Here is a 71,560-nt window from a genome sequence, read left to right as displayed (position 1 = left end):
AAGACCGTTTACATTCCACGAGGTAAGTTTCAAAGCCATGTTTTCCTTTTCTCTTGTTTTTAGGCCTTTTAAGGTTTATTATCCTTATTATCAATATCTTCCTCTTCTTCTCCTCTTCTTCATCCTCTCCCTCCAATTCTTGTTCTTCTTTCTTCTTCTTCTTGTCCTCCGTGTGCTCCTAGCTTCTCCAACTTCTCTTCCTCCTCTTTCTTCTTGTCCTTTTCTTCTTATCCTGTTCTCTCTTGCCCTCGTCTGGTGCTGGTCCGGGTGGTCCTATCTTCCCTAAATCATCTTCGTATCTTCTTGTAAATTTCTTCACTTCCAGTGCGTCTGTCAGTTTAAATCTTTTATCTTTGTAGTAGAAGGAGATCCCCTCCGGATATTCCCATCTATGTTGAATCCCTTTTTTCCTAAGCAATGTCACCAGTGGTTTGTACGGGTCCCTCTTTCGCAAGAATCTTGTCGGGATCTCCTTAAACACAATGATTTGCTTCCCATCGATCACCAGCTTCTTTGTGTAACTCAATCTTAGAATAGCATTCCTCATGTCCATCGAATTAAACATGACCAGACAATCACCTGGAAATTTCTTTGCCTTTGCTTTTGCCGATCTTACTTTAATTCTGAAAGCATTAGTAATTGAGTAGGCCACCTCCTCTTCCTTCAAATCCATCCATTTGGCCAGTTCTTCAATTATTTTCTTCCTTATATCCTCATTTGCCTCTTCTTTCAATCCTCTAAATTTTAAATTCATCTGTTTCTGTCTCATCTCCGTTAAAGCCAAATTGTCCCACATCTCCTCCTGCGCTTTATTTATTTGTGTCATCTCCTCTTTCACTTGTTCTGTTTCTTTTTTTGTCGCTCTCACCTCTTTTTGTGTCCTCTTCAATGCTTCTTCCATTGTTTTGGATTTTACTGACAACTCTTGAATTTCTGTTTTTAATTCTCCAACGGCTCCCTCTATTTTTTGTCCAGTGTTTCTTGTACATCTTCCAATTTTTCTCCATTCGCTGTTCATTTTGCCTAAATTCTTCCTTTATTTTTTGCCACAATACTTCTAAATCCTTTACTTCCTCTTGTTTGGAAGGCCTTCTTTCTAGCGGAGTCGCTGGGACTTTTTTTAATTCTCTTCCCGTCATTTTTCCGAAAAAAATTAAAATCTGTAGTTACAAAGATTCACCACTAGGGGGAGCACCTGTTATTTGTTACTTTGGCCACTGGAGGGAGCTTCTATTTATTTTTAGTTTTAACCAGTCTGCAATACCACCAGTTGCCACTAGATGTCCTCTACGCTCTAATCACTCTCCAAAAGCACAGGATAAAATGTAGCTATTGTTTTTCCCCACACAGGCAAGGCAAGAAAAAAACAGGAAGAGAATATATCACTGAGAACTATCACGAAGAAACATTGTCTCCTGCCCACGAAGTTACAAAAGTTGCAAAAAGTCAAGGGTTGCACCACACACAAAGCAAAAAGTTCAGTTCGATGTTAAACCTAGATTTATACTCCCACCCCGATGGGTTTTGTAATCCTCGCCCCCCGGCTGGAGGCAGCGATTTAAAGTCAATAATCCCGCCCCGATGGGCTTTGTAATCCACCCCCCCGATTGGGGAATCGTTATATTTCTCTATCACTGCAAATAATCCGCCCCGATGGGCTTTATAATCCACCCCCCGACTGGGGAAGCGATCTCCCTCCCCCGATTGGGGGATCTTTTCGCCACCGATCTCTGTCTGATGGGATAGCACGCCTTCAATGAACCCCCCTCAGTCGTCCCTTTAAAGCAGCGCTCGAAACCAAGACTCCAAACCAGGACGGAGTTTAACTAGTTTTCCGTGCCCACTGGATGGGTTTTACCCCTCCACAGCACTATTGTCTCTGGCTATTGTCCGGTATGGTTTTAAGTTCTGGGCTGAGGTGCAGACGTATTTCACCCCCCAACCTCTCAGTAGGGACTTCACCAGGGGTTTCCCGAGGTCTCTCCACCACTATTAAGTTCAATATATTTCCAACTCAAAGTCTAAATGCCTTTCCCTTAATGGTAAAGGTCTTCACTTAGTACTCACTCAGTAGGTTTTCAATACGTAGATCACTCCTGCGACTTTCTGTTCTGCGCCATTTTCCTCGCCGCTGTCGGGCGGACTCCCTTGTTGCGCCCTTCAGCTTTCCGAATTCTTTCCAAAGTCCAAATTAAGTCAATTTACGGGGATCCTTTCCCCTCTTTGAAAAACGGAATCCGATTGTAATTTTAAAGGAAATCCGACGCTTTCATCAGAAGCCAGAGGCTGCGCAGAGTCGGGATAGCGGTGTCTCCCCTTGCGCCAGCAGCTCGATCCCGTCTTGCGGATTTACCACAAAATCCGCCGATCGGGAGAGCACGCTTGCAGCGCTGCTGGGTGCCACAGCCCACAAGGTACCCCCTCGTGGATTTAGGGGTCGCAGAGCCTTTGCGAAACCCCTTAAAACTCCCGACTTTGCTCGGAATTCCCCGAAGGGCTATTCCGCGCTTCTTTCCGATGGCCGCGCCGAACCGGAAGTCGGGTTGTTGTGGGATTAAATGAGGAGACAGGGAGAACCATGCATGCTGCCCTGAGCTCCTCGGAGACAAAGGTGATATATAATGCAATTAATATAATAATAATAATAATAATAATAATAATAATAGGTGGTGTTGGTGGAGCAGTGGCGGAGGAATCCTCCGCGCACCCGGGGCGGCGCGTGGAGGCACACCCCTGGGGGCAGGGCGTCGCGGCGCCATGACGCATGTTGGGACGGGCTGCGCATGCGCGGAAATGCCATGCATGCACAGTCCATCGGCCCGGCGCTGCTGCTCCCGCGACAACTGGGCAGGCGGTGGCTTGTGAGCTGCCCCGTCCGTGCTGCTTTACGAACGGGGCAGCCCCATGAGCCGGTGCCTCGTTCGGCGGTTCGCTCAGTCGCCGTCGAAGCAGCTGCGCTGACTCGGATGCACTGTGCATGCCCGGAATTTCTGGCCCATGAGCAGTGCATCCCGCCTGTTGCTGCTGCTTCCGCAGCGACTGGGGGAGCCGCTGGGCGAAGTGGCGGCTCGTGGGGCTGCCCCGTCCGTCCGTGCAGCAGCACGCACAGGGTGCCGGGCGGCGGGGAGTGGCCACAAGTGTCACCCCCCTCCCCTGGAACCCGGGCGAAGCGCCCCCCTACGCCCCACCCTTTCTATGCCACTGTGGTGGAGGCAACTTCTTCATGTCTCCAAAAGGCAGGATCAGCTGAGGCTTGTGGTCCAAAGTTTTTCCACGTGAGATGAAATGTCAAAGTGCTCTGATCAGAAAGTAGTGGCGCTGTGGTCTAAACCACAGAGCCTAGGGCTTGCCGATCAGAAGGTCGGCAGTTCGAATCCCCGCGACGGGGTGAGCTCCCGTTGCTCGGTCCATATCCTGCCAACCTAGCAGTTCGAAAGCACGTCAAAGTGCAAGTAGATAATAGGTACCACTCCAGTGGGAAGATAAATGGTGTTTCCGTGTGCTGCTCTGGTTTCGTCAGAAGCAGCTTAGTCATGCTGGCCACATGACCAGAAGCTGTACACCAGCTCCCTCAGCCAGTAAAGCGAGATGAGCGCCGCAACCCCAGAGTCGTCCGCGACTGGACTAACAGTCAGGGGTCCCTTTACCTTACCTGTAATTGCTGATGTTGGGGACCACAACTCCCATCAACCCTGGCCATTTGCCATGCTGGCTGGGTCTGATGGGAGTTGGGAGCCCAACAACTTATGGAGGGACCAGTTTGCAGGAGGCTGCTTTGGCCCATGAGCCTCACATTCATTAACCCGTAAACACCCAGGCATCCAGGTCGACGCAATGAGCTTCCTTATCAACTCGCCTTTGCTCTGAAATCATGTTCCAATGTCCACCTCTGTTTGTGCCTTCCCTTTTCAAGAGAAGTGGGTGGTGCTTAGTGAGAGAAGCTTTCTTCCTTTATTATGGATGCCGTCCCCTGGGAGGCTCACCTGGCAGCATCCGGCTTTCTTTTAGGCACAAGTAAAAAAACAACAACAACACCTTTTCGTTTGCTCAGCCTTTTAAAAAGTTCTTCTGTACTTTGAAAGTGTACCTGCCTGCTCCTTCCCCCTCAGTTTCGTCTTGTGTGCTAAAAACAACAAACAAAGCTGAAACATGCCCTGGAGTTAATCCGGATGAAGGGAGGTTTTTTAAAAACATGCTTATTAATTTTGTCCCAACAATCTGTACAACAACCCTGCGAGATAGGGGTAGTATTAGTGCTGGCTGAAGCCCGCAGGGTGGGTTTGCCAAATTCCCCCGAGGAATTCATGACAGAGGTGAGATCTGAACAAGTTTTTTTCACCAAAGAGCAAAAGTGATAGTACAGTCATGTCATGGCTAGTCACTGCCGATAGCCTCTACCTCCGTGGATTCTGCAATCTTTTTAAAAGCATCCAAGTTAGTGCCATTATACATTTGCAGTAGGGAACCTCACAATTTACCTATGAGCTATGTGGATAAATTATTTTTGCCTGTCCTGAACCTTCCAATGTTCATCTTCTCTGGATATCCTCTAGTATTCTGAGAGAGGGAGCAATTTTTTATCTATCCACTTTCTTCATGCCATGCATAATTTTTATATACTTGCATCTCTAGCTTGCCTTTTCCCTAAACAAAAAACTCCCAAATGCTGGTGCCTTTCCTTGTTGATCCATCCTCTCGATCATCTGCATTGCCCTTTTCCTGAAACTTTTCTCCAACTCTTCCGTATCCTTTTTGGGTTGAGGTGACCAAAACCCTACATGGTATTCCAAATGCAGTTGCACCTGAGATTTACATCATGGTGTCACGATACCAGAATTTTTCTTTTCAGCTCTTTCCCTGATGATCCCTGGTGTGGAATATTGATAATTTTGGTTGCCCTTTTCTGAACCTTTACAATGCTCTGGATGGCTCATTCGGTTAGAGCGTGAGGCCCTTAATCTCTGGGTCATGGGTTCAAGCCACACGTTGGGCAAAATATTCTTGCATTCCAGGGGGTTGGACTAGATGACCCTCATGGTCCCTTCTAGCTGATGGTCCAATCAGCTGATCAGCGGTCACAGCAAGCCCTGGTGAGATCAGCTGAATAGGGCGTGCCTGACTGGGAGCTGCACAGCACAGCTTGCCCCTCCCATTGCAGCAATTTCAACACCCCCCCGCCCCGTTTTGCCCTAGATTCACACTAGGGCTTCATGCATTTCCCCCAAAGCTACGAAGTTCACCGTTCCTCCCCCCGGAAACTTCAAAATTAATTCAAATTGGCAGTTGCCGCCCACAAAAGCAGGATGGAATTCCAAATGTTGTTGTTGTTCAGTCGTTCAGTCGTGTCCGACTCTTTGTGACCCCATGGACCAGAGCACGCCAGGCACGCCTATCCTCCACTGCCTCCCGCAGTTTGGCCAAACTCATGTTAGTAGCTTCGAGAATACTGTCCAACCATCTCATCCTTTGTCGTCCCCTTCTCCTTGTGCCCTCCATCTTTCCCAACATCAGGGTCTTTTCCAGGGAGTCTTCTCTTCTCATGAGGTGGCCAAAGTACTGGAGCCTCAGCTTCAGGATCTGTCCTTCTAGTGAGCACTCAGGGCTGATTTCTTTAAGGATGGATAGGTTTGATCTTCTTAGGAATTCCAAATAATTATTATTTGGAATTCCAAATAATAAATGACAAAATGCAGCCCCACCTCCCCCAAGTAAATCCATTGCAGGAACAAAAGGATTTAGGAAACAGAGGAAAAGGTACTGTCTTCTCTTAGGAGTTAAAAAAACTAAGAGGTTTCCCACAGGTCCACTGTTTCACCCTCCACTCCCGCAGACCAGGGCCAGACAAAGGACCCGCTCACAACCAAACTTCACCCACCGGATGACGCCATCCCTGTCGAAACCCCGAACGCACATGATGAATGAACTCAGGGGTTATGCATGACCGTCTGAGCCACTGTGGCATAATGTGTGCCTTGTCCCACTTCCTTCCATGTGACTGACTCTGACGAAGGAACTAGTGGGAACGAGAAAGGAGGCAGCTGAGCGGTTGAGCTGCAGCAGCGCTGCTACTACCCAGCCCTCCCCTCTGTCTTCAGCACCAACGGGTCAAAGAATTGTATGAAATGTAGAGTTGGAAGGGACCCCCAAATGCCATCTAGTCCAACCCCCCTGCAATGCAGGGATCTCAGCTGAAGCATAGGCGGCCACCCAATCTCTGCTTAAAAACCTCCAAGGAAGGAGAGTCCATCACTTCCCTTCCACCGTTGAACAGCTCCTACTGCCAGAAAGGTCTTTCTGATGTTGAGTCGGAATCTCCATTTCTTGTAACTTGAAGCCACTGAGAATCATCTAGTCCAACCCTCTGCAGTGCAGGAATCTTTTGCCCGAGATCCTTCCGCTCTCACTGTTAGATCCGCAGATGGATTCAATGAGTTTTGCTCTGTTCTTAAGAGCCCATCTGTTTCTGGACCTTTGCAGTGGAGCCTCCCCAGGGCAGGATTCTTGTCCCATACCCTTTTCTCTTGATTGCATCTGTGTTTAAACAGCGTTTATTTCTCAGCAAACAGACGCTAAACTTACTGCTTGGAATGTGGAGGCTAAAGCAAATAGTTTGGATGGAAAAGGCTGCCCGCCTGTTGTTGTTTTGACTTGCTTTGCTAACAGGTCTGACACATGTTTGGCTGTTTATACATCATCCACATCCTTCTCAGGAAAAGCGGGTGAGAGAGTGGGGGGGGGGTGAGGAGAGAAGCGAAACAGAATCTGATTGCTCAAGGGCCTGCCCCTGCCTTGGTATTTTTATAATTTGCTAATCACCTTCTAAACCACTGTCCCAAGGTGATTTGCAAATAACATAATTAGAAGCTGTTAAACAAAAAACAAAACAAAAACAAAAACAAGATTAAAATCCCAGTGAAGCAGACACTCAGTGGAAAGACCCTTTATCTAGCTGGGGAACCTGTCGGATCAAAAATGTCTTCAGCTATTTCTGGAAAGTGCCTGTTGTATCTTAGCAGGGATACCTCCTCCTTTGACGACCACTCATAGCCGAATAAGATTGTCTTCCACGAACACGATCTTAACAATGAGTCCGTAAGCGACTATGGAGGCCAATTCTGGATCTATACTTCCTTCCACAGTGGGGACAGAGGTTTCTGGGCGGCAGTTGATCACGGTGAGGGAGGGTTTGCCGAGCGTGCCTTCCTCTTAGCACATTTCTCCCTTGCGTCCTGAGTTCGAGTGTCTTCAAAGCCCATGACACCTTTGGTAAAGGCTGTTCTCCAACTGGAGCGCTCGCAGGCCGGTGTTTCCCAGTTGTCAGTGTTTATACTACATTTTTAAAGATTTGCCTTGAGAGAGTCTTTAAACCTCTTTTGTTGACCAACAGCATTACGCTTTCCATTTTTAAGTTTGGAATAGAGTACTGTAGTTGTTTTTGAAGAGGACAGTCAGGCATCCACACATCATGACCAGTCCAACAAAGTTGATGTTGAAGAATCAGTGCTTCGACTCTGGTGATCTTTGCTTCTTCCAGTACACTGGCAATAGTTCGGCCGTCTTCTTCCTCAGTGATATGTAAAATTTTCAGAGACACAGTTGATGGAATCTGTTGAGGAGTTGGAGATGGCGTTTATAAGTGGTCCACGTTTCACAAGCATACAGTAAGGTTGATAGTACTATAGCTTTATAAATAAGCATTTTGGTTTCCCTGTGAATGTCTTGGTCCTCAAACACTCTGCGCTTCAATCGGGAGAAAGCTGCACTCACAGAGCTCAGGCGATGCTGAATTTCAGCATCAATGTCGGCCCTTGTGGAAAGATAACTGCCCTGGTAGGAGAAGTGATTGACACTTTCCAACGTTACACCATTGAGTTGGACTTGTGACACTGCAGAGGGGTTGTTTTGTGCTTGTTGGTGCAGCACTTTGGTTTTTTTGGATGTTGAGCGATAGGCCAAACTTTTCACAAGCTTCTGCGAAGATATTTAAGATGCTTTGGGTGTCATCCTCTGAGTGTGCACACTACGTTGTCATCACCATGCTGAAGCTCTATGATGGAAGTTTTGGTAACCTTATTCTTTGCTTTCAGCCTACAGTAGAACCTTGTTTTGTGACAGGGATCCGTTCCAGAGCCCCGGTCGCTGGCCGAAAAGGACGCTGGACAAAGCGCCGCGTCTGCACATGTGCACGGAGCGGTTTGCGCTTTTGCGCATGCATGAAGCATGATTTAGTGCTTCTGTGCATGCGCAAGTGGCAAACCCGGAAGTAACCCGTTCTGGTACTTCTGGGTTTGCCACGGATGTTTGACGGAGCGGGCCCTCGACGAGGTGGATGCTAGATGACGTACCACTGTATTCAGATTAAAGAGCTTTCCATCTGTTCAATATATGATTCCTACTCCGGTGGGGATTTTCCATTCGGCAAAGTGCAGGATCATGGTGATAATAAATAGAGTTGGGGTGATAACACAACCCTGTTTAACACCTGATGCCACTGCGAATGGTTCACGGAGAGCCATTGTTATCTGCGATTGCTGCTGTCATATTATCTTGGACGAGCCGAAGTCATTGCCTCCGATGTTTGACATGCACGCACCGCAAATCTACCTTAAGAGCCGAGTGCTGGGAGCAATTCACATCCTTTTTCCTGACAATCTTTACAGCGACCCTGCGAGGTAGACCAGTATGATTATTCCCGTTGTAGCGAGGGAGCTACAATTCCCAGATTTCCTTGGGAAGAGGGATTGGTTGTTGAACCGCTCTGGGAACTGCTTCTTCTTTCTTCCTTCTTCTTTGGCGGTCTCTCGTAGCCAAGTAAGATTGTCTGCAGCTGCGCGAGGGCAATAGAGGGGTCTCCCAGCAACTCTCAGCACCCTATAAAACCACAGCTCCTAGGATTCTTTGAGGAGCTGAACTGGAAGCTGACCTGAAGCCGATTTGTGAGCGGAGGAAGGAAAAATCTGTTGTGCTGAGGATCCAGAAGTAAAAGCGAGTCTTCACCGAAACTGTAGAGAAGGGAAAGAACTAAGTGCTTTCCTGCCTCTGTCCTGAGTCAGCGGCACCCGAGCCAGGAGAGGCAGCTGAGCTCCTCTGTATCTCCATATCTTAATAACCTTCATTGGTGATACCAGAACATCGGTATCACCTTAACTTACTGCGTTCCATCATACCTCTCCTCCCTTTCGACTGTTGTCCATAGACTGGCCTTCACCAAAGCGAGGTTCAATGTTTTTCCCTCCAACGTCCTGAGACATAGATTCTCAAAGGGCCAAGCCTCCGCCATGTGCGAATGTGATAAGGAGACACTGGAGTCTCTCCAGCACATTATGTTCGCTTGCCCCTTGTTCAACGTGCCATGGGCAAATTTGTTGGGATCAATCATACAGAAACTAGAGGGCACCCCACCAGAATTCCACCTTGCCCAAATCTTGCAGGATAAGGATACTCATACGACCCTGAAAGTGGCAAGGTTCCTGGTCGCTGTCCTTACCCAAAAGCGACGCCAAGGAGCACTACAAGCTAGCTAAGGCTTAGTATGCCATTCTATTTTATTGTATTTTATTGTTACTGTGGTGTTTTAGTGGCTGTTGTTCCCACTTGCACAAGTTGTTATCTACTGGTTTGTGTTTTTTACTTGTATGGGCCTATGGCTGTAAATAAAATTCTATTCTATTCTATTCCTTCATTGGGGTTTTTAAATAAGATGTTGGACGGCCATCTGTCATATAAGATAGAGTTGAGATCCCTGCATTGCAGGGGGTTGGACTAGATGACCCTTGGGGTGCCCTCCCCAATTCTACAATTCTATGAAACCACAGCTGTTTAAAGTGGAACCACAGCCCTTTATTTATGGTGCCAAGTGTCCTTTGTCTCTTCATTTCCCCCCCTCCTTTTCTCCTTCTCGTGTATCTCTTCTTCCTGTTTCCTGCCAGCTCCTCCCACCTCCCCCAGGCATTTCCTTGAACTTCTCTCCCTGCCTGTTCTCTTCCTGGCCAGGGAATCAACTTTCCTTGCAAACTGTGGCAGCGGGAATCCTTTTTCACTGCCCCGGTGTTACAGGATCCCCCTCCTTCTCCCCGCTTTCTTCCCTTCATTTCCACTCCAGTTTCTTTACTGCATCAGGCAAGTCTGTTTGACTTCCTGTGCCTTTAATAGTTGTGTAGGGAGTTGGAGGGTGGAATTTCACGCAGTGCCGCTTCTCCCCTTTCCTACGGCGAGACAAGTTGCGCTTGCAAAAATTTCGTTTTTAAAAGCAGCTGTGAAATGATAGAGGAGACCGCATGCCCTTGAGGAAATCACTTGGCTTCTACTGAGTTGGGTTTTTTTTTTGCACGACAGGCAGAAATCAACAGGTCAAGCTTTTCCCAGGATGTTGATATGGTGATGCTGGAAACTTGCCACAGGCATGTGGGGGTCAGTGACTCAGGGTCAGCCTCAGACCCCTTGCCCTTCCTTGCCCTGAGCTGAGATGCGAGTACGGGCAGGATCTTTCGGGGGAGCGGAGGACAACCGAGCAACTGTTTCCAGCTTCTCTTCTTCTGCATTGTTTGCATGTACAGGAAAGGATAACCTCACATTCCAGCAAAGGGCAGTTCAGAAAACTGGAGAGCAACAGTAGCAATGTGCAAACGTCAAGTAAGATGGACTAGTGAATCCAGTTTGCATTCCCGGAACATACTGGGACTGCTACTTGCTTGCCATTATGGTTCTCATTTACAGTCATAGCTCATGTTACGGACGCTTCAGGTTACGTGTTTTCAGGTTGTGGACTGCAGGAAACCCGGAAGTACCGGAATGGGTTACTTCCGGGTTTCGTCTCTTGTGCATGCGCAGAAGCGCCAAATCGCGCCAGTGCATGTGTAGACGCGGCACTTCAGGATGCGAACACTGCAGGTTGCGGACGTGCCTCTGTCACGGATTACATTCGCAACCCAAGGTTCCACTGTATTTGTTTCCTGCCACGGGCGTAGCAAGGGGGGCAGGGGGGCGGGCCACCCCGAGTTCCAGGGGAGGGGGGTGTCACTTTGGCCACCCACGCCCCCCCTTGCATGTCGCCTTTTCCCCCTTCAAGTGGCGAGACGTCACGGCGCACGTGGATGCCGCTGAAAGGGGGAATTTTTCCCTTTCCGCGGCTTTTTTTCGGCAGGGGGGCGGGTCAGCGAGGAGGGGGTGTCACGCTTGTCACTGGCATGACACCCCCTCCTCGCTGGCCTGCCCCCCCGCTGAAAAAAACTGCTGGGAGGGGGGGAAAGCGAAGCAGAGCAGGCACATTCAAGCTTCTCTTTCCCCCCTTTCCATGGCTTTTTTTTGGCGGGGGGCGGGCCAGCAAGGAGGGGGTGTCATGCCAGCGACAAGCGTGACGCCCCCTCCTCGCTGGCCCGCCCCCCGCCGAAAAAAAGCCGCGGAAAGGGGGAAATTCCCCCTTTCAGCGGCATCCACGTGCGGCGTGACGTCACGCCGGCGTCACGACGCACGTGCCGTGCCCCTCCCCCAGGGGGGTGCCTCTGCGCCAACACCGCCGCTCCCAGCAGCGCAGAGGCTTGCTACGTCCCTGCTTCCCGCCTTTCCTCTGGACCCACCTCTGTTTTGTCCTCAACAACAGCCCTGCAAGGTAGGATAGGCTGTGATGGAGCAAATGGCCTGAGGCCAGCCAGTGAACTTTGTGGCTGAGTAGCAGTGGCGAACGGAGCCGCTTGGCTGCCTGGGGTGGCAAATGCAGAGGCACCCCCCGGGGGCGGGGCACCGCTCTGCAGCGTGCATGCGTCCTGATGCAAGTGTCGTGACGTCATGACGCATGGGTGTGACACCTCTCTGGCCCGCCCCTTGCCTCCGCCATGGCTCTGCCCAGGGACAGCATGAAGGGAGAACTTAGCAAAGCGCGCACCGGCCGAGCGAGCAAGCCAGCTGCCGCTGCGCCGAGCGTGGTTTTTGCTGGGCGGCAACACTTGGCTTGGGAGTCACCAGTCGCGGGGGCAGGGCCCCAAGTGTTACCCCCTCCAGGGTGGAACCTGGGGTGGACCGACCCCAATGCCCCGTCCCCAACGCCCTGTCCTTTCTCCGTCCCTGCTGAGTAGGGTTTTCAAGCAGGATTCAATCCTCTAACCCAGGCTTCCTCAACCTTGGCCCTCCAGATGTTATTGGCCTACAACTCCCATGATCCCTAGCTAGCAGGACCAGTGGTCAGGGATGATGGGAATTGTAGTCTCAAAACACCTGGAGGGCCAAGGTTGGGGAAGCCTGCTCTAACCATTACACAGCCGGTCAAACTATTGAAAAGTTTTAGCTGTCTAGCTAATGTGGAAACTCTGCTTCCATCTGGCATGCTCTTTGGGTCCTGTTTTTGAAGAGGAATGCTCAGATGACCTGCTTTTAAGTTCTTCCCTCGCTCTCCCCTGGAAATGGGGTAGCCACCTGCCGACTAAATTTCAGGCTTCTAGCTCAAAGCGTTGCCAACTAACCGGCGGAAACTTTCCTGCTTTGCTCCTGTGCCTTGCAGAGGGAAGTGTGGCCTGCAGCCACCACTGCGGACTCTGCATTATCACTTGCTAAATGTGTGCAGATCGAGCTGCGGTCGAAAGCACAGGTGCAAAGGCCGGTAAAAAAGTTAGCAACCCTATTTGGTTGTTTCTAGAAGGCAGGGGAACTAGTTTTTCCAGAACTTTGAGACTTCCTCCTGCTTTTACCAGCTGCAATTGTTCCTGGAAGACGATAGCTTGGCCACAGTAGTTCATGTGTCAGTTACTTCAAGGCTGGATTATGGCAATGCGCTCTAGGTTTGCAATGCGCAAATTTCAAGACGTTAACTACAATGGTGCCTTGGTTCTCCAACTTAATCCGTTCCGGAAGTCCGTTCCAAAACCAAGGCGCGCTTTCCCATAGAAAGTAATGCAAAATGGATTAATCCGTTCCAGACTTTTGAAAACAACCCCCAAAACATCAATTTAACATGAATTTTACTATCTAACGAGACCATGGATCCGTAAAATGAAAGCAATAAACAATGTACTGGAGTCACACAATCAATCAATCAATCAATCAGTAGCTGAACTGGGTTCCGCACAGTCACAAAAAAACAAAACAAAAAGAGCCGCAAAAAAAGAAAAATGCGAAATAAATAGCAAAAACAGACAGACCTCAGCGTAACACTCAAAACGGAATTGCGGCACACAAAAATGGAGCATGTTTTGCTTCCGGAAAAGAGTTTGCAAACCGGAACACTTACTTCTGGGTTTGCAGTGTTTGGGTTCCAAGCTGTTTGAGTACCAAGGCGTTTGAGAACCAAGGTGCCACTGCACAAAGTATTAGCATATAAAGCACTTTTCCGCTTGAGAACACTTTACCTGCAAGATTGCTTTATTCCTTACCTGCTCACTCGGCCGCTTCCATCTGCGGAGCTGGTACGGTTACTGGTGCCATATAATAGCAATTCCACATTCACAAGAGCTCAATTTTTTTACACTTTGGAACTCCCCGCTAATTGACACCAGGCAGGGACCTTCACTGTTCTCTTTCCAGCACCCGCTAAGAACGTTTTCTCTTGGACAAGCCTACCCAGACATGTAGAAAGTCGAAATGTGCTTTAATCTGTTTTTACCTTGTCGCCGATTTAAATTTCTTTGACTGTTTTAAATTTTTGTTTTTACTGATGATTTTACATTTTTATTATTTTTTGTAAACCGCTTTGAGTTTTTACCATCTGGTGGTATATAAATCTTAGGAAATAAAGAAATAGACGGACAAGGAGTCTGGCACAGAATAATGCAGCTTGAGGTGTAATCTAGACACATATAAAAAAAAAAACACTGTGAAAATGCTTTTTTTTAAAAAATTATATACTGAATTTGCCATAAACTCACCATCGCCATCTAGTGCCACATTTGTATAAAGCACTTAAAATGCACTTAAAACGTTATATTTGCAGCTGTATAGCTGAGTCCTGAGATGCACCTGGGCTGTCGCTCCATCATTCAGCCAGCTTGGCTCCATGTAAACCTGGTTACACATCATAGAATTGCAGAGTTGGAAGAGACCCCAAGGGTCATCTAGTCCAACCCCCTGCAATGCAGGAATCACAGCTAAAGATTCCCTGACAGATCCTAAATTGCTTCTGGTGACTCAACAAAAGAGGTGTATAGAGACCCCCTGAACTTGGAAGGTGGCTGGGAACAGGGTTGCCACCTCTCCTTTTATTTTGAATTTATTTATTTGGTTTTTCAAATTAAACACTTACGGAGATATATCAAACATAAATAATAAAAACAGGATTCCATAGAATCTCCTAGACTTCCATCCTCCCCATTGTCTGTCCTACCCCAGAGGACAGGATCACACTTCAAAATGACCTTACCAGATTAGAGAACTGGGCCAAAGCAAACAAGATGAATTTTAACAGGGAGAAATGTAAAGTACTACACTTGGGCAAAAAAAATGAAAGGCCCAAATACAGGATGGGTGACACCTGGCTTGAGAGCAGTACATGTGAAAAGGATCTAGGAGTCTTGGTAGACCATAAACTTGACATGAGTCAACAGTGTGATGCAGCAGCTAAAAAAGCCAATGCAATTCTGGGCTGCATCAATAGGAGTATAGCATCTAGATCAAGGGAAGTAATAGTACCACTGTATTCCGCTCTGGTCAGACCTCACCTGGAATACTGTGTCCAGTTCTGGGCACCACAGTTCAAGAAAGATACTGACAAGCTGGAACGTGTCCAGAGGAGGGCAACCAAAATAGTCAAAGGCCTGGAAACGATGCCTTATGAGGAACGTCTTAGGGAGCTGGGTATGTTTAGGCTGGAGAAGAGAAGGTTAAGGGGTGATATGATAGCCATGTTCAAATATATCAAAGGATGTCATATAGAGGAGGGAGAAAGGTTGTTTTCTGCTGCTCCAGAGAAGCGGACACGGGGCAATGGATTCAAACTACAAGAAAGAAGATTCCACCTAAACATTAGGAAGAACTTCCTGACAGTGAGAGCTGGCAGTGGAATTTGCTACCAAGGAGTGTGGTGGAGTCTTCTTCTTTGGAGGTCTTTAAGCGGAGGCTTGACAGCCATCTGTCAGGAATGCTTTGATGGTGTTTCCTGCTTGGCAGGGGGTTGGACTGGATGGCCCTTGTGGTCTCTTCCAACTCTAGGATTCTATGATTCTATTATTAATCATTTCCTCTTGCATCTTTTATGACGATCCAAATCTTTTAAATCTCCATTGTGTCCAAAATTCAGCCTTAAACTACAAATGATATTCCAATACTACTAATGATTTTACAATGGCCTTTAAGATAAGTTATAAATTTTCCCTATTCCTTATTAGAATTTTGGTCTTCCTGATTTCTGATTCTTCCGGTCGTTTTTGCCATTTCGTCACAGTCCTTCAACTTCATCTGCCATTCTTCTCTGGTAGGGACTTTATCTTCTTTCCATCTCTGCCACCTCTCCTTTTATCCCCCTACTGGCGTTGCTTTCAGTGTCCTTATCTGTGGCTGGACACGCAAGCCAGCAGGGGAATTTCCTCCCACGCCCAACCTCTGTGTTTGCGTGCCAAACTTTGCATCCGCCAGGTGGGTGTTAAAGTTAAGGCCCAGGTGGAAATGAAAGAGAAAGTGAGGGCGCTGCCTCCAAATTGCGGCAGGATTATAAACTTAAAGCTCCGGTGGTGATAATTTCCTTTCAAGTCTTGAGCCGGAGTAGTAAAGAGCAAAGATCAGCACGGGTTTTTGGCTCCTTTGCGGCATCTCTGTTGCCCAACCAGCTATGCCTTCGGAGGAAATGTGTTCTCGAGCTGATTTTTGATGACTCATCGGTGCTGAGTCATGCTTCCCTAAAACCGCTGTGGAAAATGCCTGCTAGCTCTCCGTGCCCAGTTTTCTTCCCAGTACAGTGGTACCTTGGCTCTCAAACCTAATCCGTTCCGGAAGTACGTTCCAAAACCAAAGCGTTCCAAAACCAAGGCGGGCTTTCCCATAGAAAGTAATGCAAAACGGATTAATCCGTTCCAGACTCCCCCCCCCAAAGAAAAATCAATTTCCTATATTAGAATTGGAATTAGGTTTACAGGTAAAGCGTCCCAAATACTGTACCCATTCCAGACTTATAAAAAATAACCCCTGAAACAGCAATTTAACATGAATTTTACTATCTAACGAGACCCTTGATTCGTAAAATGAAAGCAATAAACCATGTGCATAGCTGTCAACCTTTCCCCTTTTTTGCGGGAAATTCCCTTATTATAGCATTGGGAAACAGCAAGGAGGGTTGACAGCTATAACCATGTACAGTGGTACCTCTAGTTACGAACTTAATTCGTTCCGGAGGTCCGTTCTTAACCTGAAACTGTTCTTAACTAGAGGCGTGCTTTCGCTAACGGGGCCTCTTGCTGTCGCTGCGCTGCTGGCACACGATTTCCGTTCCCATCCTGGGACAAAGTTCTCAGCTCGAGGTAACTCTTCCAGGTTAGCGGAGTTTGTAACCTGAAGCGTTTGTAACCTGAGGCGTTTGTAACTCGAGGTACCAGTGTACTGCGGTCACACAATCAATCAGTCAATCAATCAATCAATCAATCAATCAGTAGCTGAACTGGGTTCCACACAGTCACAAAACCAAAATCAAAAAGAGACACAAAATCAGTAGCAAAAATAGGAGTAGGAATAGGAACAATTTATTATTGGCCAAGTACCGCATTTTTCGCTCCATAGGGCGCACCGGACCATAGGGCGCACCTCGTTTTTAGAGGAGGAAACAAGAAAAACAAATATTTTTCTGGTTTTCCTCCTCTAAAAGCCCTGTTTTTTTGAGGATCAGCTAAAAGTTTTGCAGCTTTTTTTTGCAAAGGGAAAAGCCCTGTTTTTTTTTGAGGATCAACTATAAGTTTTGCAGCTATTTTTGCAAATGGGGAAAAGCAAAGAGGAAAAGCCCCGTTTTTATGGGGTTCAACTCACATTTCTGCAGCTTCTAAAGGAAAGGGAGCCTTTTCTACAGTTTCCAGACAGATAATCTAATCAGCCGGTCACATGTCGCTGGGGAAACAAACAACCTCCCCCTGCAGCACATTCAACAATGGAGGCCTGGGCAAGGGGGCGGGGCTGAAAGGGAGCCGGGACTCTTATCTCTCTCCCGATCTCTTGCTGATCAGTTGCTGAGCAGGGTCCTTTCAACACCCCCTTTTCTCTTTGTAAAGTAAAAAGCATGATCCTCTTTTGGCCCCTGGGTAATTCAGCTCCAGGGCCCACCATTCGCTCCATAAGACGCACAGATACTTCCCCTTACTTTTCAGGAGAAAAAAAGTGCGTCTTATGGAGCGAAAAATTCGGTACATTTTCCAACATACTTGGAATTTGTTTCGGCTACATTGCAATGTAAACAGACAGATACGGTTCCTCTCACAATACAAAGAAGCAAAGAAACCCCATCCATAATTTACCTCCCCTTCAACTATACAAGTACGAATTTAACAATTTACTGGCACAAGGGAAAAAACTATACTTGTGCCTGGCCGATTTTGTATATTAAGTCCTGTAGCGACGTCCAGATGGAAGTAAATCAAGCAGATGATGACCGGGTTGTAAAGGATCTGCTACAATTCTCTCTGCTCTCTTCCTAACTCAGGTAGCATAAATTGTCTCTATTGAAGGCAAGCTAACACCAATTACCCTTTCTGCAAAAACAGGCAGACCTCAGCTTAAAACAGAAGTGTGACACTCAAAACGGAAGTGTGGCACTCAAAACGGAGCATGTTCGGCTTCTGAAAAAAGTTCGCAAACCAGAACACTTACTTCCAGGTTTGCAGTGTTTGGGTTCCAAGTTGTATGAGCACCAAGGTGTTTGAGAACCAAGGTATCTCTGTACAGAGTCTCCCACCCATTCGGTGGACAATTGGTTGCTTGTTGCTTGGTCTGAGATCCGAGGTGAATCCAAGCCAGCATTTCCCAGGCTTAAGGTAGTTGTAGTTCAAGATCTCTGGAGATGCATGGAGTTGGGGATGGCTGCTATAGGATTTGGGGATGGCTGCACTGGTTCATGTTGCTCAGCAAGACTTCTCAAGCTTGGAAGGTGCTTTTAATAAACATATCTACCTGCTTCTCTGGCCACATTAACAGCATACGTTTAAAACAACATCATGCCACTTTAAACAGGCATGGCTTCCCCCCTGCAAAGAATTCTGGGAGCTGTAGTTTGTTAAGGGTGCTGGGAATTGTTAGGAGGCCCCCATTCCGTACCCTCCAGCACGTCAAAAGGGAAAAAAAACAGGACGTCATATTCTGGGATGTCGTAGTCCCATTTTTTTTCTTGCAAGAGCATGTAGGCCATTTTGGGTGCTGTGATCTCCCGTGATTTCACACTGCAGTTTCTCCCCGAAAAAGCGCTTTTCAGGCATGGCACCTCAAAATGCAGAAGATCGCAGCCCCGGGGGAAAAGCTATCTTCGTGGGGAAATCGTGCGAGATCACGGCGCCCCGAATGGTGAGCGGAGCTGGCGGGCTGAGGGTTCGATCCTGCTGGGTGCTGCTTTGCCTGCGACAATCCCTGCAGGGAACACACTTGAAACTGAGATCCCTGCACCCGGCACCATTGCATGCTCCACTCTACCAGCTGAATAAAGTTGTCAGTGCCCGGTCTCGCTCGTTTGGCTAAAACCTCCCTTCTCTTTGACCTTCTTTTCCAGAAACTTCAGTGCTCTGAGCAAAGAAAATATCTACGAAAACAACCAGTTGGTAAGATTTTCCAGTTCTGCTTCCTGCTGTGACGTCATGTTTTCTGTGCCCTCAGGGTTCCTCTCTGCCCCTGCACTCTGCCCCATGCTTTGGCCCTGGGTAGATTAGATCAAAACAAATGGACCATAAATTTAGACAGCGTGCCAAGAAACTTAACCCGTCTTACATTCTTCCTGCATCTGGCAGCCTTTGGGTCAATTCAAACACTCCTCCAACTGTACCTGTTTAATCCACGTTTGCCACTCTGTATATAAAATGCTTGGCAATGTGCCCTGAATCAAACCAAAGCCTGCTGCTCATTTGCCCTGTTGCCAGAGAAGAAAATCAGGAATTTGTTTGAGCCGTGGGCTAGTGTAAAAAGTATCCTTTACTGTTCAGGACAAAGAGTGCCGCCCTTTTCTGTCCGAACTCTGAAAAACCAGTTGTGCAAGATTTCCAATGTGGTCAAGTGCAATGAGGGAAAAGCTGGACGTGAGGAGTGCCTATTGGCCAATGCCCGTGCCGTCACCAACACTCATACACACCCAGATCCTCAAGGCGGTTTTGCAAGTTTATAATTTGTTTGAGGGGAGGGGTGAAGGACTGAAGAAGAAGTGTATCCACATGGATTTTGGGGAATGTGTCTCTGTGAGGCAAGTGGAGAGGCCGGACTAGGACCTGGGAGACTAGGGTTCAAATCCCCACATGGCCACGAAGCTTTTTGAGTGACCTTGGGGTTCAGTCACTGCCTTTCAACCTGACCTACCTCACAGGGTTGTTTTCAGATTAAATGAGGAGGTGGAGAACCACGCATGCTACCTTCAGCTCTTTGGAGAGAAAGGTGGGGTAGAAATGCAAAAATAAATGCTACACACACACACACCTTTTTCTGAGGACTGTGGAACAGCATAGATGGCCCTCCTTTCTGTTTTATCTTCACAACACCCCTGTGAGGTAGGTGAGCCATAGACTTGCCCAGTAGGCTTCATGACTGAACGGGGAGGGTAGGATTTGAACCTGGGTCACCCCGGTCTCAAACCTTTATTGACATGCAGACAAAATTCTGAAAGGTTCAGTACAACAGAATCACTCGGCTAAATCTGCACCTAACGATTAAAATACTGTTGTACAACATTCACGAATCCTCACCGCGGGTTGCAGAAACCTGACTAATATCTGCAAGATCACCCCAGTCTCCATCTGACCCTGCTATCGCTGCACCTTGCTGGCTTATTTTTTTGCAACCTCTCCCTAGACTCTGCCTTCCCATTTGGAAACTGGATCGTGCCCTGCTCATTCGCTTGTGTTTACCGAAAATTGCATTTCTGGATCTCTGCACGTTTGTTTGTGTGTGTGTGTGAGGGGGGAAGGGCGCTGTTTTCTTGCGCAGATGTTTCCCAACAGATGCACGGCATTCGGACCACCCATCCGGCTCTGTGCTGGCTCCAGAAATCTGAATGTGGGCTGGCTGAATGAATGAATGAATGAATGAATGCATTCAGAGTGGAATGTGCCTTGTGAAGAAGATGGGCTGCAGATTTTGCGGCTTCTCCAAGGAGAGCTTCCTTGGCCCTGACCCAGAATCGGTTCCACGAGCCTCAGAAGCCTCATCCTCAGCCTGCCCCTGCCAGAGAACATTTCCATGAGGACTAGTGACTTGACCCTCCACTGAGCGCTGGGGAGATGCCACAAAGAGGCAGCTCTGACATCCCTTTGCCACTGGGCTTGTTTAACCTCTGATTCCTGAGCCCCGAAACCAGGCATTAATTCTGCAGAGCGTGGGGATGCCTCATTCCCTTGTGGGAGATTTTTTGAGGGCCTTGTGCTCGTGCTGGGCTGGGCCAGAGGCGGGAATAGGCAGAAAGGCATCTATGCAAACAGACCGCTAGCATCTTCCTGCCAAGGAAAATACATTATCATACTGCACAGCAGGGTGGATTTGATTTAAATCAATTTAAATCGATCAGAAGGTCGGTAGTTCGAATCCCCGCGCCAGGGTGAGCTCCCGTTGCTCGGTCCCTGCTCCTGCCAACCTAGCAGTTCGAAAGCACGTCAAAGTGCAAGTGGATAAATAGGTACCGCTCCGGCGGGAAGGTAAACGGCGTTTCCGTGCGCTGCTCTGGTTCGCCAGAAGCGGCTTAGTCATGCTGGCCACATGACCTGTACGCCGGCTCCCTCGGCCAATGAAGTGAGATGACCGCCGCAACCCCAGAGTCGTCCGTGACTGGACCTAATGGTCAGGGTGTCCTTTTACCTTTACCTTTAAGGTGCTTTTTTATTTCGTTTCGACCATGGCAGACCAACACGGCTACCTATGTGTAACTAGAGGTTTGTCTGTGCTTGCAACACAGGGGACTTTTTTTGTTACATGCAACCTGAATTCCAGCAGATTTCTTCATTGCATACTGCGGTTTCCTTCATCTTGACACCCTCCAGCTATTGTTGAACTCCAGCCCCCATCAGCCCAAGCCAACATCTGGAGAACATCAAGCTGGGCAGGGTTAGCCTACTTGCAATATAACCATTAAGGGATGCCTCTCATCCGGCTGTACCTGACCCTGCTGAACCCAGCAAGACGTGGTTGCTGGGGCTGTGGGAGGTCTCTCTTTTCACCCAAAGTTCTTATTTTCTGCCCCCCCCAAAAAAACATGGTGGTCACCCCATTGCCGTAAGCCCTGTGTATTTTCATTTCGTTCTTTAAAGCATTTGAGGGAGAGGAAGCTGTTGTATCTGCGACTTGCCATAAAAAGAAAGGATAGATATTGTTCTCTGGGAAAACGAGGTGAAAGGGAGTCTAGAACAGGCCAAGCTTTAATACAAATCAGGGGGGGGAAACGCAGCCAGGAAGCTGATTTTAAGATCTCTCTGCTCAGCTGTGTAAAACTGTAATGGATTCAAGATGGCGGAGCTTAATGGAAAGTCCCCAGCCTGAGACCCAGGAGCGTTGGCAGCAGCAGGCAGATGGAAACAATTGTCTTTGACTTAGCGGTGTTGTTGTTTATTTACAGTCCTTTTACAACCTTGCTCTTTTGTCCCAGAGTGCCTTTACCAGGGGCATAGCAAGGTAAATTGGTACCGGGGCGTAAAAATTTTTTGTCAACCCCCCCCCCCCCAGGCATAGGAAGGTCAGGTGGTACCCGGTGCGGAAAATTTCTTGTCAACCCCCCCATTGACCCCCCCCCCCCCGCAAAAATGGTTTTACGTTATTTCCTATTTTCTTACAAAGGAATAATAACAAGTAATGATAATAAAAAAAAAAACTTTTATTTATATCCCACCCTCCCCGGCCAAAGTCGGGTTCAGGGTGGCTAACATCAGATACATAACATTGGTATAAAATCAAACAATAATTAAATTACCTCCTAAAAACATCTCAAAAGCAAATTAAAGCCTAATTAGATGGCTTTCCACAGGGTTAGGGCTGGGAACAGTAAGTGCTTCACTGAACTGAAATTCCAGCCTTCACGACATATTAAACAGCTATTTTGGTGGAGGAGGGTCAAGATATTAACCAATATGCATGAAATTTCATATATAGCTATATAATCCCTAGTATAGTAAGATAAGACCTTCGGAGCAGGCATAAAAAAAAAAATCCAAAAAAAATTTTCCTAAAAAAATTGTTCCTTGCTAATTTGTCACCCCCTCCATTATGGAACATGGGGCGGCCCGACCCCCCTTGCTATTTACTAAACATCAGTAGGCAGGCAGGCCCTGCTCCTCAGGCTTCCAAATTTAAATGGTAGGTAGGGCACACAAGGAAAAAAGAGAGGAGGAGGGGAGAGAAAAACCTTCCCAGCAATCCCAGAATCAGCTCTTATAGCTAATTTATTTCTTTGATTTTAAAAGAATTGTAGGGGCAGGCTGCAGGCACCCTCGCCAAAGGGGGATTCCACGCAGATACACAGACCAAATCACCGCAGAAAGCCGATTGCAAAAACAATACCAAATGTGAAAAAAGGAAAAGTCACAATTAACAGACTCGGACGAGCACCATCCCATTTGGAAACCTTGAAGCCGCGTGACAACGTGACAGTGGCCTCTCGGCAAATAGGAGGCGCTACGGGGAGGAAATGGTGGGGGCTGCCTTTGGGGGTCCCCTGGGCTCTGCACCCACCTTGCATGATTCAATTCAGCCCCCCTTCCCCCCCACAACAGCCTTTGGGGTAATGTTGGTTTGATTCCGCCCTTGTTCCCAAAGTAGATCTTCGCTTGCTCTTCCTTCCTTGGGGGAAGGCACTTTGTGGTTTGCCTCAGGTGCCAAAATGTCTTGGGCCGGCTGTGCCTCCCTCCCGGATGTTCCTAGACTACAACTCCCATCATTCCAGTCCATCAGCACCCTGGGAGGTCCCCGGCTGGGTTAGGCAGCCCTGTTTGACTGCAGCATCTTTTATGAAAGGGTTGTTGGGCAAATGTCTGCTTAAAGGCATGTGCTCATGTTGTTGGAGCCCATAGCTCAACAGGACTGCAGCTTCCTTGCATGCAGAAGGTCATGGGTTCAAGTTCTGGTATCTCCCATCGAATGGGGTCTCAGGCAGGGCGGGAAGAGACCCCTTGCCAGAGACCCCGGACAGCCCCTCTAACTTGCTGGAGTGTTTCTGGCCCTCCTGAATCGAGTCTTGCTTTCGATCAGGGTTTCCGAAACTTGGGTCTCCAGCTGTTTTTGGACTACAACTCCCACCAGCAGGATCAGTGGTCAGGGATGATGGGAACTGTAGTCCAAAAAACAGCTGGAGACCCAAGCTTCGGAAGCCCTGCTTTAGACCTTGTAGCAAACCATAGTTCAGCTTTGTAAACCGCGGCTTGGCCTTGCCTCTCGGAAATCTCATTGGGGCAGATGAAAATGATGGACTATATGGAGCTCGCGGAACTGACCAGGAAACTTCATGACCAGAGGGATGACGCGGTGGAAGAAGATTGGAAGAAATTTAAAGTGTATTTAAAAGACTATTGTAAGATTAAAGATTAGAAGCAAGCTGAAAGATATGTTAGGCTGTAGATCTAGAAGATAGATTTAAGGTATATAACTGTTTGAATAATTGATAAGGATATTAGGTAAGAAGAGATGTTAAGGTTAACTAATAAAAAGATGATTTTAGCAATGTAAAGAAATTACTAAAGATGATATACAAGGAATGCAGGAAGGGAGGACGTGAGGAAGTCAACCTACAATGATAAGAAAAGAAGATTGTGTTTATTTTGTATTAATGTTTTTATTGTTTGTTTGTTAGTTTTTGTTTTTGTTAATGTGCATGTTATATTTTTTCTTAAAACTAATAAAAATTTAAGTGGAAAAAAGGGAAATCTCGTTGGTTTGGGATTTCAAAACGAAACAACAACCAAGTCTCTTTATCTCCTCTGTTCGCGACTGATAGGCTTTCAAAGTGGCCGAAATGGAACTGGGCATCCCGGCCCTGCTGGACGCAGAGGACATGGTCGCTCTCAAAGTGCCCGACAGACTGAGCATACTCACTTACGTCTCTCAATATTATAACTATTTCCATGGACGTTCTCCAAGTAAGTAAGGCTCCCCAACCCCATCCTTTCCTCCTGCAGAGCTTTCGTCTGAAAACAGATCCTGCGCTATTTTGCAGCTGGAGTAAACGCTTCAAAAAATGGTTCCAGCAACTAGATGGAATCAACAGCCTTCAACAGCCATGTTAGTCATGGTTGGTTGTTAGGAGAACCCTGTTTCCCCTCACAGAACTACAGTTCCCAGAGTGGTTTAACCCAGGGGCGTAGCAAGGTATATTGGTACCCGGAGGCAATATCTTCTTCAATTTCCCTGAGGAAGGAAAGACAGACAGTTGAAAGAGGAGGGGGGAGAGAGAGAATACACTCCAGACAGGGGCGTAGCAAGGTATATTGGTACCCAGGGGCCAAAAATTTTTTTGTCAACCCCCTCCCCCGAGGCATGGGAAGGTCAGGCGGTACCCGGTGCGGAAAATTGCTTGTCAACCCCCCCATTGATCCCCCCCAAATGGTTTTACGTTATTTCCTATTTTCTTACAAAGGAATAATAACAAGTAATAATAATAATAAACTTTTTTTTATATCCCACCTTCCCCGGCCGAATTCGGGCTCTGGGTGGCTAACATCAGATACGTAACACTGGTATAAAATCAAACAATAATTAAATTGCCTCCTAAAAACATCTCAAAATCAAATTAAAGTCTAATTAGATGGCTTTCCACAGGGTTAGGGTTGGGAACAGTAAGTGCTCCACTGAATTGAAATTTGAGCCTTCACGACATAGGAAAACAGCCAAGTGAACAGCTATTTTGGTGGAGGAGGGTCAAGATATTAACCGATATGCATGAAATTTCATATATAGCTATATAATCCCTAGTTCCTTGATAATTTGTCACCCCCTCCATTATGGAACCCGGGGCGGCCCTCCCCCCACCCCCTTGCTACGCCCCTGGTTTAACCATTGATCCCTCTTCCCAGTGAACTCTGGGAACTGTAGCTCTGTGAGGGGAAACGGGTCTCCTAACAACGCTTGGCACCCTTGACAAACTGCAGCTCCCAGGGTTCTTTGGGGGAAGCAAAATTGGTTTAACGTGGTATCCATTGTGCTTTAAAGGTATGGCAGGGGAGGGGATGTGGCCTTAATTGCACCCAAGCTACTTATTCCCTGTGAGATCCATTAAGCCAGTCTCCCCCAAACTGAGGTTGTTGGGAGTTGCTCTCCAAAACATTTGGAGGTCCCAGCAGCGCCGATTTACGCATAAGCTAAACAAGCTATAGCTTAGGGCCCCACTCTCTTGGGGACCCCCCAAAAAATTAAAGGGAAAAAAACTGGATGTACATTTCCAAGATATAAGATAAAAAACAAATAAAATAAAACCTACATACGGCAACAGTGTTTTGTGTTGTGTAGGCTCCTATGATGTAAGATATGGACCCCGCCTGCTCGCCTGCTCACTAAAATATCACTGCTTTGCTGATTTCTATATATAGGGTGCCTACATTCTGCATGGGCTGGTTGCAATGCAACATCTGCATGGGCTTTAGATACCTATTAGTCCCATAAATTACCATATAGCATATATTCAAAACAAAAAACAGCAGCAATTTGTTGTTGACAAAGGAGAGCTAGACATATGAAGGGCACCATTACCTTCAGTAGCTGAGGGCCGCATCAGACCTGAATCCGGCCCTGGGTCCCAGGTTGGCAAAGGAGGTTGTGTTATACTGAAAGATGTTCCCTGGACGACAGTTCCCCGCTTATTAAATCCAATTAGTTTTCTGCTGATGTTTTCTTGGTTTAGGGGGTTGATCTAACCACCTTAGGTCGGTCCTGCTTCCTGCTTCCTTCTCGAGACGTTTTTTGTCTTCCTTTCCCAACAGTTGGAGGAATGTCTGGCATAAAACGCCCTTCTTCCGCACCCGGCGAGGAGCCGATGGGGAAGAAGGTTGTATCTGAACCGGCGGCGCCAGCCCCCAGCAAGCCCCCGCGAGTCTTGCCGCCATCTGAACCCAAGACAGTTCCAGCCTCTCGCAATCTGGCGAAGGAGAACTCGCCTGTGGCAGCGGTACGGATTGGCCATCTTTTGCCCTAGAGACTGAAGCTAAACGGAGGGGCGGGGGGGGGCTGTCGACAACAATTGGACGTGGTAGCCAAGAGTGGAGCTTCCATGTCTAGTGGCAGTGTATCTCTGGAAACCAGCGGCTTGTCCGCTTCCTGGAGGTACCTGATTGGCTGCAGTGCGAAACGGGAGGTGGGATTAAATGGGTCTCAGGTTCACTTCTCTCTTGCCTTTTTCTCCCCCAGAGACGTGTCTTAGCGGAGAACAGCAGCAACACGCGAAGCAGCAACTGCGCCATCTGCGGAAACCACGTTCACCTGGTACAGCGCCTCCTGGTGGAAGGGAAGCTTTATCACAGGAACTGCTTCAGGTACTGTTCAGGTGTGGCATTCGCACCTTGTTTTCCACATTTTCTCCGTTTGGATGGCTGTTGTTGTTGCCGCTGCTGTGTTTGGATTGTTTTGTTTTTAATTTTTTTTATTAGTTTCCCATTTTTTTATAATATTCTCAAACAAATATAATTAACAATAGAAAAAAACAGATACAAGATTCCCTTGCACACTTGGACCTCCCTCCACCCTTCCACGGTGTCCCCGTGTAACATTTCCTGCTGCATAGTTTATGCCTTCCATTTAACATTTATATCTTAAGTCTCTGTTAACTCACAAATGTTATTTAAGTCCTGTTAAGGAGCTCAGCTGTTTACAGTGGTCTTCCAAATATGATATAAACGTCTTCCAGTCTTCTTAAAAATCTTGGTCTTCCCGATTTCTGATTTTTCAAGTCATTTTCGCCATCTCAGCATAGTCCATCACTTTAACTTGCCATTACCCTCTGGTTGGGACCTTTTCGTCTTTCCATCTCTGGGCTACGAGCATTCTGGCAGTGGTCGCTGAATACATAAATACAGTGGCACCTCGACTTATGTATTTAATCCGTTCCGAATGCACATTCGTAGGTTGAAAAATTTGTAAGTCGAAAAAAGCGATTTCCCCATAGGAATGCATTGGAAACGAAAAATTCGGAAAAATTTGTAAGTCGAGTAAACCGCATCTAAAATTCGCAAGTCGAGTAAACCCCATCTAATATCGCCAACGGATGTCCTTTGGATGTCGAAAAATTCATAGTTTTCGGGCACTTTTTTCATTCATAAGTCAAAAAATTCGTATGTCAAGTAATTCATAAGTCGAAGTACCACTGTAGTCTTTTCAGCTTCTTCGGTATTTCTGCACCCATAATTCCTTATAAGAAAGCTTCTGGGTTTTTTTTAACAAACGTTATTTTAAACATTTTTTTCATTTCATTATATATCATTTCCCAGAACGTGTTTGGGTTGTTGCTGCTGCTGCTGTTGTTGTTAGTATTGGCACTGGCATTTATATCCCGCTTTTTTATCCAGGCTGCTCAAGGGGGCATACAAGATAGGGCCCCCATCTCCTTTTACCCCCCACAACAACCCTGTGAGGTAGGTTAGGCTGAGGGGCAGCAACTGCCCCACCCCGGGTCACCCAGAGAGCTTCATTCACGGCCAAGTGGGGATTTGAAAGCTGTGCCACTAGACACAGAAGAAATCTTGTATCGATTAAAAGTGCTGACCATTGGAACTCAGAAAGGACTAGAAACTTGCTTTGTTTGTTTTGAGAAACAAACGTGGAATCTTGTTATCATTGCCCACTTCATAAAATGCTGCTTTCTGCGTAAAGTGCTCACCCTCTGTTTCAGTGTATCTGAAGAACTGTGCATGCACACGAAAGCTCACACCAAGAACAAACTTAGTTGGTCTCTAAGGTGTTACTGGAAGGAATTTTTTTATTTTTTATTTTGCTCACCTCACCCTCGGTCTGCCACTTTTTGCCCCAGGTGCAAAGAGTGCTCTAGCACCCTGCAATCGGGAAACTACAAAGCTGGGAGTCACGCCGGCACTTTTGTCTGTAACCGGCACGAGGAACCGATGCCCCTCCGGGATTCCTTGTCCTCCGGCATGAGGGGTGTTCCCAGGGAGGAGAAACCTCCCACTACTGCCTCCGCTGCACAGAACTACTTGAAGGGACTTGAATCCAAGACGCCGGCGCAGGAATCCGTGAAAATGAGCGGTGCCGTTAAATCAGCAGCTTCCGAGCCACTCAACCCTGGGAATCACAAAGGCAGCTCTGCGTCCGCAAGCTCAAGTTCACATTGGTCAGACCTTACCGGGAACAAATCGGATCGTCTAGCCGTCTCCAGCACCTCTCCTTCCCCACCACGCTGGACACCATCATCCGCCAAAACGCAGCAGGCTCGGGAGAATTTTTTCCAGGCCGGATCAGGGAGCTCAGGACTTCCTCCGAGCAAAACGGAGCCAGTTAAAAACCAAGGCTCTGTTTTGAACCCGCCTTGGGTCTCCGGGAGAGCATCCTTTTCCGGGACCCACACATCGGGGACTGGTCCGGATGTCGGCGAGAAGGACAGAGCACGGAGCGTCCTGATGCAGGCATTGCCGGGGCTTCAGCCTTCCTCCAACAGGACTAGTGGCTTTTGCGGTGCCTCGCCCAGCTCGACGGCATCCGGCACGTAAGTGTTCCTTCTTTGGCGCCCCTGAGCAGGGAGCAGGTTCCCATCTCTGTGCTAGAAAAGTCACAACCACCCGTAAATTCTGCGGTCGTTTTGCACTTGGAGGTATACTGCTCCTGGGATGGAGGTTCTAATTGGCTCCATTGGATAATGGGAGGCTCGACCAGCCAATTCTCTTGCAAGCCCAACCCCCCTACCCCTTCTGTTTTTAACATGCAACTGGAAAAACGCTTGCCCCTGTGATTGGGGATCCTATACACTAGCAAGGCAAATGTGTGCATGTTTTACTGCGGTTGTAGAAATTTTAATTTGAGCAAATTCCCAGTCTTCTCTACTAAATAAATCACAGGTTAGGTTTGGAAATTTGGGAGGGAAGTTTCAGCCTTGCGATGTACACACTGGAAATTTTATGAATGTAAGTTCTTTTCTCTTTTTTGGCCAATTATTTTTATTTATTTTCCATATTTTTTAACAAATGGTCACCACATGAATACAAATTCAATTCAAATTTAAAAGCTGACTTCCCACCCATCGCCTCTATTTTTCCCCCCTCCTTCGCTGCTCCCAATAAAACAACACTTCCAACTATCATTTCAAAATACATCCATCCCTTCTCCCTACGCATCACCTCCCTGTACATCACCAATTTCTGCTATGGCTTTTATACATTGTTATAACCTGTCCTCAAAATAGTTGAGTGGAGTAAATCCTCTTCTATCTATCTATAATAGTCGTTCATCAATTTTCAAACATTTCATTCTGATACCTATTGAGTAACACTTTGCCTGAGAAAAACAGATCTGGCTTCCTCCCAGACAAGTTCTTACCCAACAGGACTTAGTGGGCAGCTAGACTGGTGACTGGGAGCGGCTGCCGAGACCACATAACACCGGTCCTGAAAGACCTACATTGGCTCCCAGTACGTTTACTAGCACAATTCAAAGTGTTGGTGCTCACCTTGAAAGCCCTGAACGGCCTCGGTCCTCTATACCTGAAGGAGCGTCTCCACCCCATCGTTCTGCCCGGACACTGAGGTCCAGCTCTGAGGGCCTTCTGGCGGTTCCCTAACTGCGAGAAGTGAGGTTACAGGGAACCAGGCAGAGAGCCTTCTCGGTAGTGGCGCCCGCCCTGTGGAATGCCCTCCCATCAGATGTCAAGGAAATAAACAACTACCTGATTTTTAGAAGACATCTGAAGGCAGCCCTGTTTAGGGAAGTTTTTAATGACTGTTGTTTTTATGTATTTTTAATCTTTTGTTGGAAGCCACCCAGAGTGACTAGGGAAACCCAGCCAGATGGGCTGGGTAATAATAATAATAATAATAATAATAATAATAATAATTGGGGCGCGGGTGGCACTGTGGGTTAAACCACAGAGCCTAGGGCTTGCTGATCAGAAGGTCGGCAGTTCGAATCCCTACAACGGAGTGAGCTCCTGTTGTTCGGTCCCAGCTCCTGCCCACCTAGCTGTTCGAAAGCATGTCAAAGTGCAAGTAGATAAATAGGTACCGCTCCGGCGGGAAGGTAAACAGCGTTTCCATGCGTTGCTCTGGTTTGCCAGAAATGGCTTAGTCATGCTGGCTACGAGACCCGGAAGCTGTACGCCGGCTCCCTCGGCCAGTAAAGCAAGATGAGTGCCGCAACCCCAGAGTCGTCCACGACTGGACCTAATGGTCAGGGGTCCTTTTACCTTTACATTATTATTATTATTATTATTATTATTATTAGCCTGGGGGGGTCAGCTGGATGCTGTCAGTTGTCCATCCCACTGGCCAAAGGGCTAATCTCCTCCTCTTGCCCATAGCAGCAAGCCGTCTCCAGCCACCTCTGGCACACAGCACCTTGAGACGAAAAGCATCTCGGACTGGAAGCCCTCCAGGCCTGTCAGCGTGCCAGCTGCCACAGAAGATCCACAGAAAGGACCCCGGGCGCTTTCACCCGCCCTTGAATGTTTGCCCAAGGATCTGGGTGGCAAAGTGGGCGTTGGGGTGGCTCCCCAGAGCAGGCTCAAGGATCAGCCCCCCAGCAGACCTGCAGCTGACTCTGGGCATAAACTGGACGTTAAGGTCTCCAAAGGTAAAAAGTGGCCCTTGCTTCATTTACTCATTGCATCGCGTTTTTGTCTGTTTATTTATTCATTTCATACATTCGCTTGATTGTAAACCAACTAACCCACCTGAAAGCACTTTAGGAAAAAAGATAAAACAATGAAGCTGAGAAATGTTTACAACAATACTTTAAAACGTACAAAAAGTCAACAACAAACTAAAACAGATTAAAATTCTCACCGGCCTTTCTAAGCATCTTGGTAAGCTTGCTTAAATAAGAATGCTTTTAGCATGTGCTGAAAAGAATACAGTGATGCTTGATGTCAAATGGCAGGGAGTTTCACACTACATTAGAGTTCTTACCAATATGGAGCAGGTTGAATCAAAAAAATCACTGAATTGTAGAGTTGGAAGGGACCACAAGGGTCATCTAGTCCAACCCTTGCGATGCAGGACTCTTTTGCCCAACATGGGTCTCAAACCCATAACTCTGAGATTAAGAGTACAGTGGCACCTTGGTTCTCAAACTTAATCCGTTCCAGAAGTCCGTTCCAAAACCAAAACCAAAACCAAAACCAAAGCGTTCCAAAACCAAGGCGTGCTTTCCCATAGAGAGTAATGCAAAATGGATTAATCCATTCCAGACTTTAAAAACAAAACAAAACCCTAAAACAGCAATTTAACATGAATTTTACTATCCAACGAGACCATTGATCCATGAAATGAAAGCAATAAACAATGTGCTGCAGTCACACAATCCATCGATCGGTAGCTGAACTGGTTTCCACACAGTCACACACACACACACACACACACAGCTGCAAAAACAAAAATCCAAAATAAATAGCAAAAACAGACAGACCTCAGCGTTACACTCCAAACAGAGCACATTTAGGTAGCTTCCGAAAAAAGTTTGCAAACCGGAATGCTTACTTCCGGGTTTGCAGTGTTTGTGTTCCAAGTTGTTTGAGTACCAAGGCGTTTGAGAACCAAAGTACCGCTGTATCATGCTGTACCAACTGAGTTATCCAAGCACCTTTATGATGTGGCACCAGTAATAATGCCTTTTTCTCTGATTTGTCGGTTTATGTCCCACCTTTCAAGGTGTCTTACGTAGTTCTCCTCTTCCTTGTTTAATCCCCGTGACAAACCTGAGAGGTAGGTTAGGTCGAGAGGCAGCGATTGGCCCCCCCAGGTCACCAGCTGCCGATGGTTGCCGACTTTCCTCCTGCGATTTTCCACGTTAAGGGGGGGGGGACTGCAAATGGATTCTCCGCCCCTCGGAATTAAATAACTCAGACGCGAGTGCTGAACACGCACTATATTCAAATTGCAGCGGCAATTTAGGTCGTGTGGAAGCTCAAATATAGCGCGGAACTGAACAGGTTGGTGTGAATGCTGCCCTTAACTTGCACACTCTATTCTGCCTAATTTCAGGTAGGTAGCCGTGTTGGTCTGCCGTAGTGGAAACAAAATAAAAAAATTCCTTCCAGTAGCACCTTAAAGGTGAAGATACCCCTGACCGTTAGGTCCAGTCGCGGATGACTCTGGGGTTGCGGTGCTCATCTCGCTCTATAGGCCAAAGGAGCCGGCGTTTGTCCGCAGACAGCTTCCGGGTCATGTGGCCAGCATGACTAAGCCGCTTCTGACAAACCAGAGCAGCACATGGAAACGCCCTTTACCTTCCCTCCGGAGCGGTACCTATTTATCTACTTGGACTTTGACGTGCTTTCGAACTGCTAGGTGGGCAGGAGCTGGGATCAAACAACGGGAGTTCACCCCGTCGCGGGGATTCGAACCACCGACCTTCTGATCGGCAAGCCCTAGGCTCAGTGGTTTAGACCACAGCACCACCCGCGCTTAGAAGCACTTAGAAGTGTATCTGAAGAAGTATGCATGCGCACGAAAACTCATACCAATAACAAACTTAGTTGGTTTCTAAGGTGCTACTGGAAGGAATTGTTTTATTCTATTCTGTCCGGGCTGCTCGAATGGAGGGTCGATGATCTGTGCAAAAGGTTTGTAGCTGCCTTCTCATAGTCGCATTCGTGGATGTCTTCTTTCTTCAGCGGGAGCCACGAGTGTTACGGAAGAGAAATCAGAAATGCCAGCGGACTGGAGGTCTCGGCTGAAGCCGGTGGCAAACAGGTGAGTAGGGCAGGAGAAGAGGGGATTTCGGTTGGGTGGAGAACATAAGATTGTGTTTGCGGACACACACACACAATGGCGGACACACACAACAAAAGTGTGCCAAAGGCAATATATGGCAAAATATTTGGTGAGCAACCTGGATGGAATATCCCAGCGGTCAGGTTTGGAGCTTCAATGTCCCACAGAATAAATTGTGAAAATTGCGGAAATTAATAATAATAATAATAATAATAATAATAATAATAATAATGTATTATTTATACCGCACCCTTCCCGATTTAAAACCAGGCTCAGGGCAGCTAACAACAAATATAAAACATTGATTAAAAACGACTTTTAAAACAGCATAAAATGCAACATAAATGTGGCATCCATGTGAATAAAATTCAAATTCAAATTCACGACTTAGTCTGCATGAAATTGCACGGGTAAAATTCTGCTTTTATTGGCATGGAAAGTTGGTTTGTATTAGAGCAGGGTTTGCATTATTTGTCTAGCGCAGGATATAAATGGCTCCGTCAAAAGCCCTTTTAGGGTTGTTGGGTTCAGGGGCGTAGCAAGGGGGGGCGGGCCACCCCGTGTTCCATAATGGAGGGGGTGACAAATTATCAAGGAACAATTTTTTTTAAATGCCTGCTCCAAAGGTCTTATCTTACTATACTAGGGATTATATAGCTATATATGAAATTTCATGCATATCGGTTAATATCTTGACCCTCCTCCACCAAAATAGCTGTTCACTTGGCCGTTATGTCATGAAGGCTGAAATTTCAGTTCAGTGGAGCACTTACTGTTCCCAACCCTAACCCTGTGGAAAGCCATCTCATTAGACTTTAATTTGATTTTGAGATGTTTTTAGGAGGTAATTTAATTATTGTTTGATTTTATACCAATGTTATGTATCTGATGTTAGCCACCCTGAGCCCGACTTCGGCCGGGGAGGGCGGGATATAAATAAAAGTTTTTTTTTAAATTACTTGTTATTATTCCTTTGTAAGAAAATATGAAATAACGTAAAACCATTTTTGCGGGGGGGGGTATCAATGGGGGGGTTGACAAGAAATTTTCTGCACCGGGTACCACCTGACCTTCCCATGCCTGGGGGGGGGGGGTTGAATTTTTTTTTTTTGTCCCTAGGTACCAATTTACCTTGCTACGCCCCTGGTTGGGTTTAGAGGGCTCTGGGCTCCTTCTATCAATGCTTGCTTCTCTCGTTTTGCAGAGTCCCTGGCCATGGTGACCCCAGAACCGCCCAGAAACCTGCAGATGTTCACAGGGCAGCTGTTGACATAACTCTGAGTCCGGTGCAGAACAACAAAAAGCCAGCTCATTCAACGACCTCCCTGGTGAATCGGGAAACTGGTATGATAGCATTTTAAAGGCAGTAAGTGCAGCAACAGGGCAGTTTGTATAGCATTCGGCACAGAAACTGTGATTTGAACCACCTCGGCAAGTATCCAGTCTTCACTGAGGCTGTCAAAAAACCTAAAAATGGGGGGTTTGTCCCTGTTGAAAGCCCAGACACCCTCCCCCAAAAATGTGTCCCTGGGCACTTTGTGCTAATGCAGATTGAAGAACATAAGGAGAACTTGCTGGATCAGGCCAATCTGGTCTGCCATCTTGTTCTCACAGTGGCCATCCCAGTGCCTACAGAAAACCCTCAAGCAGGATTCAAACACAAGAGCCCTTTCTCCTCCTGTGGTGTCCAGCAACTGGTATTCTCCTAGCCAGTAGCCACTGATAATGATCTCCTCCATGCATTTGCCTAATCCTCTTTCAGCGCCATCCCAGTTAGTGGCCATCACTGCCTCCTGTGGCAGGGTGTTCCACAGCTTAACAATGCACTGCATGAACGAGCATTTTCTTGCATCTGAAGCAATTTCATAGCTCACCAGTCAACTGCTAGACAGAACGTTACACTTAGAGATATTTGACTTGTCAAGCAGTGGCATCTAAGGATGCTTAAATTGATGAGTTCCATATTTTAGACATTCACCTTCATAAAAGTGGGAAGAACCGGTTTGCTGCAGTAGCCTTTGGTGCTATCAGTGTGTGTGTTTAGTGGAGAATTTGTGTGGTCTGGGTCTTAGAGGTAACTCTTGGCAGGAATAATAATAATAATAATAATAATAATAATAATAATAATAATAATAATAATAATTTATTTATACCCCACCCAACAGAATGTTAAAATACAATAATCTATTAAACATTAAAAGCTTCCCTAAACTGTGTTGTGCCTGTTTTTCTTCCTTAATGTCCCCCCCCCTGCCCTGGTTTTGGGGTAGTTTTTTTTTAAAGAAAAAGAAAAACCCTGTATGCTTGTCTATTTGTTTTATTTTTGTTGTGTTCTTAACTTTTGGAAGTCACCTTGAGAAAGCTTTGGAAGGGTGGCATTTGAGACCACATAACACCGGTCTTGAAAGACCTACATTGGCTCCCGGTACGTTTCCGAGCACAATTCAAAGTGTTGGTGCTGATCTTTAAAGCCCTAAATGGCCTCGGTCCTGAAGAAGCGTCTCCACCCCCATTGATCTACCCGGAAACTGAGATCCAGTGCCAAGAGCCTTCTGGCAGTTCCCTCCCTGCGAAAAGCCAAGTTACAGGGAACCAGGCAGAGGGCCTTCTCGGTAGTGGCACCCTCCATGTGGAGCGCCCTCCCACCAGATGTCAAAGAGAACAACAACTACCAGATTTCAGAAGACATCTGAAGGCAGCCCTGTTTAGAAGAAGAAGAAGAGTTTGGATTTGATATCCCACTTTATCATTACCCGAAGGAGTATCAGAGTGGCTAACATTCTCCTTTCCCTTCCTCCCCCACAACAAACACTCTGTGAGGTGAGTGGGGCTGAGAGATTTCAAAGAAGTGTGACTAGCCCAAGGTCACCCAGCAGCTGCATGTGGAGGAGCGGAGACGCGAACCCGGTTCACCAGATTACGAGTCTACCGCTCTTAACCACTACACCACACTGGCTTTTAATGTTTGATGGATTATTGTATTTTAATGTTTTGTTGGAAGCCGCCCAGAGAAGCCCAACCAGATTGGGGGGGAGTATAAATAAATTATTATTATTATTATTATTATTATTATTATTATTATTATTATTATCATCATTCCTCAAAATGTATAAATCTTAGGTTGAATGGGCAAGATGTTTTAGGAGGTCTCATTGAGCAAATGGTTTTTCAAGGTGATATCTTCCGAGGGACCCGTATCCTGCAGACTGGGCGGTGTGCAGAACATCTCGACAGTCACCTTTGCCTGTATATCTTTTTTCATTGCAGCTTCGTCGGCTGATAATCCGCCAAAGAAAAAACTTCTGGTGCCTCCCGCGGATATTTCCAGTGGCTGGAGGTCCCCCAAGCAGCAGTGGGAGGATATTGCCACAACCAAGAAGGCCGAGGGGCTGAGCCCCTCCAGGAAGGCCGTTGCGCCCGGTAGGTTTCTGCCTCCTCGCTGGACTGGCTTGTGTGTCATGCTAAGCCAAGGTTTAGCCTCGCCGTGGAGAACCTCCTACCTGCGGGCCAAATGTCGTCTCCAAGAATCCTTTATACGGTCCTTGGTGTCATGGAATTCTTTTTTTTTTTAAAAAAAAATATTTATTAAATTTTATAGAACAAAAACAGCAACATAATCAGACATAAACATAACAATACAATTATTTGAAAACAAACCTACAATAAAAACATACCTACAATAAAAAAAATAAATCTCATTTATTATCACTAACAACTGTCCTTCACATTGTATGTTGACTTCCACCTATCTCCTCTTCCTGCGTTCCTTGTCTATCATCTTTAGTAATTTCTAACATCTTGCCAAACCTTATTTACTATAAAAATACCTACTTAATTAATCTTAACTATTATCTTAACTCCTATTTCATCTATCTTAAACACTTAACCTAACTCTACGTCTACAGTCTAACTTTTCTTCCAAATTACATCTAATTATCAACCATACAATAATTTTTAAAGTACAGTTTAAATTTCTTCCGTTCTTCTCCCACTGCGTCGTCCCTCTGGTCACGAAGTTTCCCGGTCATCTCTGCGAGCTCCATATAGTCCATCATTTTCATCTGCCATTCTTCAATCGTTGGAATTACTTCTGTCTTCCAGTCTTTAGCTATCAAAATTCTAGCTGCTGTTGTGGCATACATAAATAAAGTTCTGTCACATTTTGGAATTTCTTGGCCTAGGATGCCCAGTAAAAAGGCTTCTGGTTTCTTTTTAAATGTGTTTTCCAACACCTTCTTCAATTCATTATAAATCTTTTCCCAGAAGTCTTTTACCTTTGGGCACGTCCACCACATATGGAAAAAGTTCCTTCTGCTTCTTTACATTTCCAGCATTTATAATTTTAGTTAAACAGGTGTCAAATACCACCTATACATCATCTTCATTATATTTTCCCTAAAATTGTTGAAATTTTTATACCAGTTTTCCACAATTTTTCCCAGTCCTCCAACATGATGTTGTGCCCCACATCTCTTGCCCAATCTATCATTGTTGATTTAACCATTTCATCTTTAGTATGCCACTCAAGCAGTACATTATATATTCTGGAAAGATTTTTAATCTTTGGCTCTATCAATTCTGTCTCCAACTTGGATTTTTCTAACTGAAAACCAATTTTTCTATCTGACTTAAATAGGTGTCATGGAATTCTACTCACTATTGATCCAGAGTAGATGTCAATGTATAGTTAGCAGAGAAACAACTTTAACACGTTGCAGGATTCCCCCAAAATAGACCAGAGGCAATTTAAGGAAGTTTTTCATGTCTGAAGTTTTATTCTGTTTTTAGTGTTCTGTTGGGAGCCTCCCAGAGTGGCTGGGGAAACTCATCCAGATGGGTGTATTATAAATAATAAAATTATTATTATATTCTTAATATTAATATTTCATCCAGCAGAGCTTTACTGCGACTAAAGGCAAATGAGCCTAATGGTCACAAATAAGCATAATGGTCACATTCAGGATTGGCAGCGTCCATAAGAAATCCAGACTTAACTTAAGAGGCTTTCCTTTATCCTGTCTTCCCAGTGAGGCCGTCTCCTCCTAGAGTCCTCCAGAAGTCTTCGACCGGTCAAGCGGTGTCTCCCTCAAAGGTACGGCCAGGAATGAAGAAAGGCATTTTTGTGCAGGGGTGGGGAGGCCTCTAGCCCTCATCCAGGAGCAGTGGGACTCTGAATCCCATCAGCACCTGCCGACACGGCCAGTGGTAATGGGTGATGGAGTCTTATCAGCAGGTCATCCCATCCATCCCTGATGTTAGGGGCGGAGAGGCTCGGATTTGCTAGAGGCCATTGGTGTGGGCTGATAATCCGTTTCTTAGCCCGACTTACCTCGCAGGGTCGTTGTGAGGAACAGAAGGCGGCGGACTCTCCTTTACTGGAGGTTTTCGAACACCGGACAGGGGACCAACTGCCAGGGATTATTGAGCTGTGATTCTTGCAGCGGGGTTGGACTAGATGTCCCTTGGGGGTCCCTTCCAGCTTTGCAATTCTGCAGGGATAACGCGGAGGAAGAGAACTGGGTGATTTTGCTCCGAGGTCCCTCCTTAGCAGTAAAGATTATATTGTCGTATGACATGCATGATAAAGTATGGCTGTTTCTTTTCATTTCAGCGCCACCCAGACTATATCCCTGAGGAGGAAATCCAGAAGGAAGTACGGCAGATCGAGAAGGATTTGGACAAGCTGGAGCTCAAAGGGGTGGATATGGAGAAGCAGCTGAGGAACTGCGAGGGAGGTGAGGCGGGTACAGGTGTCTTCGGGGCGGAGAGGCGACTGTGGTCCCCTGCTGCGGGATTTGTTATTCTTACTATGGGATACAGTGGTGCCGTGGTACTCAAACAACTTGGAACCCAAACACTGCAAACCCGGAAGTAAGCGTTCCGGTTTGCGAACATTTTTCGGAAGCCGAACATGCTCCGATTTGAGTGTCACGCTGACGTGTGTCTGTTTTTGCAATTTATTTTCCATTTTTGTTTTTGCGGCTTTTTGTGTGTGTGTGTGTGTGTGTGTGTGTGACTGTGTGGAACCCAGTTTAGCTACTGATGGATTGATGGATTGTGTGACTGCTGTACAATGTCTACTGCTTTCATTTTATGGATCAATGGTCTCGTTAGATAGTAAAATTCATGTTAAATAGCTGGAACGGATTAATCCATTTTGCATTACTTTCTATGGGAAAGTGCGCCTTGGTTTTGGAACGGACTTGCGGAATGGATTAAGTTTGAGAACCAAGGTACCACTGTATATGAAATATTGAAGCTTTTCCTTCAATATTCAATATTCAATGGTGGCACGAAAGAGCTTGCATGTGTCTCGAAAGAAGATCCTGAGAAGGGACTAGAGTAATCTAGTAACACCCGAATATATGCAAAGCTGTACCAAGGTCCCGCAAGCTGTAAAATGCAGTTAACCAAGTGCCATTTTTTTTTTTGTTCAAATGATTTTAATTATTGGAATGCACAATTTTTTTAATATGCAAAAATAAAATGTTTTAAAATCTGGATTCTATATATAAAAAAGAAATATTGAAGCTTTTCCTTTGGGACGCCCGCCCGTGGTTTGCTTGGCGGGGTCCGAGATGTCCCCCATTCAAGCCCCAGTTGGCTTAGTTCTATCAAACCTCTGGCAGCCTCCGAGGCGAAGAGCTCAGAGCCGGCTCTTCAGGGTTTCTTTGGTCTTGTGTCTGCAGATGAGAGCGAGGATGCCCTGATGGTGGAATGGTTCAAGCTGATCCATGAGAAGCAGCTGCTGCTGAGGCGGGAGTCTGAGCTCATGCACAAGTGAGTGAAGCCGTAGAATTGCAGAAGCGTGGAGGGACACCCAGCGGTCATCCAGCCCAGCCCCCTGCAATGCAGGAATCGCAGCTAAGGTTGGGCGACCCGGAATGGACAATAAAAGAGGGGTGATAATCTCAAGTCTTTATAAAGTGTGCAGGCCAGAAGGGCATGCGCCACTGATTCGGTACTGCCATCTCCACAGGGACGTAAGCATTTTTCATGTGGAATCTGTTGGAATCGTCCCTCAAGTACAGCCGAGGGCAATACATTCAACCTTGCGAGAGTAAAAGCGCGCCTATATTTTTGAATTGCTAGGTTATTGCTGGTAGGGTGCCAGAGAGTCAAAATGGGAAGGTGGAAAATAGTCATACCATGGGCGAAATTTCCTGATCGCGACCAAGTTGTTCTGACGCTTGATATCATTTCTCGCTAACATTCCTTCCCTTCCTTTCTTTGGAAACCGACAGGATGAACCAGCAGAAGCTGGAGGAAAAGCAGTGGGACATCGAGAGCGAGCTAAGGAGCCTCATGAGCAAATCTGGTGGGTCCTCCGCCTTTCTCTAGAGACTCCTTTTAAAGAAAGTGTCCCCCCCCTCCCCTTTTCCTTTGCTCTGATACAGTACAGGTAACTCGCATCTTGTGCTGCTTTCACTTTGGGCAGGTGAAAAATACATAACGGTACATAAATTTGTTGTTTAGTCATTTAGTCGTGTCCGACTCTTCGTAACCCCATGGACCAGAGCATGCCAGGCACTCCTGTCTTCCACTGCCTCCCACAGTTTGGTCAGACTCATGCTAGTCGCTTCGAGAACACTTTCTTTCTTTATTTGTCATACATACATGCATGCATGCATACATACATACCGTATTTTTTGCTCCATAAGACACACTTTTTTCCTCCTAAAAAGTAAGGGGAAATATCTGTGTGTCTTATGGAGCAAATGGTGGTCCCTGGAGCTGAATTGCCATGGGGCCAAAAGAGGATCATGCTTTTTATTTTACAAAGAGAAAGGGGGGTGTTGAAAGGACCCCGCTGAGCAGCTGAGCAGCAAAAGATCGGGAGAGAGATAAGAGTCCCAGCTCCCTTTCAGCCCCGCCCTCCATTGTTGAATGTGCTGCAGAGGGAGGTTGTTTGTTTCCCCAGCAACATGTGACTGGCTGATTAGATTATCTGTCTGGAAACTGTAGAAAAGGCTCCCTTTACTTTAGAAGCTGCAGAAATGTAAGTTGAACCCCATAAAAATGGGGCTTTTCCTCTTTGCTTTTCCCCCTTTGCAAAAGGAGCTTTGCTTTTCCCCCTTTGCAAAAAAGCTGCAAAACTTTTAGCTGATCCTCCAAAAAACAGGGTTTTTTCCTTTGCAAAAAAAGCTGCAAAACTTTTAGCTGGGCTTTTAGAGGAGGAAAACCAGAAAAATATTTTTTTTTTCTTGTTTCCTCCTCTAAAAATGAGGTGCGCCCTATGGCGCGAAAAATACGGTACATACATACATACATACATACATACATCTTCTTCTTCATCATCTTCTTTGGCGATCATTTGTAGCTAAATAAGATTGTTTTCCATGAACACGATCCTAACAATGAGTCCGTTAGCGACTGTAGAGGCCAATTCTGGATCCACAACATTAAAAAGCAGAACAGTGGAACCTTGAGACCTTGGGGTGAAGGGCAGGCGATAAATTTATTATAAATTATTATCATTTGTTACAACTAATTTATTAATCTAAAGCATCATCTCAAGTCAATTTACATATATGGTATTTTTTAAACAAGTTCAAAACACAACAGCAGCAAATGCATTTAAAACATGATTGGAATTCTAACACGCAGACACTCGTAGAATAAGCTGGCCGAATAAGGGGCAAGACCGTCTTGCGCAGTCTGCGGCTTGTTCTGTGCTCCCATGTCTTCCTCCATTCCTTCCCGGCTTCATCTCATTTTGTTCCTTTCGCCACTCCTCCGATGGAAAGCACGTTTGCCCTTTCAGTTTTCTTTTCCGTTCTCCTGCTGTCACTGTCGCCACTCGAATCCAGGACACGGGGGCGAATGTCCGCATGCCTTCCCTCTTGGCGAGCCCTGCCAGCCACCTCCCCACCACCACCGCCACTGCCCCACTCACAGCTGCGTGGATATTTCGTGAGCCAATTAATGGTAATGGCCTGTCCCGTTTCCCTTCCCCCTGTTGCTCAGAGTTCTCGAAGACGCCCAGGGAGAAGGCCCGCGAGGAGGAGCTGCTGGCGTTGTACGTGGCCACGGTCAACGACCGGAATAAAATCGTGGAGGACCTGGACGAAGACCGACTCAGGTGCGCGAAGGCCTTTCAGGCAGGGGGTGGGGGAGAAGGCTGTGGTCATGCATTGTCTTGACTCTGTTGCCTATCCCTCGCCATCCTGGAGAAAAAGGACAAGTGAGGTACTGTAGGGTTATGTCCTGGACCCGTTGTTGTTCACCTGTCAGGCTTCAGGGAATCGGCTTTCTCCCTGACCCCGGCAGCAGATAAGCAGAACCAGGGCCATAGCAAGGTAAATTGGTACCCGGGGGCAAAACAAATATTTGTCAAAAAACCCCCCCCAGGCATGGGAAGGTCAGGTGGTACCTGGTGCGGAAAATTTCTTGTCAACCCCCCCATTGACCCCCCCCCCCCGCAAAAATGGTTTTATGTTATTTCATATTTTCTTACAAGGAATAATAACAAATAATAATAATAATAATAATAATAATAATAATAATAATAATAATAAACTTTTTTTATACCCTGCCCTCCCCGGCCGAAGTCAAGCTCAGGGTGGCTAACATCAGACACATAACATTGGTATAAAATCAAACAATAATTAAATTACCTCCTAAAAACATCTCAGAATCAAATTAAAGTCTAATTAGATGGCTTTCCACAGGGTTAGGGTTGGGAACAGTAAGTGTTCTCTGAACTGAAATTTCAGCCTTCACGACATAGGAAAACAGCCAAGTGAACAGCTATTTTGGTGGAGGAGGGTCAAGATATTAACCGATATGCATGAAATTTCATATATAGATATTTATAATCCCTAGTATAGTAAGATAAGACCTTCGGAGCAGGCATTTAAAAAAAAATTCAAAAATTTTTGTTCCTTGATAATTTGTCACCCCCTCCATTATGGAGCCCCCCCTTGCTACACCCCTGACTCCAGATGTTTCAGCAGCTGGAACCCTACAAAGAACATAGCACTGAACTGTGCGTCTCAGATGGATGAGGACTCATGGCATCATAAAGGTCAAGTATGACCCTTGGCTCAGCTCAGTCAACCCAGACCCTACCTTTCAAAGGAGCAGAGCACATTCTACCATTTCAGCTCCTTCCCTCTCCCCCGTTTCGATCAAGGAAGTCATCCCCTCAAAAAAACTAATCAAGGAGGCGGGGGGACAAAGAAAAGTCAGGAGGTTGTCTGCTGCCTCTCTGCATGATTCCCTACAGTAGTCGTCCCTCTTTCCAATCAACTGTTGCTGGGATTGGCTAATTCTACCGTGTCTCTGTGGCACATATCATCAGATCATTCTTCTATCGGAGGCACAGGATGATTTGTTTCCCAGAGGAAGCTGCCCGTTGTCGTCCTGCACGAGTTCCTGTTCTGCTCATTCCTGCAAAGAGGCATCCAAGCAGAGACCCAGCAGGGACCCTCGCCTCCTCCCTGACACTCGTTTGCAAGCCTTTTTGCAAGCCCTTTGGTTTAACTCTGCAAAGTTTTGATATGGTTCACAGAAAGTTTTGTGGGGGGGGGGTTGGGGGCAGGGGAGAGAAATAGCAGACTGGCAGCACCACCTCTTTTCCACCTGCCTAGTCAGCACGTTCTTTTGGAGCTTGGAGCGAAAAGACCTAGGCCGACAAGGAAACAGCAGCCAGAAACTAAGACGGTTCCTAATTACTCCAAAAGGCTTGCCAAGGAGCCGGACCCTATGAACCTCGATTGGCAGAAGGAGCCAATAAAGACCCACCATGGGATCTTGTTGGCCGTTCTCAGAAAATGCTGAGGCCAAAGAGGTCTTCCTCAACGCAGGGCCCTCTATTAAGAAGTCCTGCCTTCTTTTCCTGAAGGGGCTTCCTCTTGAGAAACAGGAAAATCAGGAGCACGGAGGCAAAAGTGAAAAGAAGAGGCATGGAGCCCAACTTTGCAGCCTGTTCCACTCCTACACAGGGAAGGGAGGAACTGACAGAGCCCTGAAACGCCAAGACTGGAGAGGATGGGAGGGGTCCGAGTTCAGCAGCAAAGCATCACCTTCGCATGTCAAAGGCCCCGAGTTCAGTTCCTGCCTTCTTACATGTGGGGAGGCATCTGCCTTAGGACTGCAAGATGCCTTGCACTGAGTCTTAGGGCCATATCTAGCTCTGTTCTGTCTTCACTGACTGGCAGTTGCCCCTCCAGAGTTTCAAATGAAGGGGGTCTTCCACTGCCCAACCTGTCCTTAAGGTCAACAACTTTTCTGTGCCAATAAAAGTAGGTTTTTGCAGCCGGCACGGATCATGCAAACCAAGCCATGCATCTACTTGCTCTCTTTGCATACGGTTATGTTGCAGAACACGGACAACCCAGCGCCGAAACCTGGAATCCCACTTCTCTAATTTGTTAAGGCCATTTTGAATTCTGATTCTGTCTTCTGCAGCATCAGCTACCCCTCCCAGTTTGGGGCCATCTGCAAATTTGATGATCATCCCCTTCATTCCTTATAAAGACGTTGATGTCAGGGTCCGTGCTGAGGAGGGCTGCACTGAGGAAGAATGGTGGGAGCCTCTCCCTCGCCCTGATCAGGATCCTGAATCTTCCCAGGAGCAGGAGGGCAGTATAGATTTGGAACAGTGGTTTGCAGAGGGACATAGTTCAGAAGGCAGAAGCTGGGAAATACCGGGTGGGGAATAGCTAGGAAAAGAAAGACTGGGAGATAGAGAGTTAACAGGTTCACTGTCTCTGGAAAGCATTCATCTGCTCTCCCAAAGGTCAAGAAGGGCTGAGACAGTGGCAGAACAGAAAGCACAGAGGGGACAAACTCAGATTACAAGACGTAAGAGTGATGGAGATTAAGGGAGTGTAATCCTTAATTGGGAGCAGCGCCATTCTAGGAGATGGGTCCCTTGTTCTCTCGCTGTGATCATTACAGGTTCTAACTGGTTAGAAGACTCCTTTTCATTTGTTCTGCTCAGGGGCGTAGCAAGGGGGCGGGAGCGGGGCGGGCCACCCCGGGTTCCATAATGGAGGGAGTGACAAATTATCAAGGAACAATTTTTTTTGGAATTTCTTCTTTTTTTAAAAAAAAATGCCTGCTCCAAAGGTCTTATCTTACTATACTAGGGATTATATATCTATATATGAAATTTCATGCATATCAGTTAATATCTTGACCCTCCTCCACCAAAATAGCTGTTCACTTGGCTGTTTTCCTATGTCATGAAGGCTGGAATTTCAGTTCAGAGAACACTTTACTGTTCCCAACCCTAACCCTGTGGAAAGCCATCTAACTAGACTTTAATTTGATTTTGAGATGTTTTTAGCAGGTAATTTAATTATTGTTTGATTTTATACCAATGTTATGTATCTGATGTTAGCCACCCTGAGCCCGACTTTGGCCGGGGAGGGTGGGATATAAATAAAAGTTTTATTATTATTATTATTACTTGTTATTATTCCTTTGTAAGAAAATATGAAATAACGTAAAACCATTTTTGCGGGGGGGGGATCAATGGGGGGGGTTGACAAGAAATTTTCCACACTGGGAAATTTTCCTATGCCTCGGGGGGGGGGACAATTTTTTTTTTTTGCCCCGGGTATCAATATACCTTGCTACGCCCCTGTCTGGAGTGCATTCTCTCTCTCTCCCCCTCTCTCTTTCAACTGTCTGTCTTTCCTTCCTCAGGGAAATTGAAGAAGATGAAGTAATGGCGGCCATGATCCAGAGGCTCGGTAAGCCTGATCTGCGATATTTTTTTGTGGGGGGAGGGGTGAAGCCTCATCCTTGGATAAGACCAGATGTGCTGGGTCAGATCTGGACCCCATTCGCAACACACATTTAAAGCAATATTAATCAATCATTTTATCTGCATGCTGCCTTTCCAAAGTTCAAACCGTGCTCAAGGCTCAGCTTACAACATACTGTATTTTTTAAAAACAAATCACATAACTATACACAGAACAAAAGTAGTCATGACCAATAAACAAAGCATCAAAAGGTATACGGCCTACTTAATCTCCACATAAATCGTGAGATCCAAAAGAAAGATGCAAAAAATTAACAGCGAGAACAGCAACAACTTCCCCGAAGCAATAATCGGTTCGGCAGCCTCAACTTTTGCAGCTGGAGTCAGTCCGGGCCCTAGGAGGAAACTAGACCAATAGAAGCCCAGATGGTACTCTCTACGAGGTGTTGCTGGACTCCAACTCCCATCAGCCCCCAGCCAGGGATTATGGGAATTGTAGCAGCCTGTCCCTCCCATAGATAACAACCTTCCTGGTCTGAGGAGTCGGGTGATCTTGGAAAACCAGCCTTGAGCCCTTTCCTGAGTTTCGACTCCATAATCTATCGCACCCCGTGGATCGCAACCGCATCTGCACTCTAGTTCAGTTATGCAAAGGTGCGTGTCGTTTTTCTCGCCCTCTGTAGATGTGCCCCGTAACACCCAGGAAAGCGAAAAGAAGAAAACGAAATTCGGCTTATTCCATATGTTGAAGATAAAGAACTAGGCGGAAGAGTGAAGTATCCTCGGAGAAGGAGAGTCCGTTTGCCGTTGCTGATGGAGTAGCCATTCTGTTTGTCTTTTCTGCTTTAGGAGAGTAAAGGCCATTTGGCCAAAAAAGAAGAAGAAGAAAAAGAGGAAGCTGGAGGAAAAACAACAAGAAGGGGTTTATTCAAAACCTGGAAAGTGGACAGTCAGGGATGGAGTGTCCCTGGTCCAGATCCGCAAACTGAACAGGCCTTGAAAGCAAACTTGATAGACTCGCTGGCATCATTTGGACAGCAAATGTGTTCATTGGCTGATGTTCCTCTGTACACTGGTCTGTCTGGAGAATCCCAGTCCAGCCTAGAGCAATTCAGGAACTCTGTTTAGGATCAGTTTCTACCTCCTCTGCTACCAAGCGAGTACAGTGGTATCTCATTTCTCAAACTTAATCCGTTCCGGAAGTCCGTTCCAAAACCAAAGCGTTCCAAAACCAAGGCGCGCTTTCCCATAGAAAGCAATGCAAAATGGATTAATCCGTTCCAGGCTTTTAAAAACAGCCCCTGAAACAGCAATTTAACATGAATTTTACTATCTAACGAGACCGTTGATCCATAAAATGAAAGCAGTAAACAAGGTACTGCAGTCACACAATCAATCAATCAGCTGAACTGGGTTCCACACAGTCACAAAACAAAAAGAGCTGCAGAAACAAAAACCCAAATAAATAGCAAAAACAGACAGACACTCAAAACGGAAGTGTGGCACGCAAAACGGAGCACGTTCGGCTTCCAAAAAAAGTTCGCAAACAGGAACACTTACTTCCGGGTTTGGGTTCCAAGTTGTTTGAGTACCAAGGCGTTTGAGAACCAAGGGGCCACTATAATGGGGCATGGATGTAGAGCTGCCAGAAGCCTTATGGCTTCCCCCAAAGAATTCTGGGAAGTGTAGTTTCTTAAGGGTGCTGAAGGCTCTTAAGAGGCCTCTCTTCCCCTCACAGGGCTACAATCAACAGATTTCCCTGTAAAGAGGGATTGCAAAACCACTCTGGAGAGGCCACGTTCATACCACACATTTAAAGCACTATCTTACCTCTTTAAACAGTCGTGGCTTCCCCCGAAGGATTATGGGAGCTGTGGTTTTGTTAAGGGGTGCTGAGAGTTCTTAGGAGCCCCACCCCACCCCCACCGAGCTACAATTTCCAAAGTGGTTCAGCAATGGTCACCATGCATTTAAAACACTGGTTACAGGTGGGTAGCCGTGTTGGTCTGCCATAGTCGAAACAAAATAGAAAATTCTTTCCAGTAGCACCTTAGAGACCAACTGAGTTTGTTCTTGGTATGAGCTTTCGTGTGCATGCACACTTCTTCAGATACCAATCTGTCCACTTCTTCTGTCTGAAGAAGTGTGCATGCACACGAAAGCTCATACCAAGAACAAACTCAGTTGATCTCTAAGGTGCTACTGGAAAGAATTTTCTATTTTATTTAAAACACTGTCGTAGATGCTTAAATTTTCAAGCTACCCCCAGAGAAATCTGGGCGTTGTAGTTTGTTCAGGATGCTGGGAACCCCTAACAGAACTACAATTCCAAGGCTTCCCTGGGAAGAGGGAGACACCCTGGGAATTGTAGCTCTGGGAGGGGAATACGAGCCCCCTGACAACTCTTGGCACCCGCAGGAAAATACACAGTTCCCAGAATTCCTGGGGTGGGGGGGGGAGCCATGGCTGTTTTAGTGCACTGTCCTTAAGCTAGTGTCGAGCAGAGAGGAGGGTGCCTTTAACTGTGTGTGGGGCTGCTGAATTGGGCTTGTGTGGTGTGAAGGTCGACTCTCCTTCCTTGGAGGTTTTAAAGCAGAGCTTGGATGGCCACCTGCCACGGATGCTTTAGCTGGGATTCCTGCATTGCAGGGGGGTTGGACTAGATGACCCCTGGGGGTCCCTTCCAACTCCACAATCCTACGATTCTGTGTGCGGGGAGACCGACTCGCTGCGAACATTTCCTTCTCACCGCTAGGTGGCAGCGCAGCTCTCAGCAAGCCGGTTTGCCCAGAGCAATGGACCGGTTGACTTTTTTTTTCTTCTTTTCAAAATAAACCTCAGGAAGTTGTATGGAAGGCAGAAGGGAGGGGGTGGGGGGAAACAAATAAGGGAAATTTGTTATTTTCTTATATATATAAAACAATGACAGCATCCAAACATGTGCGCCCGTGTAGCTAGCCGGTTGCTCCCACAATGGGCTCCCTTTTTGCACTTGTTTGTGTTAAATCAAGAATGATTTAAATGGTGCCAGATTATATAACACGGCTTTGCTTTGGTGGCTTGGGGGAAGAAATGGCCTTTTCCCTCATCTGAATTTCACCTGGTGTTTATACTGGCAGCCAAGGGAGAGGACTTTGAGCAAGTAAAGAATATTAATAAAAAATGGGACAGGAGTTTGTTTGTTTGTTTTTAAGTGGGGGAACCTTTTATTGTCCATCTTTCTTTTTAAAAAGTAAGTCTGTGGCGAGTTCAGGTATGCTGGTGGGGGCATAGCTGTCAACTCCCCCCCCCTTTTTTAAAAAAACATTTATTAACTTTTTCAAAGCATCAACAAACTACATAGAACAAACACACACACACAACGATACAACTATTACAAACAAACTACAATAAAAACAAAAAATTATTCATTTCACCTGTTTCTTTCCTTAACATTGTGAATTGACTTCCTCACGTCTGCCCTTCCTGCGTTCATTGTCTCTCATCTTTGGTAATTTCTTTACATTATATAAACCTTATTTTACAACAAAAAATCCTATCCATTTGTTTAACCATTGTCTTAATTCATTGTCTCCCAATTCCTTAACACTTAACATACTCTAAATCTGCAGTCTAACTTATCTTTCAAGTTACATCTAAATTTCAATCTTACTATAATTTTTAAAATACAATTTAAATTTCTTCCATTCTTCTCCCACTGCTTTGTCCCTCTGGTCACGGAATTTCCGGGTCATCTCAGCAAGTTCCATATAGTCCATTATTTTCATCTGCCATTCTTCAACCATTGGTAATTCCTCTGTCTTCCAGTTTTTAGCTATCAAAATTCTGGCTGCAGTTGTGGCATACATAAATAAAGTTCTATCACATTTTGGGATTTCCTGGCCTAGGATGCCCAGTAAAAAAAAAATCTGGTTTCTTGTTAAATGTGTTTTTCAACACCTTCTTCATTTCATTATAAATCTTTTCCCAGAATTCTTTTACCTTTGGGCACGTCCACCACATATGGAAATAAGTTCTAACTTTTCCATTTTTAAAGGGAAATTCCCTTATTCCGGATAGGATTCCTCGCGAGAAATGGGAAAAGTTGACAGCTATGGGTGGGGTGTGGGGTGTGATGCCCTCATAATCCAGTTAAATATTTTGAATAGGACCACATAGCATTTTTCATGGAAGTGCTTGCTAAGGGTTTTCCTGCCTATTCTTAGCCACAGGATCCTTCTCCAGACCAGGAGTTTGCAGATCTATTCTCATTAAAAAATTTAGTGCGGTGGGTTGGGAATTGTGCGGAGTTAATTCTCAAAGGCATATGAAAGGCTCCCGTCTCCTGTGGGCACCATGCATTTAAAGTTCTGCAAGACCATTTCAAACAGTCATGGCTCCCCCCGCCCTAGAGAATTCTCCATCAAATAATAATAATAATTTATTTATACGCCGCTTGGACTACTGCAATGCGCTCTACGTGGGGCTACCTTTGAAGGTGACCCAGAAACTACAACTAATCCAGAATGCGGCAGCTAGACTGGTGACTGGGAGTGGCCGCCGAGACCACATAACACCGATCCTGAAATATCTACATTGGCTCCCAGGATGTTTCCAAGCACAATTCAAAGTGTTGGTGCTGACCTTGAAACCCCTAAACGGCCTCGGTCCTGTATACCTGAAGGAGCGTCTCCACCCCCATCGTTCTGCCCGGACACTGAGGTCCAGCGCCGAGGGCCTTCTGGCGGTTCCCTCGCTGCGAGAAGACAAGTTACAGGGAACCAGGCAGAGGGCCTTTTCGGTAGTGACACCCGCCCTGTGGAACACCCTCCCACCAGATGTCAAAGAGAAAAACAACCACCAGACTTTTAGGAGACATCTGAAGGCAGCCCTGTTTAGGGAAGCTTTTAATGTTTAATAGATTATTGTATTTTAACATTCTGTTTGAAGCCGCCCAGAGTGGCTGGGGAAACCCAGCCAGATGGGCGTGGTATAAACAATAAAGTATTATTATTATTATTATTATTATTATTATTATTATTATTATTATTATTATTATTAGGCTGGGCTTCCCCAGCCACTCTGGGCGGCTTCCAACAAAATATTCAAATACAATAATCCCTCAAACATTAAAAGCTTCCCTAAACAGGGCTGCCTTCAGATTTGTGCATACAGAAATTGGGAGGACCATTTCAACCCATTTCTCCGGGAAAGATTGTGCCAACAGTTTCTGGGGAGTGGGGCTCACCATTTGCAGATGCAGAGTTTCTCTCCTCGCCCAGCCCCCCCCCCCACAAAAAGGGTTTTGGGGTGGTTGTTTTTGTGCCGTAGCTGCAAGGAGGGTGAGGTGGGTGGGGAATGGGGGGTGGGAATGGTGGACATACCATAAAAACAGACGAGAATATTCAGGAGAGATTCAGCAAAGTGGCCTTATTCTCACCTGAGAGCTGCCAAAATTGAGTTCTGGTGAGTTCTAGCTGGGGGAAAATGCCCCGGGGATGTCCAATTCCATACCCTCCAACATTTCTCCAATCAAAATAGAGATGTCCTAAGGAAAAGCATGGAGTTTTCTTGGCAGGGATACTGGAGTGGCTTGCTGGTGGCCACTGGTCCCATCACCTCCTGGCAAATAGAAGGGGAAGACATGGAGGCAGTGAGAGATTTCACTTTCTTGGGCTCCATGATCACTGCAGATGGTGACAGCAGTCACGAAATAAAAAGACGCCTGCTTCTTGGGAGAAAAGCAATGACAAACCTAGACAGCATCTTAAAAAGCAGAGACATCACCTTGCCGACAAAGGTCCGTATAGTTAAAGCTATGGTTTTCCCAGTAGTGATGTATGGAAGTGAGAGCTGGACCATAAAGAAGACTGATCGCCGAAGAATTGATGCTTTTGAATTCTGGTGCTGGAGGAGACTCTTGAGAGTCCCATGGACTGCAAGAAGATCAAACCTATCCATTCTTAAAGAAATCAGCCCTGAGTGCTCACTGGAAGGACAGGTCCTGAAGCTGAGGCCCCAATACTTTGGCCACCTCCTGAGAAGAGAAGACTCCCTGGAAAAGACCCTGATGTTGAGAAAGATGGAGGGCACAAGGAGAAGGGGACGATGGAGGACGAGATGGTTGGACAGTGTTCTCGAAGCTACCAACATGAGTCTGACCAAACTGTGGGAGGCAGTGGAAGACAGGAGTGCCTGGCGTGCTCTGGTCCATGTGGTCACAAAGAGTTGGACACGACTAAATGACTAAACAACAACCAATGAAAAGCAGCACATTCTGGGATCAGATCTGAAACTTTGTTGGCTTCTTAAATCTGGGACTGTCCCTGGTCTTTGGTCCAGGCAGCTATGTTGGGAGATGGGAATCCAACTGTGAGATAGACCCAACCAGAAGAGTTAGCTAGGACTATGTGCTCAGGCCTTGGCACATCAAGAGATGACATGGGGCATCATCTATATGGTTGGCACACAACACAAAGCCTCCAGATCGGCCAGGCCTTGCAGGATGAGACCTAGGGCCCATCTAATCCAGCATCCTTTTCTCACAGTGCCCAATCAGATGCCCATTGTGGGAAGCCTGCCAGCAAGACCTGGGTGCAATAATGGTGTCCACACTTGGGAATCCTAGCAACTTGTATTCAGAGGCATAGCAGAGGAAGAACATAGAGCCATCACAGCCATTGATAGTCTTCTCCAGGCTAAGGGTTTTCTCCACCCTGCAATGAAGTGGAGAAGCTGAGATGCAACTTGGTCAACGAAGCAAAGGCTTTTGTCCTGGCGAGGTTGTGGCAGGAGAAGGCCTTGGTCCGCTGCACGATGCTCCTGGGAAGTTTCACAGACCCTTCAGACAACAGCCCAGGACTGATGTGAGTCTGAAACTGACAAGGCTTAACTGGGCATCTCATCTTGAAACTCCCCATTTCTGGGCTGGTTGGAGGAGCTTACTGGATGCATATCAAAGCCTTCATGCAAATTGTGGCAGCGTGATGGAGGTCTAGAGTGAAAGTGATAAGACCCATATCAAGGGAATAACTTAATTAACCGGTCTTGATCAAAGAACTGCATGGATTCAATAGCCCAGTTTCGAGAGCTAAATGAGGACATTTAAAGAAACTGTACTTGACTGCATTATCAATTTTCCTGGCCAAAGAGCTTTGAAGTAGAATTAAGCAGGGACAGGAAATTGTCCCCTCCCCCAGCCCAGCTCCCTTGGCTGCCAAGTGGCTCTGTGTTTCACTAGCAAAGGGATACTTGAGATCATCAGAGGCACAGTTCAGAGGGCAAACAGATTTCTTGCGCAGCCTCACCGAGATGGACCACAAAAGCCAGGAGTCTCTTATCATCCTTTGTCCCCCAAGAGAACCAACGTTTATAGCATGCCATCCACCTGGGCACCTGCGAAAGTCACAAGCGCTCATCCCAGGCGAGATGCTAATTGCAAGGGGGGCATTGGCACCAGCGCTGGAAGGATTTGTGGATTCAGAAGGCTCAATCCCTGGCGAATCCACTTAGGAGCCAAAGAAACTTCCTTGTACAAAGACAGACACTTGGTCTGGCGAGCTTAGTACTGCCTGCATGCATTGTCTGGTTCTCCAGAGTTTCAGTGCTGCCAGGGATTGAATCTGGGATCTTTGGTGAATGGAGCACATGGTCCACCACTGAGCTAGAAAAGGATCTCCAGCTGCAGGACTTGGAAAGATGGGTGACTATGGGTTTGTGGCGCTCATCTCACTTTCAGGCTGAGGGAGCCGGTGTTTGTCCACAGACAGCTTTTCCGGGTCATGTGGCCAGCATGACCAAACCGCTTCTTTTGCAACAGAACACCCTGACAGAAACCAGAGCACACGGAGACACCGTTTACCTTCCTTCCACAGCAGTAACTATTCATCTACTTGCACTGTCGTACTTTTGAACTGCTAGGTTGGCAGGAGCTGGGACAGAGCAATGGGAGCTCATTCCATTGCGGGGATTCAAACCCCCGACCTTCTGATCGGCAAGCCCAAGAGGCTCAGAGGTTTAGACCACAGCGCCACTCGCGTCCCTACTTGGAAAGAGACCTGCTATGGAAGTAGACCAGCCTGAGGGCCTGAAGGTGGGAAAGGCTGGAAGAGGCAGTTCTGAGTTAGCCGGATGAATGATCTGACTGCTGGAATTAGCATTCTTTACACAAATGGTGGGACCCTATCCCGCTGCTTCCTAAGCAGTATGTTCATGGACCTATTACCATATTTTTTCGCTACATAAGACACACTTTTTTCCTCCTAAAAAGTAAGGGGAAATGTATGTGCGTCTTATGGAGCAAATGCATGGTCCCTGGCTCTGAATTGCCTAGGGGCCAAAAGCAGATTGTGCTCTTTTTTTTACAAAGAGACAAGGGGGTGTTGAAAGGAAGCCGCTGAACAGTTGTTCAGCAAGTGATCGGGAGAGAGATAAGGCTCCCTTTCCAGCCCTGCCTCCGTTGTTGAATGCAGAGGGAGGCTGTTTGTTTCCCCAGCAACATGTGACTGGCTGATTAGATTATCTGTCTGGAAAATGTAGAAATGGCTGTAGGACTAGAAGCTGCAGAACTGTGAGTTGAACCCCATAAAAACGGGGCTTTTCCTCTTTGCAAAAGAAACTGCACCACTTTCAGCTGATCCTCAAAAAAGCAGGGCTTTCCCCCTTTCCTCCTCTAAAAACTAGGTGCGTCTTATGGAGCGAAAAATACGGTAATTGCTCATGGACTTTCCACATCATCTCAGCAGCTGAGCTTGGGGGGTCTAGGCGAGGTGCTCATGTCAGTCAGCTGAATGTCGCAAATTTCTCTGCGGCGTTTTAGCAGAAATGCTCAGAGTTCCAGGTTCTCTAGTGCAGTAAATTTATTGTGAGCTATATACAAATATCTACAGGCTATGATACATGAGCAGTTCATACAAATAAGCAGAGTACCTGGCTGCACCTTAAGGCCAGAGCTGTCAACTTTTCCTCCTTTTTAAGGGAAATTCCCTTATTCCAAATAGGATTCCTCGCAAGGAAAGGGAAAAGTTGACAGCTATGCCTTAAGGCATGTAGGAAGACTTCTCTCTAAACCTCTCTCTCTATCTCTCTGACCACACCCTTCTACTACCACACCACACGGCGGCATAGGTTTCCCTTTTATACCGATGAGAGCCAATCAACTGACAGCACATTAATGCTGAGTCATTCTGACCCAGCACTCCTATAGAAAGTATTGCAGGCTGGTTGCATCTGCCAATTGCATCTGCTAGTCTCACTTTACTAGCAAACTCAAGCTGCAGACTTACTACAGTGGTGCCTCGCAAGACGAAATTAATTCGTTCCGCGAGTGCTGTCGTATAGCGGAAATTTCGTCTTGCGAAGCACGGTCGGAGGAAGCGCGGTTTTACGAGAGAGAAAAAACCGCAAAACGTTTCCGTTTTGCGAGTCACAGCCATAGGGAAATACGTCTTGCAAGTCACCCTTTTGTTAGTGAATGCCTTTCGTCTAGCAAGTTTTTCTCGTCTAGCGAGGCATTCGTCTAGCGAGGTACCACTGTATATCACACAGCATTCTGTGGATCCCGACACTGAAACCAGAGCCAAGCAGAACCAGCAGGAATGGAAGTTTGCAAAAAGACATTAACCAATATGCATGAAATTTCATATATAGCTATATAATCCCTAGTATAGTAAGATAAGACCTTCAGAGCAGGCATTTTAAAAAAATTCAAAAAAAATTTTTTTTTTCAAAAAAAATTGTTCCTTGATAATTTGTCACCCCTCCATTATGGAACCTGGGCCGCCCCCCGCCCCCTTGCTACACCCCTGTATGGATCCCAGTCACCCAGGAAGCAGCGATGGCCGCCAACCTTGTTGGTTTTAAAAGAGGATTAGACAAGTTCATAGAAGAGAGGAATATCAAGGTCTACTAAGCATGGTGGCATGACTCTGCCCCAGTTGCTGGAAACCACAGAAGAGAGACAGTGTGCTTTTGCTAGATATATTTATTTATTCATTCTGTGAAACGCCCTGAGACCCCGCTGTATAGGGCTGTATATACATTCAATAAATAATAAATACAGTGGACTTACAAATTACTCGACATACGAATTTTTCGACTTACGAATGAAAAATGTGCACGCACGCCTACGAATTTTTCGACATCCAAAGGACATCCGTTGGCGGTTTTAGATGGGGTTTACTCGACTTACGAATTTTAGATGCGGTTTACTCGACTTACGAATTTTTCGTTTCCAATGCATTCCTATGGGGAAATCGCTTTTTTCGACTTACGAATTTTTCGACCTACGAATGTGCATTCGGAACGGATTAAATTCGTAAGTCGAGGTACCACTGCAATAATCTGGTTGGCCGCTGTGAGGACAGGGCGTTGGCCTGGATGGGTCATTGGCCTCATCCAGCAGGCTCTCCTTACATTCTTATTACGTTCTGGCTGGTTCTTTTCTTTGGGGAGCAAAGCGCAAAACCTCCTCGTAAGTCTACGTGCCTTGCCCTAGCCTGCAGATCTCTCCCTGTGCTGCCCTTTAATCTGACATGTCGTTCCAAACCATCGTCTTTTTGCTCCCGCAGATGTTCCAAACCATGGCTTGGGTGTCAAAACCAGGTGCGCAGCCGTACCTCCCCGTCCTTCTGCAACGGTTGAACTTGCCGTTTTCGAGGACAATCTGGAGAGTGAGAGGGTCAGGGGGCACCTCTCTCTCTCTCCTCCCCACCCCACTCCCACCCCCCAAGTTGTATTTTCCTGCTGCCATTCTGAAGGTGATAATATAATTCACGTCGGAAGAGTTAGTGGGCTGAAAATGAATTGGTGGAATCAATCCAGAGGGTATAAATGAATTAGCATGTAAATGAGGACACTTGCTCTACATACTTTCATATCGCCTGCAGCTGTAAATAATTCCAGGGATGGAATCAAACACTGCAAACAACTTCATTTTGATGCTCTTCTCCCTACCTCCCTCCCCCCCATCCTCTCCATCTTCCACTCTGGAGTACTTGCAGCTGCGGGCACTGGATCCACCTTCTGTGGGGGTGGGGGAGGCTGGCAGAGAGATGCGTCTCACGTGGGTTATAGGGGGATCCGTTTCTCGCATCTTCCCATACCCCCCCTCCCTGCCTGATCACGCATTGTTTACAAAACGGGCCTGCTAATCATTTGGTTTTTGGATTTATGATTATTATATTTTGCATTCCTGCTTAGAAGTCATCCGAACGGGTCAGGGGAGTGTCTTGCTAGCAACCCAGCCAGACGGACAGGGTACAAATAATAATAAAATTATTATTATTATTATTATTATTATTATTATTATTATTATTATTATTAGCACCCTAGGCAGTGATCATAATCTCACCCTGAAGTGTGGAAAGCCTTTAGACCAGGGATCCCCAAACTAAGGCACAGGATCCAGATGCAGCTCAATCGCCTTCTAAATCCGGCCCGCGGACGGTCTGGGAATCAGCGTGTTTTTACATGAGTAGAATGTGTCCTTTTATTTAAAATGCATCTCTGGGTTATTTGTGGGGCCTGCCTGGTGTTTTTACATGAGTAGAATGTGTCCTTTTATTTAAAATGCATCTCTGGGTTATTTGTGGGGCCTGCCTGGTGTTTTTACATGAGTAGAATGTGTGCTTTTATTTAAAATGCATCTCTGGGTTATTTGTGGGGCATAGGAATTTGTTCATAGTGTTTTTCAAAATATAGTCTGGCCCCCCACAAGGTCTGAGGGACAATGGACCGGCCCCCTGCTGAAAAAGTTTGCTGATCCCTGCTTTACACCATGGGGAGGCAAACTAAGGCACGGGGGCCGGATCCGGCCCAATCGCCTTCTCAATCTGGCCCATGGATGGTCTGGGAATCAGTGTGTTTTTACATGAGTAGAATGTGTCCTTTTATTTAAAATGCATCTCTGGGTTATTTGTGGGGCATAGGAATTCATTCATTTATTTTTTTTCTGAAAATATAGTCCGGCCCACTACAAGGTCTGAGGGACAGTGGACCGGCCCCCTGCTGAAAAAGTTTGCTGACCCCTGCTTTAGACATACAGTAGATGGACGAGTATATGAGAACCGCCATTTGCACACGGTATCTGATGGTTAATTTCTAAAGCAGGAGTGATGAACCTGTTGCCCCATAGTTACATATTTTTATTTATAAAAATATTTATATACCACGATTCATTAAAAAAAATTTTTGGAGTGGTGCACAACTGTATGTACATACAATCAGTGCTTTTTTCTGGGGGGACGCACACCCCATGACATTTTGTGAATCTAAGTTTGGCCTCATTGAGGGGCAGTATTTCAATATGAGTAGGAAAATGAGAGTACCCCTAAACATTATTTTTAAAGAAAAAAAGTACTGCGTACAATAAAAACTATATAAATATGTTAAAATCAGAAGTCAGCTAGCTGTTTTGATAAGATGCATTCCTCTTGCCTGCGTAGGCCTGATGGAATAGAAAAGTTTTCGGCAGGCATTTAAAAGTTAAAACAGCACATGCTGAATCTCTCTTGGCAGAGCATTCCCCAGGATGGAAGGGCCGGTTCCTCGTGGTTCTCAAATGAGCCTCGCCAACTTGGGAATGACCAGTGGTTCTCCTGCGGGTTATCTCAGTGATCGAGCTGAAATAGAAGGGTTCCTGCAATTCTGTGGTTCTAAGTTGTTCAGAGTTCTGTTTGACCAACTCCCATAAGCCCCAGCCAGCATGACCAACAGGAAGGATGATGGGAGGTGTAGTCTAATAAGCATTTAGAGAGGGGCAGGTTCCGCATCCCTGTCCTAAAGAGAGGTGGTGGAATTCAAGGTTGCTTATGAGGTACACCCTTTGAATGGTCCATCCTGCCACCTTATCCCAGATCACAAAATTATCGTGCTGATTCTCTGATTGGGAGCGGAGGGGAGACACTGCATAGGCTTACAGGTACTGTCTCCTTTATTATTAAACCATACCTTGGCACAAATGTATGTGACTATGACTATGAGCATATGAAGGTGCCTTACTCTGAGCCAGGCCATTGAGGAAACCCTCTGCGTGCCAGGCACAAGAGCAATGATCCCTCTTGTTTATTTGGGCTGTGAGTGCAGTGAGGAAGAATCTGAAGAGACTAGCCTGGAGCAGGAAGACATCTAAGACCTGGTAGCAAGCTGCTTTTATGAGCATCCGATAGCAGCACAGTAGTAGATGGGGAGGAAGGAGAGGCAAGAGCTTCAGGACCTGGGACAGCTCCCAGTTCGCAAAGATGTTGTTCCAGCAAGAGATGCAAGTCAACCGAGCCTTTGTATCCTGAGGCAGGTCCAGTGACTGTCTAAGCTCTACCCCTCTGTTGAAAGCGGACAGGAGCTTGAAGGAGCAGCCCACTGTCCTGGATTCTTACTCTTATTTGACACTCAATAGTCTCTAGCTGTGTCTCTTCAGGGCTGGCGTTGTGGGGAAGACACTTCATCCATATAAAGAAGCCAGCCAGACTGGCAGCTGGATCTTACATCATCACTGGTGACTGAAGGCTGCAGAGCAGGCCACACAATACCCTCAGTCCTTTCCTCCACCACCACACTGTTCCTCAGCATCTACAGCCCGAGAAAGCTGTCTCACCTTGCCTAATGGTAGTGCTGGCCCCGAGGAGAGGAAAATAAACAAACCAAGCAGGTCAGCTTATGTTTTGTTGAACAAGCCTATGGCTTCTTTGCGTTGTGTGCAAATGAAACTAGTTGGTATGAGCATTTGCGAGGGGCTCATGTTTCCCTTTTGAGGATGCCCCGCTCGACTCAAAGTTCGGGAGCAGATAGGCCCTGACGCCTGCTGGAGGTTTGATTCCGAATACTCGCAACTGTCTCCCCTCAGCTGCCCTGCCTTTCCGCTCTCCTTCATCGCGGCTTTCTCACTTTGACACTGACGGATTGTTGTCTGGCCTCCTTCATCAGGCCGGCGTTTTGGGTTCCACGCAAACTCGATCTCCCAGGTGGACTGGAATCGCTGATTAAGACAGATTGAGTCGAGGCGAGTCCATTAAGTTGTTAATAAAGGATATTACACCCCTGCCTTAATCGCCAGCGAGGCTGGCACCTTATAAAAGTACATTAGGGCCTAATCCAATTGCGAGGCCCGCTATCCGAGGTGCCTCCTCCCCACCCCAAATTGAAATTATATCATATTCCTCATTTCTTAAATTAAAAAGCTAAAACCTTTTAGTTTGCTCTCATATGCTTGTGTAAAACTTAATCAGAGGCGTTAACAGCATTATTCTCCCTTCCACGCACCCCTCCCCAAGATGGGCCATTTCAGCTCTCATTTATTTACAAGGGAGAACTTCCTGGTAGGCGAAGTGATTCAATTTGCGGGCGGATACATCAAGCACTTAAGGATTTCGCTCGGGATTGATTGATTATTTATCGTGTTATCTTGCCTGAAGACGTCTGATATCCCTTTCCTCTTGCTATCTCTTTCTCCACCTAATGCTCTGCTTCATCGTAGTCTTCTCCCTGCCAAGCGCTCTGGGGCCTTTTTCTTCTTCTCCGCGACAGAAGGAAGAAGCTGCCTGGAAACCCGGCATTCCTCAGCCTGTGTGGGAACGGAGACCCTGGCATGCCATAGCACATCAGTTTAATGACTGAGCGCATTGGCTGCATCCCTGGCAGTTTGAAGCACAGGGATGCTGTTCCGTATTTATGTGTTGAATTTGCAGCCCACTTTTTCCTCTCTCCAAGGAGTGTACGTGTCTCTCCCTCGCTGCTCGTTTTGTCCCCGCAACAACCCTGCGAGGTAGGTCCGCTGCATATCCGGAGGCGCCAGGCGAAAAAGTGTCCCTTCAACAAGGCATTGGGTTGGCTGACGTTCTATGACTCGTATCAAACACCAAAAAAAAAACCTAAGTTACGTATCACGTATAATAACCATACACCAAACGTAACTGGCTGAAAACAGTATCAATATTGCATCGTTTTTATTGTAACCTGCGTATATTTACTCACACCAGTAATATAATCTAGAATGAAACAAAATGAATCTGCAAAACATGCAGGAGGATACTCATTCTACTGGAAGTCCATAACACAAGAGTTCAGCAAGTCCTGTGTAGATCATACAAACATCCAACTTGATCATACAAACATCCAACTTGAACGATTTTATATATATAGATTTTGTGCTCCCCTTTTGTGAGATCTTCGGATGAAGGGCGGGGTGCAGATTTAATAAATAATAATAATAATAATAATAATAATAATAATAATAATAATAATAATAAGTTAGTCCAAGAGGCAGTGACTGCTTTCAAGCTCACTTACATGGCTGAGTGTGAGATTCAAACCCTGGTCTCCAGGGTACTACTCCAACACTCTAACCACTGCACCAAACTGTCTCTCAAGATGACCATGAGGAGGTCACTAGGCTCTCTCTCATAGGGATGGGGAAAACTGTGGACCTCTGGATCTTTGTGGACTCCAGCTCCCATCACCCCTGACCATTGGGCATGCTGGCTGAGGGAGATGGAAGTTCGATAGCATTCAGAGGGTCTCAGCTTGGCCATTCCTGTTGTATGTCCAGCCGCCTTAAAGCACGGATTAATTCAACACCACATTTAGACTATCTAAGTATTTAATGACACTGCCATAGAACCATACATATTTCTTCGGCAATGTCTCCAGATTTCCCCTCCACACACACACACACACACCCTTCTCTTCTTTCCCTTTTTAGCTTTGGGGACCCACTCCGTGCTAATAGCCGTTCCGTATTTCTAATCAAAGATGCGCTTAAAAAAAAACCAAAAAAACCACAGGAAATGTTTGCCAGCTGCATAGAGACTCGACGATTAATCAAATTCATTCAGCAGAATGCAAGAGAACTGGGAAGAGACCAGCTTCTTCCAACAGAGATGTCAAGCAAAACATTTGGGCACCAGAACTCTGTGGCGCAGTGGAGCCAAATGGATGGTTAATGCCGTTCTGGTTTGGGAAACGGGAGCCAAACTAAATGCGGCGGGCGGGGGTCAAAATGGCAAGCCTTGGCGCGTGGTGGAGGGCCTGTTCGGCATGCACAGGGTCCCGAGTTCAAACCCCGACATTTCCAGGTAGGGCTGGGAATGACCCTGGCCTGAAACTTGGAGTCCCTCCCAACTCTTGAATTCTACGCTCTTGGTCAATGCTAGAGAGCTGCTGCAAGTCCGTGCAAACAGCACCGGGACAGATGAACCACTGATGTGATTTGGTGTAAGGCAGATTCCTGTGTTTCTCACATCATTTCAACATGCCCTCCACCTGTCCCGATTTGACTGGGACAGCCCAGAATTACAGAAGCCGTTACGGCTTCCAATTGGATCACCGAACGTCCTGTTTCTTGGTCCTGCACTCTCTCGCGGGAGAGTGTGGGGACCAAAAGATGCACCTCTTTTGGTGCTGCGCTCTCGCCTTGCACCCGTGCGCCTCCTCTTCGTCCTCCTCTGCATCACGTAGCCCGAGCGCTGCCAGCTTCTGGAAGTATGTCTCAAGCTCAGGCCTGGCTCCTCCTGCTCAGAACTTTTGGCTTCCTGTAGCCTTTGTGTGTTTGTTGTCAGATGCAATCCACTGGGAGCAGTCAAGTACAGCATTCCTTGTTTTCCTAGAGTGGACATGCGGGGGAATGTTTGGTCCAGCCAGTCGAAAACTTCCTGGAGGGAATGTTCCTAGAGGGAATGTTGTAATTATAAGAACTAAACCAGAATAACGTGGCTGCTGTTTGAAGAAGGGGCAGCAGAGAAAAGGGGTCAAATATTTTTTTTATTTTTTTAAAAGAAATTTATTAAATTTAAAGGGTCAAATATTTAAAGGCACAATCTGTGGTGTCATGGGCTACGACTTGGGACTCAGCTATGCAGCTGCAAATACAATGTTTTAAGTGCATTACACAAATCTGACACTAGATGGCAATGGTGAGCTAATGGCATATTCAATATATTTTTCAAAACGCTTCATAAAAAAACATTTTCACAGCTTTTTTTTTTTTACATGTGTCTGGATTCCAGCTTGGGTGGGGGAAGCTTTTTCAGCCTGAGGGCCATGTTTTAAAGTAGAAATCTTCTGGGGGCCACATGCCAGTGATGGGTGGGGTGGGCAGGGGTGAAGGCTGTTGGAGAAATGACTGTGACTCTTACCTTTGTTGTGCTACACTAAAGTTAGAGGTTTCTACCCCCAGACCATCCCGTCATGAAATAACCATCGTCACCCTAACATTCTTCTGTACATCGCTTAGAGATATTCTTAATATATTAAGTGGTACAGAAATTAAATAATAATATTGTGGCTATGATTTGATAGGTAGAAGATAGGGGGGAAGCAATAACTCCATGAAAAAAGGCGCTGGGAAGTCAACAAAAATAAGGGGAAAGACGAAATTGTGTTTTGACTGTATATGTTAAAAATGTTGAAACTTAATAAAATATAATTTTTTAAAAAAGAAATTAAATTATCAATCAAGAGTTGACCTGTCAATCCTATGATTTGGTGGATTATCGCCAGTTTATCTCTGTTCCTGGTGAAATGTCAACTCTTCCTGTTGGAAGAATGCAAACAAAAGCAAATCATCAATATTTATTAATTTGCCATTATACGGGAATGCGAGTGAAAGGCAAATTATTCCCTGGCCTCTGATTTGTTGACGGCTGCTAAAATTGCAATTGCAGGCGACGCGTCGCGTTAAAAATACCTTCTGCAAAAGAGTGGATTACTAAGGTTTAGCATGCTGCTCAGAACTGACAGAATTTGGGAAGTTGAGAGAAGGGAGACAAAAGGCGGCTGGGGGGGGGGAATGTTAATAACTGTCATCCATTTATCGACTCGTGGAGGCCTCCGCACAACATTTGCTATCAATATTTAGCAGCGGCATAAATAGTTGTGTTTTCAGTTCCATAACTCCGACTCCAGTCCGTTTTGATCCCTTGCAATTGTAATGGAAAGTGTGGCTGGCAATTGTAAAGGCAGGCATAACCTCCCCCTCCCCCCCCGTTTTGCATATATTTTGCATACATGCCCACACATAAGGAGCAATCCGACCTGACAGTTATGCCAGGGAGGTGGGTAGACTCTGTTTCCCCAACCTGCTTCTCTCAAGATAGGAAAGATAAACCACGTGACCAGAAAACCAGGAAGCGGCGCTGAAAAGAGAAGCCGTGCCCCAAACAGTCGTGGGAATACCCACCCCCAAGGCCAACCAATCAGGGATTGAAGTGGTGCCCACATGCCACCCAGACATAGAGCCAACGAGGATGATAATTAATATATTGATCACATCACTCTCAGAGCCAGTGTGGTGTAGTGGTAGACTCATAATCTGGTGAACCGGGTTCGCGTCTCCGCTCCTCCACATGCAGCTGCTGGGTGACCTTGGGCTAGTCACACTTCTCTGAAGTCTCTCAGCCCCACTCACCTCACAGAGTGTTTGTTGTGGGGGAGGAAGGGAAAGGAGAATGTTAGCCGCTTTGAGACTCCTTCGGGTAGCGATAAAGCGGGATATCAAATCCAAACTCTTCTTCTTCTCTTCTTCTCGCTGCTGTGGATGGCATTTACAGTGGTACCTTGGTTGTCGAACGGCTTCGCCCCCCAACAAATCGGTTCCCGAATGCCGCAAACCTGGAAGTAAGTGTTCCGGTTTGTGAACGTTTTTTGGAAGCCGAACTTCAGTCGTGGCTTCTTTGGCTTCCGATTGAGTGCAGGAAGCTCCTGCGGTCAATCGAAAGCCGCGCCTTGATTTTCGAACTGTTCCAGGAGGCGAACGGACTCCCGGAACCGATTAAGTTCGAGAACCAATGTACCACTGTACCATGACTTGCTACAGTGCTTGCTACACCAATTCAATAGGTTTGAGACATCTTCAGCACCCCTGAAGTTTGTTGGCACAGGGCTGAGCCAATGTTGTGATCAGGAAAACCGACACAATATTCACTACGTCTGAATGCACCCCTCAGGACCTGGGGCCTCTGTTTCATTCCCAGCCAGATGGGCGGGGTATAAATAATAAAATCATCATTATGATTACTACTACCATGGTTTCATAGCACCATAGAATCACAGATTTGGAAGGGACACGAGAGTCATCTAGTCCAAGCTCATGCAATGCAGGAATCTTTTGCCCAGTGTGGGGCTCAGACCCACAACCCTGAGATTAAGAGTCCCATGCTCTACCGACTGAGCTATCCACTCGATAGAAGGGAGCCGGTGTGGTTAAGAGTGGTTAAGAGCGGTAGACTCGTAATCTGGGGAACCGGGTTCGCGTCTCCACTCCTCCACATGCAGCTGCTGGGTGACCTTGGGCTAGTCACACTTCTCTGAAGTCTCTCAGCCTCACTCACCCCTCAAAGTGTTGTTGTGGGGGAGGAAGGGAAAGGAGAATGTGAGCCGCTTTGAGACTCCTTCGGGTAGTGATAAAGCGGGGTATCAAATCCAAACTCCTCCTCTCCGTCTGGCAGCTGTGAATCAGGTGAATTCCATGTTGGGGAATCATTGTAGCATTTCTCATCCTCTCCAGCGAAGTGCATATCAGTTTGTTTGTTTGTTTGTTTGTTTGTCTGTCTGTCTGTCTGTCTGTCTTTCTGCCTGCCTGTCTTTTAAATCGTTTATTTCATTTCAACAGGCGTATAGCATCGGATAAGAGGAAAGAGGAGGCGGGATAAACAAGAGCTACAAAGTGAGTCGAGAACGAAAGCAAGTTACGTAGAGGAAAGGTACACAGGACCATAGAACTGTAGAGATGGAAGGGACCCCATGTCCCATCTAGTCCACCCCCTGCAATGCAAGCAGCCAGGTTAAATATCAGGGGGCTTCCCAGATGAACCTATACTTAGCTGGGACCCTATTACGTTGTGGGTAACTGGTCACCTGCGTCACGGAAGCAGCAACAGAAACATCTGAGATATTGACTGAATTTTCTGTAAGCATAACATCTCTTGCTTTTTAATGCCACTTACCTGTTGCAATGTGGGACGCAGGTGGTGCTGTGGTCTAATCCACAGAGCCTAGGGCTTGCCGATCAGAAGGTTGGCGGTTTGAATCCCTGCGACGGGGTGAGCTCCTGTTGCTCAGTCCCAGCTCCTGCCAACCTAGCAGTTCGAAAGCACGTCAAAGTGCAAGTAGATAAATAGGTACCGCTCCGGCGGGAAGTTAAACGGCGTTTCCGTGCGCTGCTCTGCTTTCGCCAGAAGTGGCTTAGTCATCCTGGCCACATGACCCGGGAAGACTGTCTGTGGACAAACGCCGGCTCCCTCGGCCAGTAAAGCGAAATGAGCACCGCAACCCTAGAGTCGTTCGCGACTGGACTTAACTGTCAGGGGTCCCTTTACCTTTACCTTTACCTATTTGCAATGTTTGAGGCCCCTTTCCAACCCTTACCAGCAGGTAAAGGGCCAGCAGTTCCGATGCAACTGACACCTTGTTGTCTCTAAATATGGAAAGGAGTTCTCTCTCTTTTTTTGGAGTGGCGCTGGCGACGGCGGAGTTTTGCGCAAAACCATATGCCCGAGCGTCGAAGCAAACCGCAAACAGGCCAGCGACGGTGGCAAGTCTGGTGCGTGGGTGGGGAGGGAAGCGTTCAGAAACGAAGCTGCAGAACCCAACCGCGGGGGAGGGGGGGAGGGAGAGCGCTCAGCAAGGTATGCCAGTTGGTATTTTGATTTTTTACAAAAGCAATATTGTGACTGCTTGGCTCACACTTCCTTCGGAGACGCTCGGCGGGTTAACGACATCGTGGAAGACGCACAATTTGAGGAGGAGGCTGGAGGAGTTGGGGAGGGGAGTTTGGCAGAGAAGCCAGGGAAGAAAATCCTCAGGGGCAGACGTAATTCTCCTGGAAAAGGAGCCACAGCCAGACACAGAGCCGCTTCCTTTGTTACCTTAATGACCCATATTTAGGGGGCCATTACCCAAAACCTGCCTGACTAGTCCAGCAATTCGAATCCTTCCTTAGATTTTAACACTTGCTGGATCCGGGGATTATAAAGGCTACTCCTTGCAAAACTCACAGCAGTTTTATTAGGGTCGCCATATTTCGAAAAGTTGGCAAAGTTGTTGAGCTTTCTTTCTTTAGTTTTGCACAAAGTTCTTGATCACTTTTTGCAAACTCTCAAAAGAAAACGAAGTTTTAAAGCTATTTTTAATGAAATTCGCCAAAATCTAGACTTCTGACATCAGTTGCCATACGTGGTTTCTGCCCGGGCACTACTTCCAACTGCAGTATTCCGGCTATACTGGAAATTCCAGACATATGGCAACCCTTGCGTTCCACTGTGATCAATCCCATAGCTGTCAACTTTTCCCTTTTCTTGTGAGGAATCCTATTCGGAATAAGGGAACTTCCCTTAAAAAAGGGAGAAAGTTGACAGCTATGATCAATCCTATGTGTGATAGGATCTTTTCTCATTGGAGGGTCGCTCCATCCCTTTGAATGATCTGGTTGTCCTTTTATGAATCATCTCCGACTTTTCCATATCCTTTTTGAGTTGAGGCGACCAGAACTGTACACTGTATCGCCATTACGGCCGCACCATAGATTTATATGAAAGCACTGTGACGTCGGCAGTTTTATCTTCAACCCCTGTCGCTGAACCCGCTATTGCTATGATACCAGCTGGCCAGAGTGCTTGCTTCTGCACTCCTCACAGCTGACCTGTATGTTCTTAGACAAAGCCAATGCAATTCTGGGCTGCATCAATAGGAATATAGCGTCTAGATCAAGGGAAGTAATAGTACCACTATATTCTGCTCTGGTCAGACCTCACCTGGAATACTGTGTCTAGTTCTGGGCACCACAGTTCAAGAAGGATACTGACAAGCTGGAACGTGTCCAGAGGAGGGCAACCAAAATGGTCAAAGGCCTGGAAACGATGCCTTATGAGGAACGGCTTAGGGAGCTGGGTATGTTTAGGCCTGGAGAAGAGAAGTTTAAGGGGTGATATGATAGCCATGTTCAAATATATCAAAGGATGTCATATAGAGGAGGGAGAAAGGTTGTTTTCTGCTGCTCCAGAGAAGCGGACACGGGGCAATGGATTCAAACTACAAGAAAGAAGATTCCACCTAAACATTAGGAAGAACTTCCTGACAGTGAGAGCTGTTGGACAGTGGAATTTGCTGCCAAGGAGTGTGGTGGAGTCTCCTTCTTTGGAGGTCTTTAAGCAGAGGCTTGACAGCCATCTGTCAGGAATGCTTTGATGGTGTTTCCTGCTTGGCAGGGGGTTGGACTGGATGGCCCTTGGGGTCTCTTCCAACTCTAGGATTCTATGATTCTATGATTGCCCAGAGGCCATGAATGCGTATTCTTCTTCCCCAAAGGAACCTGCAGGTGATTGCCTGATTTGCCCACACCTCCACCTCTGAGAAGGGAACCTGCCCCTCATTCCCTGCAGGGTGGGGATGGAAAGCTGTTGTGAGACCCCCAATTATACACTTACAGCGATTGTCCTCTCCTGAACGAGCGCCACAGATATCCCTCGCTTGGCTGCATCAGCAGTCAAGCTGATATTCCCTGTATCAGTTTCACTGGAGACCAAACAGCCTTGTATCTGTGTCTTGGGCTTGTTTTCACCTTCACTATATCTTGTAATTATGTCTTTATCTGTGCTCTGTACAAAATTGGTTCGTGTCCAATTATAACCCCCCCCCAAATGCATCTGCGCATGTGTTCGCCTGCGCAAGCAAAGACAGCCAGTGCTGTTCCAAAAGTTCCCCCTGCGTTTCTCTCCTGAACACCAATTAATGAAATAATAATAATTGCATTCCAAAATTATCAAAGGAGATGGGGGGGATTGTGAAATTCTCACGGGTGGGGTGCAGAGATTCTACTCCCCGTGCAGAAACACAGGGTGCTGCCTTAGCCAAAGTCTGACCTTTGGGTCTACCGAGCTTAGTATTGTCTACACTGACTGGCAGCAGCTGTCCGGGGTTTCAGATGCAGAATGTTTCGCAACTTTACTTGGGGTTAACCGGGATTCGAACCTGGGACCTTCTGCATGCTGTGCAGTTGCTCTGCCATTGAGCCACAGTCCTGGGTGCTTGCATGAGCCGTCTTCCTTCCCCCCTTCTTTTTCTTCCAGCATGGCTTATTCAGCTCTCTTCATGCTCAGTGGAACAATGTGTGTTTTCCCTCGCAAACGTTTATCCAGCGCTCTGCTGCGCCTGCCCCCCCACGACCCACGCTCCCCGATCTAAAAAGCCCCGTGGGAGAAGTAGCCTCTTCGCATCATGTCTTGGGCTTTAACTGAAGTCTGGACACCCATGAAGGCTGCAGGCTGCTGACTGTTCAGCCCTGGCATTCTGCCCTCCCTCTTGCCACGTCAAACAGCATCTCTAACCTGGCAGGTGGCTAACATCCCAACGTGGCTTGAGAAAAGAGCTGCTAAATCAGCGGGCAGCAGCAGGCAGCCCACCTGGCTGTTCTTTTCCAGAGGACATAGTAGCAGCATCCTTTCTTTCCAGGTGCCAACCAAGTCATAGCCGCCAACTTTCCCTTTTTTGTGGGAAATTCCCTTATTCCAGCTCCGTTTCCCATTGCAAAAAAAAGGAAAAGTTGACAGTTATGGACATTTCCCAATGCAAAAAAAAAAGAAGGTTGACAGCTCTGGACCAAGTGCCTGTTTTGTGCCCCTACCACATGCCACCGATGTCTTCTCTGGCAGGGTCCAGGGAATGTGGGTGTGGGTCTCTCCAGCGGCACCAACTTGGGTCAAAGAGCCAGTGTGGTGTAGTGGTTAAGAGTGGTAGACTTGTAATCTGGTGAACCGGGTTCGCGTCCCCGCTCCTCCACATGCAGCTGCTGGGTGACCTTGGGCTAGTCATACTTCTTTGAAGTCTCTCAGCCCCACTCACCTCACAGAGTGTTTGTTGTGGGGGAGGAAGGGAAAGGAGAATGTTAGCCGCTTTGAGGCTCCTTCGGGTAGTGATAAAGCGGGATATCAAATCCAAACTCTTCTTCTTCTTCTTCTACTTGGGTGCCCGGCCTGCGCATGCCATACCACGACGTGTGACGTCTTACGATACGAGAATCTTTATTGTCCTTGTCCCATACAGAACAACGAAATTGAAAAATCTACATCAGACATGCCCAAACCGACAAGCCTACTCTCCTGAAAATGCCTGTTGACTCATTCCCCATCCCGCCTATGCATAATTAACCTCCTCAAACTTTAATACCCTACCTGGTTAGCCCCCTAAAAACTCCGATGCCCCACAACTAAATACAGATACTTCCTTAGAGACTGCCTTACACTGCGTTTAAAGCCCTGTTTCCTGAAGACGCCACGGTCTCCATTGCAGGCTGACTCCAGTCAGGAGTGCCAACTTGGGCCCACGACTCTAGGTGCCCTGGGTTGTGGGTGCCATGCAGCATGCATGGCCCTAGCGCCGAAATTTATGGGTGCCTGGCTCCTCCATGGGGAATTTTGTGGACGCTCAGGCACACAGGGCCCCAGGAGGCAGGCATCTATGACTCCAGCACAGGAACCTCTGGAGTCTCTCACCACTTGGAGACTGGGGCTGGGCATAACAGAAGACACCTCTGTATCCCTATCTCTGGGAAGCGATCTTGGTGGTGGTGATCATGTGGCCACCCAGCTCACAGGCTTCGCAGGGGCATATTGATTGGCCACAGTGGACAGCGAGATGCTGGACTAAGGCAGAGATTCCCATCCAGAAGAACCAGGGAGTCAATCAGGTTTCATCCAAGGGGGTTATTTCTACGTAGAAATAGGCATGGGGAAATCTATCCATTCTGGTTTCTCTCAGTTTCTCATTTTTTGCTGCCTTAAGTCTGATCCTATCCATCTCTGCATTAGTTTGTGGATTTCTTAAAGGCCCTTGACGATTGGTCAGTGATTTGGTACAAATTTCTCCTTATTTATGGATCTTTGCATCGGCGTATGTTATTTTCACTCATGTATGCCAGTGTACGCACAGGTCCCCCTCATACGCCCATTATTTGACTGGAGCAGATCACAAAATTTGGAGACGTGTGCTTGTTTCTTTCACCGGCATGGACCCAGTTATGCCCAGTGTCTCCTCATGTGCGCATTATTGCGTCCGAGGAGCGTCGCAAAATTCGGATAACTGTGAATTTTCAAAAGGCAGCTGCGTTCCGGTTTCCATATCGTTTCGAAAAGGACGAAGGAAGAATGTTTGCATTAAAATCCAAACAGAGATCAATTACTCCATCATTCCTAGGCAGAAGCACATAGGGCCGACTCTGGAACGGACCTTTCGCCCTGATTCAGCAGAGCTGTTTCCTTAAACCGGACGTAACTCCTGCCTCCCCTCTCCAGCAGACTAGAAATAGCAAGTCTCTCTCTCTCACACACACACAATCTCAGAGGCAGCACTTCAGCCACAAACTAGAAGAATCAGCCTCCATGTGCCACCTCGACGGGGGGAAATCCTGCGGCCGGCCGAGTGTGAATATTCATGCGCCATCTGTGGACGGAAGCGCAGAGCGGCTGGCTCAGCTGTTTGCGCCCAGGCAAGGCGTCACGCTCCAGGCTGGCTCCCTTCCAGCTCCGAGTGCAGGTAGACCCTCTGCTTCTGTCCGGAGGCTGGCAAATGTCCGCCTTGGGCCCTCTCGTCGGAGGCGTCCCGGTCACGTGACGGGCCCGTCAGCTGACAGAAGAGGATGAGTCAGCTGGCAGCTGTCGGGCCGCCTCGAATAATGACAAAAACAATTAGCAGTCCGAGTGGTAGCCTCTCCTTAATTATCTCCTCCGAGTTTAATTAACTAGCTAAATTATCAGCAGTAATGTAGGCATTAATTATGTCAAATTACAGTGTAAAAATCACTAAGTGTGGAAAATGTCAGTTCAGCTAAGCTCACCTGCCGAGCTGAGCTGAGCTGCTATGACAGGGTGCTGTGGACAGACGTGGTGGGGGGTTTCGTCCT

General features: G+C 46.7%; 1 protein-coding gene across 1 annotated transcript; it reads left to right on the top strand.

Annotated features, from left to right (window-relative positions):
* Positions 1-18,366: 18,366 nt before the first annotated feature.
* MICALL2 (MICAL like 2) lies at positions 18,367-46,546 on the top strand. The gene is made up of 17 exons (XM_033166500.1): positions 18,367-18,453; positions 18,600-18,704; positions 24,059-24,200; positions 26,037-26,221; positions 26,461-26,585; positions 28,076-28,765; positions 30,569-30,840; positions 32,882-32,960; positions 34,186-34,325; positions 36,249-36,401; positions 38,009-38,073; positions 38,593-38,716; positions 39,671-39,761; positions 40,226-40,299; positions 41,949-42,063; positions 45,639-45,685; positions 46,383-46,546. Exons 1-17 carry the CDS (start codon positions 18,367-18,369, stop codon positions 46,460-46,462), a joined length of 2,574 nt encoding a protein of 857 aa, XP_033022391.1. The 3' UTR covers positions 46,463-46,546.
* The last annotated feature ends 25,014 nt before the right edge of the window (positions 46,547-71,560 follow it).

The sequence above is a fragment of the Lacerta agilis genome, chromosome 13 (assembly GCF_009819535.1).
Source record: "Lacerta agilis isolate rLacAgi1 chromosome 13, rLacAgi1.pri, whole genome shotgun sequence".
NCBI classification, from domain to species: Eukaryota; Metazoa; Chordata; class Lepidosauria; order Squamata; family Lacertidae; genus Lacerta; species Lacerta agilis.
The sequence above is the reverse complement of the archived record's forward strand: the minus strand, read 5'-3'. Positions and strand labels throughout refer to the sequence as shown.

What these genes read in the sequence shown, in the direction of transcription:
- MICALL2 (XM_033166500.1), top strand. Translation starts at nt 18,367, where the DNA reads ATGGCACCTCAAAATGCAGAAGATCGCAGCCCCGGGGGAAAAGCTATC. An exon ending in TCTACGAAAACAACCAGTTG is followed by an intron (nt 18,705 to 24,058) that starts GTAAGATTTTCC and finishes CGCGACTGATAG; the next exon opens with GCTTTCAAAGTGGCCGAAAT. An exon ending in CAGGAAGGCCGTTGCGCCCG is followed by an intron (nt 36,402 to 38,008) that starts GTAGGTTTCTGC and finishes CTGTCTTCCCAG; the next exon opens with TGAGGCCGTCTCCTCCTAGA.